This window comes from Palaemon carinicauda, chromosome 26 (assembly GCF_036898095.1).
Source record: "Palaemon carinicauda isolate YSFRI2023 chromosome 26, ASM3689809v2, whole genome shotgun sequence".
Classification (NCBI taxonomy): domain Eukaryota; kingdom Metazoa; phylum Arthropoda; class Malacostraca; order Decapoda; family Palaemonidae; genus Palaemon; species Palaemon carinicauda.
The window spans coordinates 90,885,337-90,957,425 of record NC_090750.1 but is presented as its reverse complement, the minus strand read 5'-3'; the positions used below and the strand labels follow the sequence as shown (position 1 = coordinate 90,957,425).

Here is a 72,089-nt window from a genome sequence, read left to right as displayed (position 1 = left end):
TGCTATTTCTATTGCTGTTTTTTCTGCTGCTGTTTATATTGCTGCTTTATCTGCTGCTGTTTCTATAGCTGCTTCCTCTACTGCTGTTTCTATTGTTATTTCTCTGTTGCTGTAAATAATGCTGCTTATTCTAATGTTGCTTCCTCTGCTGCTGTGACCAATGCTGCTTCTCCTATTGCTGTTTCTGTTGCTGCTTTCTCTGCTGCTGTTTCTATTGCTGTTTTCTCTGCTGCTGTTTCTATTGCTGCTTTCTCTGTTGCTGTCTCTATTGTTATTTTCTGTTAGGTTTCTACTACTGCTTCCTCTGCTGCAGTTTTCACTACTGCTTCCTCTGTTGCTGTTTCTATTGCTGCTTACTTTGTTACTGTCTCTATTGCTATTTTCTCTGTTGCTGTATATAATGCTGCTTATTCTAATGCTGTTTCCTCTGCTGCTGTTGTTATTACTGCTTCCTCTGTTTCTCTTTCTAATGCTGCTTTCTCTACTGCTCTTTCTATTGCTGCTTTCCGTGCTGCTGTATCTGTTGCTGCTTTCTCTGTTGCTGTTTCTTTGCTGTTTTCTCTGCTGCTTATTCTAATGCTGCTTTCTCTGTTGCTGTTTCTATTGCTATTTTCTCTGTTGCTGTATATAATGCTGCTTATTCTAATGTTGCTTCTTGTGTTGCTGTTTATGATGCTGCTTCCTCTGCTGCTGTTTCTACCACTGCTTCATCTGTTGTTGTTTTTATGGTTGATTTATCTATTGCTGTTTCTCTCTCTCTCTCTTCTGTTTATATTACTTCTTTCTCTGCTGCTGTTTGTACTGCTATGATTACTACTACCAAACATTAATTAAGTGTAGACGCTTAAAATTTATTTCCCTTTTTAAAGAATTGTTCTTCCAGTGTTATTATTTTCCAGTTTCTTCCTTTTCCACTGATACTAGCCATATTACTAGTACAATTAGTGTGCATATTATCAATAATAATAATAATAATAATAATAATAATAATAATAATAATATCATCATCATCATCATCATCATTATCTCCTCCTACGCCTATTGACCCAAAGGGCCTCAGTTAGATTTCACCAGTCGTCTCTATCTTGAGCTTTTAAATCAATTCTTCTCTATTCATCATCTCCCACTTCACGCTTTATAGTCCTCAGCCAAGTAGGCCTGGGTCTTCCAACTCTTCTGGTGCCTTGTGGAACCCAGTTGAAAGTTTGGTGAACTAATCTATCTTGGGGAGTGCGAAGAGCATACCAAATCCATCTCCATCTACCCCTCCTTTATACACTTTTTTTTATATGTTTAGCTTGCACCCTACATATTACCTCAGGAACTCAAAATGAACATTCCAAGAAATCTCCACAGTATTATATCATTTAATTTTGCCTCTGCCCCATATCGCTGTCAAAACATTTTATGAAATTCTTTTGTCGAAACACGAAGGCAGTGCTGCCGCTCAGGGCGCTTGTAACCCTCAAATTTTTCAACGTGTTTACAGAGAAAGTTAGTTCACTGGGCAGCTAGCCTTCCCTGGGGTCCCTCACGGCGCTAATCCGACCTCAGTTCACATATTCTCATAAATTAGGCTAGCCTGCCCTTCCAAAACCTTCCTCAAAATCCGGATATAAAGGTTAACAGGTCAGGCAGCTATACGCTCCCTCTGAAAGAAGCCAAACCTTTGGCTCATTAAGTTGACGCTGTGATCTGAACAGTTGGTAAACTTCTCTACACTCAGCTACAGTTTGCAAGGGAGTTTTCATGCAATTAAGGAGCTTATTCGTGTGATTATCTTTCGAGTTGACTGCAGCAGTTTAATGCAATTAAATCAGAAGTTTTTGCATTACGTTAGGTGACCGCCCAACAAAGAAAACTAGAAGGGCACTCAGTAGAGCGCAGACCTCCAACCTGGTAGCTTATTTTTCGACCTTGACCTTGACCTTTGACCTTAACATGTAATAATTGGCGTAGATTTTCATACACTCAAATATGAACCAAGTTTGAAGTGTCTGTGACAACCATGTCCAAACTTACGGCTGATTACGTGAATTGGGCATTTTGCTTGACCTTGACCTTTACCTTTGACCTTAACATGTATTAATTAGCGTAGATTTTCATACACTCAAGTATGAACCAAGTTTGAAGTCTCTGTGACAACGATGTCCAAACTTACGGCTGATTACGTGAATTGGTCATTTTGCTTGACTGTGATCTTGACCTTTGACCTTGACCTCCCAAAATGTAATAATTTCCGGATTTTTAGATAACAGTTAATCCCTGCAAGTTTCATTACTCTACGATTAAAATTGTGGTCAGGCAGCTGTTCACAAACAAACACACACACACAAACAAACACAAAAACACACAAACAGTGGGTAAAACATAACCTCCTTACAACTTCGTCGGCGTAGATAATTAAACCATCCTGGTATGGAATGTTGAACATACGTACATACGGTACATAAAAAAAAATATACGTTGCACATGCACACATTTATAGGGATCCCCGTTTTTTTATAATGTGCCTTTTTGACTTATACATATATACTTACATACATACATGTATACATATATTTGTGTGATTACACATATGGATGTCTCATTTTTATATAAGGTATATTACTCCTTTCACATAGACATACATACATGTATACTTTCTCATGCATTGCACTAGTATGACAAATACATTCATACATATATACATCGTATATCTATATGAATTCACATGCAGATGTTGTATGCTTGTTTTCTCATACTATACTGTACATTGAATGTTTTCACACATGAATGTATGACTCACTGCAGCAAAACATTTTGATGTGAAGAATAGGAGAGATATTATACAATAAGCATATTCGTTATTGTTCATGTATATAGGGTTAAAACGAGCATGTGACCATTACCTTAAATGCTGCTTTTTACCTTAGATTACCTTAAGACTTTTAAAAATGTCCTTAAATTTGAAACTAGTATATTAAAAATCACCTTGAAACCATGCACATTACCTCAAACCATGGTAATTACCTTAAAAGTTTAAACCCTGGATGTATATATGATGGAAATGAGGATTTGGTGGAGCCCTTTGGCTTATTATTATTATTATTATTATTATTATTATTATTATTATCATTATTATTATTATTATTATTATTATTATTATTATTATTATTATTATTAAGCTAAAATCCTATTAGGTAAAGCAAGATGGTATAAGACCAAGGGTTCCAATAGGGTTGATTTTGTTATTATTATTATTATTATTATTATTATTATTATTATTATTATTATTATTATTATTATTATTATTATTATTATTATTATAGCCAAGCTACAACCCTATTTGGAAAAGCAGGATGCTATAAGCCCAAGGGCTCCAATAGGGAATAATAGTCATTATTACAATGGCTGTTAATATTATCATTATTATTACTAGCCAAGCTACAACCCTAGTTGGAAAATCAAGATGCTAGAAGCCCAAGGGCTCCAACAGGGAAAAATAGCCCAGTGAGAAAAGGAAACAAAGGAATAAATAAAATATTAAAAAAAAACTTTAAAACAGGTAATTTATATATGGACTATACAAAAGACTTATATCAGCTTGTTCAACATAGAAAGAAATTTGCAGCAAGTTTGCACTTTTGAACCAGTAGTGATATACAAAAAAAACTTCACTCGTAGACTTACCATCGGAATTCCAAATTCTTGACCCAAGTCCACTATCCTAGGACTCAACGGCTCCTTCGGTTGAGCCTCATAATTCAGCTCCTTCTGGACCTCGTAGCGAAATACAGAACGTTCTTGAGGCGAATTTGGGCTAGGCATGTCTAGCTGAACGTACCATTTCGATGTGGATTCAATTGGTCTTTCCATTCTTAGCAATATGTTTTCGATTTTGTTGTCTTGGCTGAGTTTAAACTTGAATCATAATTTCGATTTTGTTTTCTCGGCTGAATTTAAACTTGAATTATATGTATAAAAAAAAAATCACTATATATTGGGATAATTCGCTGTACTTGTTTTTTGTTTTTCGGCTGAGTTTAAACTTCGATTTTGTTTTCTCGGCTGAGTTTAAACTTGGATTATATATACAAAATAATCACTGTATATTGGGATAATTCGCTGTACTTGTTTTTGTTTTTTCGGCTGAGTTTAAACTTCGATTTTGTTTTCTCGGCTGAATTTAAACTTGAATTATATATATAAAAAAATCACTGTATATTGGGATAATTCGCTGTACTTGTTTTTTGTTTTTCGGCTGAGTTTAAACTTCGATTTTGTTTTCTCGGCTGAGTTTAAACTTGGATTATATATACAAAATAATCACTGTATATTGGGATAATTCGCTGTACTTGTTTTTGTTTTTTCGGCTGAGTTTAAACTTCGATTTTGTTTTCTCGGCTGAATTTAAACTTGAATTATATATATAAAAAAATCACTGTATATTGGGGTAATTCGCTGTACTTGTTTTTGTTTTCTTGGCTGAGCATAAACTTGAATTATGTATAAAAAAAGAATACTGTATAATGGGGTAATTCACTATACTTGTTTTTTGTTTTCTCGGCTGAGTTTAAACTTGGATTATATATATAAAAAAAATCACTGTATATTGGGGTAATTCACTATACTTCTCTCTCTTGTTTTCTCGGCTGAGTATAAACTTGAATTATACAGTATAAAAAAAAGCACTGTATACTGGGAAAATTCACTGTATTTGTTTTAGTTTTCTCGGCGGAGTATAAACTCGAATTACATAAAAAGATCACTGTGTATTCGGATAATTCACTGTACTTCTCGCTTTTGTTTTCTCAACTGAGTATAAACTTGAATTATAAAAGATATTCACTTTATATTTGGGTAATTCACTGCACTTCTCGCTTTTGTTTTCTCGGCTGAGTATAAACTTAAATTATATAAAAAGAAATCACTGTATATTAGAATAATTCATTTACTTCTCTCATTCTAGACATTTTGAAACACTTGTGGACGAAATTTGGTTTCGTATTCTTCCTGTTGATATGATTTGGGTATTTTTTACCAAATTTTACCATTATCCTTTATTGTATTTTCTCCTTTACAGCTCTCAATCATATTCATCAGAATGACAATTTGCAAAGATTATTAGAACTAGTTACAAATGTATTTTAAAGGTGCATACCCAGTTATTCAAAAGCTCTATGTAAAAATAAAAAAAATTGTTTACTTTTTAACGTACAAATGCAATGTTTTCGTATGCTAATAGAATGGTGTGTACTTTATGGATCAAAACAGCAGAGAGAGAGAGAGAGAGAGAGAGAGAGAGAGAGAGAGAGAGGTCTGCTTTAGATAGATTGAAGTTGGGTGAAAATAAGAAGTTAATATCATGCTTTAACGAATATAAGTTCTTTGAGAGAGAGAGAGAGAGGAGAGAGAGAGAGAGAGAGGAAAATGTATTACTATGAAGAGACTAAATGAGAGATAAAAGGAGACTCGAATACCCTGAGAAAAACATTACGAGAGAGAGAGAGAGAGAGAGAGAGAGAGAGAGAGAGAGGAAATGTATTACTATGAAGAGACTAAATAAGAGAGAAAAAGAGACTCGAAAACCCTGGGAAAAAAGCATGAGAGAGAGAGAGAGAGAGAGAGAGAGAGAGAGAGGGGGGGGGAAATGTATTACTACGAAGAGACTAAATAAGAGAGAAAAAGAGACTTGAATCCCCTGGGAAACAAACATGAGAGAGAGAGAGAGAGAGAGAGAGAGAGAGAGAAATGAAATGTATTACTATGAAGAGACTAAATGAGAGAGAAAAAGAGACTCGAATACCCTGGGAAACAAACATGAGAGAGAGAGAGAGAGAGAGAGAGAGAGAGAAATGAAATGTATTACTATGAAGAGGCTAAATGAGAGATAAAAGGAGATTCGAATACCCTGAGAAAAATATTACGAGAGAGAGAGAGAGAGAGAGAGAGAGAGAGAGAGAGAGAGAATTTTGCTGGTTATAAAACGGGATTTAAATGAAAGTAAAATTCATACCCAAATGAAATGGGTCGTCGTCTGCTCTTCAGGACGTCTGAAAGATCCATTGTCGAGTTTATTACTCTTTATGTATCCTCAAATTGCGGACAAATTTTCGTAGAGTTTGAGAAGCATTACTCGTTGACTGCTGACAGTTCGTGAAACTATCTTTAATAAGTTATTTTACGTTAGTAATTTTGTTTTATAGGACAAATTTTCGTAGACTTTGAGAAGCATTACTCGTTGACTACTGACAGTTCGAAAACTATTTTGAATAAGTTATTTTACGTTATTAATTTCGTTTTATAGGATAAATTTTCGTAGAGTTTGAGAAGCATTACTCGTTGACTACTGACAATTCGTGAAACTAGTTTTAATACGTTATTTATTTCATGTTTCTATAGGTTTTTTAAATGTGTTTTATTATAATATTTACTGTATCTTATAGTATTGTTGTTGTTATTATTATTATCATAGCTGTTATTATTCATATTTTTATTTTTATCACTCCTTTTATACACGAACGCAAACATAACTATACTTTTCTACCCTTTGAGTAGGAAGTAATTAATATCGTAATTCTTTAAGTTTTTTCAATACTTTTTCTAGCTTTATCATATCATTTCTGGAATTATTTATATTATAATCATTGCTGACTTCATTCTTATCATTATCATCATCATTTTCCATTTATACACGCACCTAAACACGACTATACGTTTCTACCCTGTAGAGTCAAGTCCTATTTTACAATGAAAATGTGTTTTTATTTCACTCCCCTTTTCCTCTTTCGTTGCGAACCCTCACAGTTCACTAGCTATGATGTGAATAATTCATTGTTAAGGTAAACTGAATTACAGTAAACATGCCTATCTTTATTTATATATATATATATATATATATATGTGTGTGTGTGTGTGTGTGTGTGTGTACATATATATAATATATGTGTGTATACACACACATATATATATATATATATATATACATACATACATACATGTATATATCAACTTGCCAGGCTTTCAATGTCTGTTGCAATCAATCCAATTCTCAGCAATTTGTCAGTCCAAAGCCATTTGATTACGGAATGCAAACTGACCTTCATTTATCATGCGAGGTTTATATATCACCTGAGTCGAGAAAGCATTGTTACCCCAGTTCATTTATCTGTCTTTTTCTTTCGACGGAAAACAAAAATAAAATTCTTCTTTCCTATGGATTTAGGAATATATAATACGCCTTTGTTTTTTTCTTTCTTTCGACCAATATCCTTTTCTCAACCAAATATGTTTTGTTTCTATAGTTTTCTGTTGGTGTGGGCTAGAAAAAAAGGGTGTTCGTCCCATTGGCACTGTGATAAAAGAAGCAGAGAAATGGGGTTAAATCCACAAGTTTCTAACGAGGGAATTTTCTGTTACTCTGGGCTAGAAAAGAGGCTGTTTACCCCATTGGCACTGTGATAAAAGAAGCAGAGAAATAGTATTAAATCCACGAGTTTCTAACGAGGGAATTTTCTGTTAATCTGGGCTAGAAAAGAGGCTGTTCGCCCCATTGGCAATGTGATAAAAGAAGCAGAGAAATAGTATTAAATCCACGAGTTTCTAACGAGGGAATTTTCTGTTAATCTGGGCTAGAAAAGAGGCTGTTCGCCCCATTGGCAATGTGATAAAAGAAGCAGAGAAATAGTATTAAATCCACGAGTTTCTAACGAGGGAATTTTCTGTTAATCTGGGCTAGAAAAGAGGCTGTTCGCCCCATTGGCACTGTGATAAAAGAAGCAGAGAAATAGTGTTAAATCCACGAGCTTCTAACGAGGAAATTTTCTGTTGGTTTGGTCTAGAAAAGAAGCTGTTTCCCCTATTGAGACAGATAAACAAAAACAGAAGAATACATTGTTTAAGAAAAAAATAAAAACGTAATCTTGATCGAAAATTCTCCCTACAAAATATACTGTTCTCAACCGTATTTCAGTAAAATATAGGCGACCGTAATTTTACCTTACTTTGTTATTATCTTTTACTGGTTGGTGACAGTAATATCACTACTTTACCTCAATGTATCTGTTTCTAAAACGATAAAAATCCTAAAATAAATGTTGCCAGACATTTACCGTTTTATAATATAAATTTTTAACAGTGTAGTATTAAATCCACGAGGTTTTAATGGGTGATTTTTCCATTGGTCTGGGTTAGAAAAGAGGCTATTTGCCCCCATTGATACTTATAAAAGAAGCAGAGAAATAGTGTTAAATCCACGAGCTTCTAACGAGTGATTTTATAGAGCGACGACACACTCTCACTTAGTGAAGATGACTGAGCTAATCTCAGCGAGTCTTTCGGAAATAAAGACAGATAACGCCGATAACAGTTTAAACTTACAAATACTGGTTCGTTATCTTATCTCTGTCATTTCCTCTTCTATTCAATCTCTTACTCTTTTTTTCTATGTATATTTTCCTTTTTTATATATTTTCCTCTCTTCTATTCTAGCATTAGACTTCGAACTATCATCTGAAGGCGTATCAACGCCTTTATTGGAATAAGTTTTCGTTAGAAAATATTTTTTTCCTGACTTTTTGCCCCGAAGCTTTTCTTAATAATGTTCGAAATAAGACTTAAGTACGGATACTCCTTCTCAATCATTTCAGTCATATTTGGAAAAGGAATACCAAGCATTTTCTCAAATGTTTTCCTGTTATTACCTCAGCATACTTCGTCGTAGCGAAAGTTGTGTTTTGATAGGCGTACATTTATTTGTTTTTATGTCTGTATGTTTGTGATTCCCTTAACTCAAAATCCATTTGAACGAATCTCGTGAAATTTGGTGGGATGATTGCCCACCAGGTCGGTGAACAAACACCGTGGAGCTGAGGGAGTAAGAACATAAATTCATCCTTGTATATCGAAAATAGGTATTTAGGCAAAGAAAATGTATCTACGAAAGGGTAATCATATACACACTAGAATGAGCAAGAGATGTGCTTCAACTACTGCTATAGGTTAAATTTGCATATAAACATTAGGTTATAGCTGCCCAGATTAAATATTTTGATCTCATATTAGTGACAGTGGTGTGAGTGCTAGAAAATCTGGTATAAAAAAAAGTACATGTTCCTTGTTGTAAAATAAGCTATATTAGTTTAACATATAGTTAGATGTGTGTGCAGAAAATCTAGAGTTTGTTCTTTGCCATATAAAATGCAACATTTACAGGTAAAAACTCATTAACTAAAGAAGTGCTGATGAATTACTTGCTGCGCTGTTGATAAGGAGAAAATTAAGACAAGAAATAATCTTATGTTGTTGGATGAATAACACATATTATCATGCCTGTTATGTTTTCATTGAAGCTTTATCGCAAACTATTAACTAAGAAGCTATTAAATAGGAAGATTCTACCTTTATCTTAAATTCATTTATCATTAAATCAATCAATTATTCAATCATATAACCACCCTTGTCAATTGGGAAAAATTTGGAGAAGTTATATTTTCGTAGTATAGAGTCAAATCTCTTAGTACCGTTTTCTATGAATACCCTCTCTTCATTTTCTCTTATTATTCTATGGGTGTCTATTATAGATCTAAATTGTAGAGGCAGATGCAAAAATAAAGATACAAAATGTATGTGTGGCCATGAAGAAGAAACATGGAACACTTTATATTACACTGCGAGATGTAAAAGGAAACAAGAAATAACTGCACACTATGACATCGACCATATATTGAAAATGAACGTGAAATAATAGCGGACATTCTTTGTTTCAAGAATTGTGATAAAAAAGAAATAGAAAGCAGAAAAAATCTTATCCAAGAACTGTGGAAAATAAGAAAAAATAATAAAACAAGACATCAAGTGACAAACGACAATACCATATAAAGAAAAGAATAAAGGAGCCGTTGCAAAGGGTTATCCTCAAAGTACAAGTACAATTATACGTTTTTCGTTTTCCAAAGAAATAAAATGATAGAAGTCCTTTTCAATATACAATTTGAAGTATTCTGGTCTTTAATTTTTTTTAATCTTATTTTCTTCTAGATATTTTTATCCTTACATACTATAAGGGACATTTTATATTCAGATATGCGTCTGTCATCATATAACCGCTAACACCATATTCTATTATATTTCATTATCATTCCGGCCTAACATTTTCACAATTCGGCCTCGGAGATTATCGTAATGAGTATCATATTTTTTTTACGATCAACTGTGTCAATAGCCAAGGGAGCATTCAGTTATTAAAACGACCAATTGCCTAATCTCTGTCACTGTAACTATAAACGAGAGATTATTATTATTATTATTATTATTATTATTATTATTATTATTATTATTATTATTATTATTATTATTGGATGTCAAGGTAGGACAAGAGACACACGATGGTGGAGACATGTAGTTTAATGCGTCCTCAGATACAGACTGACTCGGTTGCTCTCTGCAACCGGCACAGTGCCACTCCCTTGGCGCCTGCCCGCCATGGGAAAACATATCTTATTGCAGGTACTCCATCACCCCCCCCCCGAGATTAATACATGGGTATACATGGAGAGGCAATGATAAAAAAATAATGCATGGATATACATGGATTAAATTGGGTGCATGTGCAAGAATAGGAAGACAGGTACATAGCTGTCAGGAATGCAAAACACAATGTGCGGGTAATACATGTTCATAGAATAATATGAAAAGCAAAGGCAATAAAAGAAAAAAAATATATGCAGGTGCCGCTGTAATGTACGATGATCACATGTAGTCATCCATCCACGCAGGCCTTCTAGTGCGCCGTGATGGGCGTGGCTTCCGTGCTGCATGTGGGCTGGGCGTAGGGTGACTGCCTGGTAGCTGCTCGGGCGTGGGCGTGGCTGGATGCGTAGCAGGTGTGGCCTGCCCAGGCTGAGGCCCCGATGATGTGAGACGCAGGTGCTTCCTGTTACGGAGGGAGAGGCGCCCACTGCCGTCTAGCTTGACTAGGTACTGTCGGTATGGGAGCGTTTCCTCCACGGTACCGGTGCGGTCCCACAGCTTAGTGGCCTGATTTTGCACTCGTACTTGGGATCCCGGGTTGATGGCTGGAAGCTTTCTGGACGGTCCAGTCCTGGTGAGGGCGGCACCACTGTCAGCCATCTGACGTTCTCTCTGCCGTAAGGTTGCCCCCCCAGTGTTTGTCTACCGTGAGGTGCCAGCGAGCCGTAGGTACGCCATCTCGGAGCTGCCTGCCCGCTGCCATCTGGGCGGGTGACTTGTTTATTCCGCGGAGGGGGTTGTTGAGGTACTGCAGGATAGCCATAGAGGACTTGTCCGTGTCAAGGGTGCCGCTGCTGCCCGTGTTCGCCATTATTATCCGCTTCCCGATCTTGACTGCGGCCTCTGCCCTGCCATTGGACTGCGGGTACTGGGCGGATGATAGACGCACTGACACGCCCCATAACTTGAAAAATTCCCCCATTTCCTCACTTGCCAGATTGGTGCCACCGTCCGTGGAAATTTGCTCCGGGGCCCCCCATCTGGCGAAGTAGCGACGTAGCTGAGTCTTGATGTGGGAGGAGGAGGTTCCGTGGGGGAAGTGGGCCAGCTCCAGCCACCCTGTGAGCCTGTCTGCGTAGGCCATGTACGAGTGTCCGTCGTGCTGGAACATATCTGCAACCATCATCTGGAAGGGGTACTCTGGGGGCGGCGTGATAATGAGTTCCTCCGCGGCCTGAGATGGTGCGTGTACATCGCATTCTTCACACGAGGATCGGTGATACTGCAGGTCCCCCTCGAGTCCAGGCCATTACACCGTCTGGCGCGCTCGTCGTTGCATCGAGTCCAGGCCTTGGTGCCCCGCGTGTAGGTTGGCAGCCACCTGCTGACGGAGAGGCTCCGGGATAACTAGGCGAACATTGCCCTGTTCGAACGTATATGTCACCAAGTCTTGGATAACGGCCAGCCTCTCCCTGACACTGTAAAAGGGCCGAAGGCACGCAATTTCCTGGGACTTCCTATCGGCCCAGTCCCCGGCCAGGACCCTGGCCATGAGCAGCTGGTACACGGGGTCGATGACAGCGGCGTGCCTAACTCTCGCCTCGTCCACGACACAGCTGTCGTGCTCCACTGCTGCCACGACGGCGGCCGCCATGGTGTCGGTGAGGTCTTCGTCGAGGTCCATGTCGTAGGCGCTGGGATCGGCTTTTAAGGCGGGGTATCGGGACAGGAAGTCCGCCGCGCTGTTACGCTTCCCTGGCAGGTACTTGACCCTGAATCGGTACTGCAGAGTTCTCTCCTTCTGCCTGAAAAGGCGGGGGTTCGAGATTTCCGTGAGGGCACGATCCCCCAGTAACTTGGTTAACGGGCGGTGGTCCGTCACAACGGTGAGGTTGGGGCACCCCAGCAAGAACAGCCTCGCCTTCTGGAGACACCAGGCTACCGCAAGGGCCTCCCCCTCCACAGCAGCGTAGCCAGCTTCAGCGGCGGTGAGATGGCGGCTGCCGCATAGTGCCAGGCGCCACCCACCCGTGCAGCAAAAGGGCGTATTGGCGGAGCTGCATGAGCAGTACTGTTAAAGGATTACAAACCCTATGCCTTCTTTGCTCCAGTCGGTGATCGCTGCTGTGGGGCAGCTCCTGTCGTAGTAGGCCAGTCCGTCCTTCGCTAGTTGGCATATCATGTCTTGGGCATGATGAAATTTGGTGCGGAGTGCCTCGTCCCAGTACACTGCCTTCCCAGTTGGTTTTTTGAGGAGCTCCCTGAACGGGTTCATGATAGGGGCTGTTGCGAGGAATGGCGCCAGCTGGTTGACAAATCCGTACCAAGCCCTTATGTCGGTGATAGAGGGCTGGCGTGGCATCGGGAAGTTCTTGATGGCCGCCAAACGTTCCTCTGTTGGCTTGTAGGCCTCCCAGCCCAGGTTGAAGCCCACGAAGTCTACTTCCCTTCTGGCGAATTGGAATTTCTCCGGCTTAAGCGTAATACCCTTGGCTGCGCATGTTTCGAGGAAGTCGTAGGCATGCCAGAAGGCCCCTTCGATGTTGTCGTCGTAGAGTAAGGTGTCGTCCACGCACTTGTATTTCCTCTGGATGTCCTGGATGGCGTCGTCAAATCGTCTGGTATACGCATCGCCGGCAGAGCAGTGCCCCATGGGTGTACGACGGTAACGAAACCTTCCCCAGGGGGTAATGAATGTGGTTAGATCGCGACTTTCTTCGTCTAACTCCACCTGGTGGTATCCCCAGTACGCGTCCGCCACAGTCTTGAACGTGTGCTTAGGAACCCCGGACACCATGTCGAATGGGGCGGGGGTGTGATGTGTCTCCCGTAGGCAAGATGCGTTGAGGCGCTGATAGTCGACTGTACAGCGTGGCTGTCCTGACTTCTTGGCGACGACCACCATACGGGCGCACCATTCAGTTGGCTGCCCAGCGGGTACCGGTTCTATGACGCCACGGGCGACATCTTCTTCGAGCTGGGCCTTCACTTCCTCTTCCCAGTGTTTCGGCATTGATGCTGGGGTATGGCATGCGTAAGGCGTAGTTCCTGGGAGCAGGTGGATACGGTGCGGTTTCCCCTGCATCACTGGCAGTGGCTTCCTGGCTGTCGTCGTAGCGAAATGTTGCAGGAGCCAGGCTTCCAACCTGGCCGCATGTTCCTCCTGGGGCGGCATGGGCACCTCGGCAGGTCGGGGTGGTACCTGGGCGGCCCGCCTGGCTGTGCCATCGAACAGGCTCACGTGTGCCACCGCGGGGGAGGGATGGGGGAACTCCTTGGGTATCAGCGTTAAATCCTTGCAAGCGTCCAACGACAGGAAGAGGTGCTTTGCCGACTGCACGAAGTACACGTCCTGCTCCGTGGTGCGACCTTGCAGGGTGACGTGGCACACGGCAGATCCAAGGCACTTCAGGGGAAGGTTTGCCACATCCCGCAAACCAGCCCGGGGTGTAAGAGCTGCTGGGCGGACTTGGAGGTGCGATAGCAAGGAGGGCCCAGCCACACATACCTGTGCCCCAGTGTCCGCCACGGCGGTGACTGGCACTCGTACTCCTGTATCGTTGTGAACGACTGTCACCTTCACTACTGGGTGGTGGGCGAGGTTGGCGCCTGCAACAAGCACAGCGCTAGACGTAGCACTAGCCACATCTGTCGGGGATCCTGCCGATTTTGCCTGTGACTTCCTGCAGCATCTGTAATAGTGGCCCTGCTTGTGGCACCCGTTGCATATGACGGATTTAGCGGGGCATGAAGCTCTACCAGAGGCATGGCGCCCACCGCAGTTCCCGCAGGAAGGGGGTGGGGGACCCCTACCTGTGCCAGCGACAGTTGCACTCGGATGATCTGCCTCGGGTGTTTCGCTGCCAGCTGCACAAGCAGATTCCCTCCAGTTGCATTGGCGCGCAGCGGCGTCGACGCGGGCCGCCTCGTAGGCACAGCACTTGGCCCTAAGGGCACTAACACTATTGATGTCATTGCTACACTGGTATACATGGCGACGCATAGCCTCATCGCTTAGGCCCACCATTAACTTGGGTAATAACATATATTCAGTCAGATTACACTGACACTGAGGGCACTGGAAATTGCAATCGGTGGCCTTCTGAGAACACTTTAAAAAGTAATCACTGACACTTTCTCCTGGGCCTTGTACCGCGTTAAAAAACTCCGACCATAACACAGCACGGTTTGTAGAACGCAACACAATATCTCGAATAAAGTCCATGGCTTCCGTAGCGGTGAGGTTGCTCCATTCCTGTGATGTGAATCTGGCATCCAGCGCCCGTTGCAGAGGGGGTGTGCAGTATAGCCTGATGTGGTGGACGACCTCGTGGGGCGGTAGTCTGCACAGTTCGATCCAGCATTCCATCGACCTCCTCCAGGACCTGAATGCGGCGGGCTTCAGCTCAATTTCGCACTTCTCCGGGGCTGCAGATGCGGGGACACGAGGTGCAGGGGTAGCATGTGTCGTAAGCCGGTCACGGAGAACGTTGATCATATGTTGCTGTGCCGCCATGGCTTGCCTGGCTTCTTACAAGGCAGGGACAAGCCCACGGGGGACGACGGGGCGTGCGGCCCTTGGGGTGGACTGCATTGAGCGGCGCTGGAAGGGCATGGTGAGGGTCACGTTGGTCCTTGAGAATCACTGCGCCATATTGGATGTCAAGGTAGGACAAGAGACACACGATGGTGGAGACATGTAGTTTAATGCGTCCTCAGATACAGACTGACTCGGTTGCTCTCTGCAACCGGCACAGTGCCACTCCCTTGGCGCCTGCCCGCCATGGGAAAACATATCTTATTGCAGGTACTCCATCAATTATTATTATTATTGTTATTATTATTATTATTATAGTTATAGCTATAGTTATAGTTATAGTTATATTTATAGTTATTGTTATTGTCATTGTTATTATTATCATTATTATTATTATTATTATTATTGTTATTATTATTATTATTATTATTATTATTATTATTATTATCATTATTAGCTAAGCTATAACCCTAGTTGGAAAAGTAGGAAAAAATAGCCCTGTGGGGGAAGGAAATTAAATAAATAAACTATATGAGAAGTAATGATCAATTTAAATAAAATATTTGAAGAACAGTAACAACATTAAAATAGATCTTTCATATGTAAACTATAAAAAGAACTTATGCCGCCCTGTTCAGCATGAAAACATTTGCTGCAAGTTTGAACTTTTGAAGTTCTACCAATTCAACTAACCGATTAGGAAGATCATTCCACAATCTGGTCACATCTGGAATGAAATTACTAGAATACTGTGTAGTCTTGAGTATATCCATATGTACCTTGTCAGGAAAGTCTATATGAGTAGCAATTTCATTGGGCAGTGTCTAATAATATGACCACTACATTTATTTTTTTGCATCACCTATTCATGTAGTAAAATGTCCGCCTAACCATTTTCTCTTATGTAAAGAAGTAGGGCACACAAGATTTTAATTTGAACTTCTTCATTTTTACATTTTTTTATAGATTGTAGAACTATTAATAACGCGCATCTGTTTAGTTGGGCATATCCTGGTTCCTGGTTCCTGGCTCCTTACTGCTCACTCCGCAAAATAAGTTTGCGGGCACTCTATCTCTTTATAGATAGGTGCAAAGCTTCTAAGCTTATTCTTATTATTGTTATTATTATTATTATTATTATTATTATTAAATGCTAAGCTACAACCCTAGTTGGAAAAGCAGGATGCTATAAGCCCAGGGGCCCCAACAGGGAAAATAGCCCAGTGAGGAAAGGAAATAAGGAAATAAGGAAAAATAGAATATTTTAGGAATAGTAACAATATTAAAATAAATATTTCCCATTTAAACTATAAAAACTTTAACAGAACAAGAGGAAGAGAAACTAGATAGAAAAGTGTGCCCAAGTGTACCCTCAAGCAAGAGAACTCTAACCCAAGGCAGTGTAAGACCATGGTACAGAGGCTATGGCACTACCCAAGAATAGAGAACAATGGTTTGATTTTGGAGTGTCCTTCTCCTAGAAGAGCTGCTTACCATAGCTAAAGAGTCTCTTCTACCCTTACCAAGAGGAAAGTAGCCACTGAACAATTACAGTGCAGTAGTTAACCCCTTGGGTGAAGAAGAATTGTCTAGTAATCACAGTGTTGTCAGGTGTATGAGGACAGAGGAGAATCTGTATGGAATAGGCCAGACTATTCGGTGTATGTGTAGGCAAGGGGAAAGTGAACCGTAACCAGAGAGAAGGATCCAATGTAGTACTGTCTGGCCAGTCAAAGGACCCCATAACTCTCTAGTGGTAGTATCTCAACGGGTGGCTGGTGCCACATGTGCCTTAAATAAATTAATATCATAATGAGGTTCTCAATCTTTACTTTTATTCCCTTCTACCTTGAAATTGGATAGGATAACACCTTGCTATCATCAGTTTTGGCAACCTGTTGTGGTAATCAGTTTGGACTTCTTAAACTCTTCTTTTATATGCATTGCCCTACCTATAAATGCAGCCAGGTCCCTGCTAGGATTTTTCAGCGTACCTAAACTTATTTCTACATTCTTTAGCTGTCCTAATTTTGGGCATAAAGATAAATGTTCAGTAGTGTCTTCTTCCTCTTTGCACAAGTCACACAAATTGTCATCATATTTTCCCCTGAAATTTGCTTTTAAGTTGAGCATATTTAATCTTGCTTTCATCACAAGGGATGCCTTATCCAGATACATTTCTCTGATATAAGGCAGAGGGCCATTTCCTTTAATAAATCTTAATTTTTTTCTTCAATAGTTTCTTCATAATTCTTTTCTTGATTTCTTTTTTCAGGGTCCTTTTCCCCCAACTTCTTATTTCTTCAACTTCCATCCCATATTTACTGCAGATTTCTTCTACGCTCTTGCTCCAGCACTTTCCAGTTCAGTTCACTGTTCAGTTGTTGGGCGGAGGGATTCGCCTTTCCATCGGCACCTCCTTGATTTTATTCTTTATTCTAATTCTTTTATTTTCTTCTCTTTTTTCCACATCTGATAAGTATATTCTTTTTCTCTTCTCTATTCCTTCTTTCTCAAACAGAACGTTTTCTTTTATCTTCTTTTCTTCTTCGTACGTATGCTATGAGATGAATTCGGAAGGGGGACCCTGCTGACCGCTGCTTGATCGGGAGCGAGGGAATAAGTAGTGAGAAATTTCCTATGCCTTAAACTCTTACTTTCATATTAATTCATTTTGATAACCTCTATATTTATGAGATTACAGGATTGAATATGTACTCACAAACTCTTTATCTATTATAGATCTAGTTATAATAATGATTTCTGGGGTTTGTCAGCTGTCAAACTTTGCCGCTCCCGAATCTTACTCTCGTCCCCAGCTATTTTATTGGAGATGGCGGGCTCTTCACCGTCAATGTTCGTGTCGAAATGTCTTATGCTATCTTAATATAGTTACATTTTATCATATTATACAGTCAAAATTAACATATGCGTGGAATAATCGGTTCATAGAATAGGTCATATGCAATTAAAGGAAAAGTTTACATAATTCTTAATGCTACGTGATACAAAAGCTTGGGACGAGAAGATTTACAGGAGTTGTTAGCTTTGTTAAAGATGTACGTAAAAGCCAAAGAATGGTTCCCTTGTCTCATTAAAAGAAATATTTAATTATTGATTAATATTATAGCTAGAATTGGGTAGTAAAAAACTGGATCTGAGTTATTTTATCATAATATAAATATCTCTCATATATACCAGTAGCGTTTCTTATAAGTATTCCTTACTAACTCACTAAACTATCATTTCTATTTCTTTAAATAACACGCAAAATTATATATAATAGTAAATTTATGTTATAAAATATCTATTTTACATGATTTCCCTCCCAAAAAAAAACTTCATTAGGAACTGTTCTGTGTCACAAAAATACTTTTATTCTGCTGTAATGTGAGCTTTCCGTTTCCATAATCCGTTTATTATTATTATTAGTTAAGAAATATAATAAAAATATATTGGCAAGGTTTTTGATAGCATATAAACTGCAAAATATGCTTGTCCACCTAATAAAATTAGTAGAAACCGCACCCGTCTTTATTGTACCTTTTTCGCGCGCAAAGTTCCACATTGGCTGAGGTGCAGCAAATCTCCGCGCAACAATGTCTGTAAGTTTATCCAATTTTTACGTTTCCTTTAGCTCATTTATCGCTAATTCATGTCGTATTTGAAATATAAATCTACCAAGAAGATATTGAGACATCGAAGTTATTTTTATATTATATTTAGACCTGTGGGGACGTCAAAACATATAGCTTGAGTTCACGAGACCCTTTAAGCTTTTGTTTGGCTGGTGGTTCGGGTTATTCTTATTTAATATCAGTCATAATTTAATAGTTGAATTATATATGATTGTATTTAAGATACAGAATGGAATATATGAGTTTCAGGTTAATTTAGATCATTTCTGTGCTTGTAATTTTATATCATTAATTATATCATGTAGGGTATCGTAGGTTTTAGCCGTACCTTAGAAAGTTAATTTAAGTTCTTATTGTGTTTTATTTCATTGTAGTTTTGACTATTTTGTAAATATATATATATATATATATATATATATATATATATATATATATATATATATATAATATATATACATGGCATTTTTTTTAACCCAATACAGTATCTACAATTAATTGAAATTATACGAAAAGGAAAGGGGTTTGAACAAACGTAAATTGTAAGAGGACAATATACTACATAATAGAAAAAAATAGTTTCCCTACAGTTCTTGTCTTCCAAACTTTAAAACATCTAAAATTACATCAGGAACTTTAAAACTATGGTCAGTCCAGGCTAGCCGCTTGCATAAAATAAGACTCCTTCCTATCTGCGTCTGTCGTCACCCAAATAATTAGTATTTACGAGTATGTTGGCCAGCGAACTCATATTAATTATTCGTTTACTTGTCTGGAGCCATTGTATATCAACGACCAGTTTCTCCCGCGTGCATAAGACTATTTGGTGCCGGACTCTTTTGACAAAGGACTTTTTTGGTGCCGGACTGGGAATTTTCTTCCCATTTTCTTGTTAGTCGTAAGACTTTATCAAATCCTCTACAAGAACACCTAACTTAAACTTCCCCACCTAACCTAACCTAACCTACAAGCCTAGCCCTTACCTACTTACCTAACGTCCCCCTACGACCACAGACTGCCATATTCTTAGCTGGCTGTCATCATACATACAGGTAGCCGCTATCATACGTATACGGTCTTTACTCGTAAATAAACATATCAGAGTTTTTATGTGATAGCGACCGCTTGTATGTATGATGACGGCCAGCTAAGAATACGGCAGTGCAAGGGGTGGGTTGCAGGGGGCTGTTAGCCCTGCTAGCTAAGTAGGCAAGGGCACGACTTGTAGGTTAGTTGTTGCCCAATTTCTATGGACACGAGAAAAACTGGCTGCTGATATTCAAAGGCTCCCATACCACTGCTCCTTTATTCCGGCAAGCGGTAAATGTTGCGCTGCGCGCGTTTGCCTTGTGGGTAAGTATTTTGGCGGGCAAAAATTCGGTGACTCAAATACATATACGTTACCTGACTTTTTCGTTTCAAATAGGATTTTTTACACTCGGAACTTTATTTTCTCAAGGAATTATTGATTTCGTAGTTTTCCTTATGTTCCCCAATGTCGGTGGATAACCCCTCCCTTAATTAACAACAAGGCTTCTTAGGTTAGGTACAAAATGTCATATCGCGGTGCTCATTTCCCCTAGCGGAATATGGTTTTTCAGGAGTATTTTTATTTTGTGAATCTTATAAATGAAAAAAAATACTGGTTTCTGACAATGATTTAAAATAATTCAAAGCACCTTTAAATACACAAACACTTTTCTCCTAAAGGATTATTGGTTAAATATGTAATTTTACCCGTTATGGTACTTTTGATTTGATGGCTGCTTTTCCGGTCCCATACAGCAGAGGAATCCCACTCTCTACAGGACCTCCACTGTCGTTTTACCTTATTCGTTCAGAGTATTTAACGTTTCATATCGCGTATTGCTCATTTACTGTTAAATCGTCACTGTCAAAAGACTCGTGAAATAAGAAAGTCTTCAGGTTCCTCTTGAAAGCCTTAATGTCTTCAGTCATTCGAATGTTTCGTGGGACCTTATTATGTAATCTCCGGGCCACATATTTAAATGCTCAGGAGCCTACAGTAGACATATATCTAGGTTCCAATAGTTAGAAGCCATCTGTAACTATTCTCATGGTCTACTTAACCTGGCTACTGGAATATTGATTTTGGGTTCCATTATTAAGGAGAATTGAGTAGGTAATTTTTATTTATACAACATAGCATTTCTGCAAAAAAGTTCCACCAAATTTTGATAGGAGTGATCATGATTGTATATCATTAATGAAAAATATCAAAATGGTCTTATCTTGGTTTGGTAAAAGGGTATGAAGTATGTTTACTATTTATTTGAAGCCAAAACAACTTTTGGGAGGCCCCTGGTTCAAAATGCAGTATTGCTCTTCAAGGTCAGTATGCCTAGGGAAATACACCCTGTAGGGATAACAGCAATTTTTTGAAGTCTATGTAATCATTAGTGCGAGCGAGAAAAGTGACACGCATTCCTCTTGTTTCACTCGTACACTCAGGCTACCTTTAAGCAAGACATCTCAAATAAGTGTCCATATCCATTTTAGGAAGAGTAAGGGTACCCTGACACTTGCACAACGTTTTGCCACGAATTTGTCGTGACCTTTTTGTGGCACGAACTGGAAGATCAAAAAAAAAAAAGATTACCTCAGAATCACAACTGACCTGTCCACATTGACACGAACTGCCACGACGAGTTCACGCATAGTTTGCGCTCTTCCCGCATAGTTCACGACCCGGTCACGAAATTTTGTCGTGCCCAAAATTTTGAACATTTCAAAATTCTCGTCACGACATGCCACGATGTCACGACGGGTTTACGAACATTTCACACCAGTTCACGACTCGACTCTTGACAATGTGTGCCACAAATTCGTGCACGTGTCGACCTGGCTTAAGAAGTATTACTGGTGTGTTTATGGGCATTTTTAATTTGATGGTAATTCATAAAAAAATGTATTTAGGGACAGGGTAAATAAAGAATTACTTCTAAAGAAAACAAATTTGTTCCGTAACCGAAATACAAACCACGCTATTTACAAAGGGTTATTACTTTTAGCGTAGCTGAAATGGCGAGCCATTAGAATTTAACGAGGGTGTATTACCCCCGCGCTAGTTAGCGGGGGGGTAGGGGAGTGGTAGCTAGCTACCCCTCCTCCCCCTCACACACAGGTGAATACTCACTTTCACTTTTGGCTCGGACTGTGACAGACGTCTCTGTCTTGGTCCTCGCTTGGCAGCCATTGTCTGTTTTGTCTTTACTTAATCGCTTACTTTTCTTTTACTCAATATATATGTAAACATGTTTTCATGTTTGTATATATATTTGAGTATAGAAATAAGTAAGTTTCCTTTTCAGATGTGTGTGTGTAGTGTACGATATCTACGTGGAGGCCTCGGCAGTTAGGCCACCACGGCCTAATTTTATGGGTTGCGATCGAGTTTGACTTCGGTCTTTCTCTCTCTCTCTCTCTTGAGGTCGTTCACCCTTTTACTATGTTTTACTACGCCCTTGTAGCTTCCTTCCCGTGTGGGTGGGGTTGCTACGCCGTACATTTTGTCTCAATTAGTTTATGAATCTAATTGTAGTTGTTAATTTTTCAGCTTGTAGAACGATTCCTTTCGGGGTTTTCGTTTTTTTCTTTAGTGTTCATTCATTTTTAAATTACATAATTACATAGTTACATAATTATAATTGTTATAATTCTGTTTTGGTTACAGCTCTCCTTCCGCGAGTGTAAGTGGTTGTGAGGGCACGTGCCTGTTGTGTAATTCTTGTTCCTTTTCCTCGGGATTCCTCTTCGGAGCCTTCCCGGGGGAATGAATGTGTACTAATATTATTTGTTTTATTTTTTTACAGTTACCGATCTAGTTCGTTTCTGTAATATAGCAACGGTGTGAGCTGTCTGGTTGAGTCCTGGGGATTCGGCTGTTGCTGCCTCCCCCCTTGTATTGTCGTCAGGGGCGTGTCTCCTTCTACTGGTAGTACTCCCGTGTCGACGGACAGCTCTCCAGTTCATTTTAGAACAGTCAGGAGGCTTGCCTCCTTGGGCGGATAACTTTCCTTCCGAGGGAAGTTTTTTTTTCCTGTCCAGGCTTGAGCTTTTCCTCTTTTGGGGGGTTCTTCTCTTGCCTTTTTTTCGTGCGACTATGCTCTTGGTGCTGAGCGGTCGCACCTGCAGTTTCGCTCAAGGGGCTGGGCAACTGCAGGGGCTCCTCTTCGGAGGATTGCCCCTTTTAGGTCACTGGCTGACCAGTCTCTTCCACGAAGTGTTTCTCTGTCGTTCGCGAGAGAGTACACTCATAGAGACTCCTCTTCGGAGGTTTCTTCTGTTGCTGTTGCTGTTGGCCTCCCTCGCCGTAAGGCCCTCCGTCCGCCTCGTCGTAAGGGCCTCTCATCTCCCTATAAGGGTGCTTGAGGCGCCTTTTTGAATCTCCGTTTGCAGCCTACAACTTCTTTTTCTCGATCTTCCGTCTTGGTGCAGATGGACAGCAGTCTAATCTCGTCTCCCGACGGGCAACGGTCTTCCCGACGGACAACGGTCTTCCCGACGGACAGCGGTCTTCCGACGGACATCAGTCTCCCGGCGGACAACGATCCCTTCGGGGCAAAGGGTTGCCCCCACGGGGGTTCTTCCCTTGCGTGTCAGGGTTTCCCTGCGCGCCCTTCTGTTCGTCAGCGCTCTCCTGTTCGTCAGCGCTTTCAAGATGATCTTCCCTGCGGTTCCTGTTACGTGCCCTGTGCGCCCACGTTCGCCCTCGCGATCTAGAACTTCGGTTCAGGTCGGGGTCAAGGACTCTTCTTTGCGCAGGCTTCCACGCGTAGCCTTCTGCTCGTCAGCGATCATCAGCTCGTCAGCTATCATCAGCTCGTCAGCGATCATCAGCTCGCCAGCGATCGTCAGCTCGTCAGCGATCATCAGCTCGCCAGCGATCTCCGGATCGCCCACGTGTGTTACAGCTGGCACGCCAACGTTCTCCAACACTTCTGAAGGAACATGGTTCGCCAGCTACTAGCTCAACTGCGGATGCTGATCGCCATCGCGACCCTCAACTGCGGATGCTGATCGCCATCGCGCGACCCTCAACTGCGGATGCTGATCGCCATCGCGCGACCCTCAACTGCAGATGCTGATCGCCATCGCGCGACCCTCAACTGCGGATGCTGATCGCCATCGCGCGACCCTCAACTGCGGATGCTGATCGCCATCGCGCGACCCTCAACTGCGGATGCTGATCGCCATCGCACAACCCTGAACGATTGCCCGCTTACGCATGCTGCTCCTCATCGCACAACCCTGAACGATCGCCCTCTTGCGGATGCTGATCACCATCGCACCCTTTCACGCGATCATTCACCTGCGCATGCTGCTCGCCATCGCACAACCCTGAACGATTGCCCGCTTACGCATGCTGCTCCTCATCGCACAACCCTGAACGATCGCCCTCCTGCAGATGCTGATCACCATCGCACCCTTTCACGCGATCATTCACCTGCGCATGCTGCTCGCCATCGCACAACCCTGCACGATTGCCCGCTTACGCATGCTGCTCCTCATCGCACAACCCTGAACGATCGCCCTCTTGCGGATGCTGATCACCATCGCACCCTTTCACGCGATCATTCACCTGCGCATGCTGCTCGCCATCGCACAACCCTGAACGATTGCCCGCTTACGCATGCTGCTCCTCATCGCACAACCCTGAACGATCGCCCTCCTGCAGATGCTGATCACCATCGCACCCTTTCACGCGATCATTCACCTGCGCATGCTGCTCGCCATCGCACAACCCTGAACGATTGCCCGCTTACGCATGCTGCTCCTCATCGCACAACCCTGAACGATCGCCCTCCTGCAGATGCTGATCACCATCGCACCCTTTCACGCGATCATTCACCTGCGCATGCTGCTCGCCATCGCACAACCCTGAACGATTGCCCGCTTACGCATGCTGCTCCTCATCGCACAACCCTGAACGATCGCCCTCCTGCAGATGCTGATCACCATCGCACCCTTTCACGCGATCATTCACCTGCGCATGCTGCTCGCCATCGCACAACCCTGCACGATTGCCCGCTTACGCATGCTGCTCCTCATCGCACAACCCTGAACGATCGCCCTCTTGCGGATGCTGATCACCATCGCACCCTATCACGCGATCATTCACCTACACATGCTGCTCGCCATCGCTTACCGCCAGCGATCTTCTTCACCTACGCGGCAGCACGATCCCTCGCCGTCACGCCCATTCGCCTGCGCGCCCGCGCGATCGCTCGCCTGCGCGCCCGCGCGATCGCTCGCCTGCGCGCCCGCGCGATCGCTCGCCTGTGCGCCCGCGCGATCGCTCGCCTGCGCGCCCTCGCGACCGCTCGCCTGCGCGCCCGCGCGACCACTCGCCTGTGCGCCCGCGCGACCGTTCGCCCTCGCGCGACCATAGTTCGCGGCGAATTCCACAGCCGGTGGTAGCAGCAGGGACGCGTGCTCCTAGGCGGCACTCGGGATCACCTCCATCCAAGCACAGGTTTGTAGTGCAGGACGAAGACAGGTCAGTACAGCATTCTTCCCACCTTCTTTTCAGGCAGGAACCGTCGTGTCCTCTCCAAAGGATCGCCCGATCCCTTTCACCTTAGCGAGGATTTCGGACTCTGTGTCCTTGGAGCAGCAGACATGGTTTGATCCGCTGGCACGGGCGTTAATGAGGGTTATGAAACCAGCACTCACCGGCCAGGGTAACAAACCAGCGGCTGTCTCTCCTACGCTGAAGAGAAAGAGAGGAGTGGACTTCGTGGTGACTTCCCCCAGGGCGAAGTTGGTTCCCAAGAGGTCGGTCTCGAGGGTCCCCTCTCCTGCACGAGTACTCTCTCCTTCTCCCGCCCTGGAAGGATTTTTGGCGGGGGGGCTTTCCGTTGAAGATTTCTCCATCGGACAAGGGGTGACTGCTTACCTCTTCCTCTGGGAGCTTACCAGGTTCTTTCCCTCCTCGGTTACGGCCCGAGGTTTGGTTCAAGGAAGCTACAGGAAGATCAAGGGTACTTTCCTCCTCTCGAGCTCAGGCACCTTGGCCTTTCGTCGTTAAGTATCTACTTGCGGACAAGCTCGATGTTGTACCATCTGGACGCACTGACTGAAGGCTTCCTTCGGGTGTCTCATCTGTGGAGGTCAACGACCTCAGACACCCTTCCATCCTTGAGAAGAGTTTTGTCTTTGCCCAAGGACAGAGACTTAAACATCTGCTGTGCGGAGTAAATCGACTTCCGGTTTCACTCCTCCAAGGCGCTTTCTTCCAGACTCTGCAGGGCTCCAGCTCCCTTTTCTTTCAACCACGTCGGCCTAAGTTATCGGCTACGACAACTGGGACAAGGTGTCCAATTGCAGTTTCCTCCTGTCAGGAACAGATGGCACGGGAGACTCCCCCGGGGGGGCATAGTCCTAAAAGGAGTTCACGAACTCTAGGATTGCAGGTTTTTTCGCTGGGAGGATGCTTAAGGTTACTCATCCGAATGACAGCTTCCCGATGCCCATTCCCGCACAATCTCTGTGAGTAGCCAAGGATATCGCGCCTGCCGTCTCTGTCAGCGAATTCAGTGTCTCTGAACCTCTATGCCATAGCATCAGCAGAGTTGCCCGGTTGGGCAGAATGATCCATACCTTAGGCGAAGGTCTTCCTTAGGATCATCGACGGCTTCACCCCCGGCCCCCTCAGTCGATCCTTTCTTGTAAGGAAGGATCTGAGAGGGGATGTCCATAGTCGACCTCTCAGCCCTGATCAAGTTTGTCGAACAAACTTTGGCCAGCGTAGACCAGCAGAATCGATCAGACTGGTAACGAGGCGACAGGACTCCTTTAACCCTGGATCGGAAGGACGGGTACTTTCAGTTTCCATTCCATCCATCTTCCAGGGTGCTCGTCGAATTCAGCCTAAACTGCAAGTATTCCTGCTTATGATGCAGTGTGGCTATCCCGCCGTGGCATAGCAGGTTTGTTTCCCCAGAGAACTCTCCCTGCCTTCCTCTTGGCCGCTCAGGTGCAGACTTCCGCCTCCTCTGCTGTTTGGAGGGCTAGTCAACTCCGGTAGGCTCGGGTTTCGACCTTCTTCAGCGCCGGGAAAAGCTTCCGAATGCTGACCATGAGTGTGGGCTCATGGTATTTTGCTTGGAGCCTTCTCTTCCTCTGCCTCAACATCTGGAGTATCTGGCCATGATATTGAGTCAACCGCCTTACCACGTTGGAAACCCCGCTTCTCGTCCGTCCAGCGAGGTTAAGCAACGTCGGTACTTGGATGGGTGACCACCTGGGGACGCCAGATTCTGTTACCACATCCTCCGAGCCTTCCTTTCGGTTGACTGTGGCAAGACTGAGGAGAGTCGCAGTACCTGTTCTCAGTCAAGCAGAGTTTTCAGCCCTACCTTGGAACGTTTCCTAGTTCTTCTTTCCTCATTGACCCGTTTATAGTCCGAACGGTCGCCTCAGGATAAGTTCCATGTGGGGCGATCCAAGTTCCGGTGGCTTCAGGCAATGTTTAACCGGACTCCCTGGCCCTATGGGACCAGCGGAACTATTAAACCTGCAATGGGTGTTGACCTATGGAGCCTCTTGATGGTAGTGGATATTCTCGTCCTTTCCCCACATTCTTGATGCGGTTCTCGGACTCGTCAAAGGAAAGGGGGGGGGGCATGTTCCGGTCCAGGCCTATGGTCAAGACCTGAAGGATACCTCTCCATCATTCAGGCAGGCTTAAGGGCCTTAGTCTGGCCCCTCTTCAGATCCTACCGCTCCTGCCAAGTCGCCCCGTTGCGTGTCGACTTCATGCTAACCAGCAGGGGACGCATTTTCACACCTTCACATCTTGCAGTAGAGATACCGGGATGATTGAGATTCTCTCAATTCCACCATCGGCTCTCTCATTCCAGGCAGGGGAATGTTTCTCTCAGACTATCCGAGCAGAGCCTCATAGAGAGAGTGTACCTAAGGGTCTTTGACCTTGGGTAACCAGCAAGTGCTGGTCTGGGGGACCTGATCGCGACAGCTTGGAACCTCAAGCTTCCGCTAGTTTTCCCCCCAGTCTCAGACCCCGAGACTCTGGCAAGATGCATTCCGGTGATGGTGGGACAACTTCGACGCCTGCGTCTTCCCTCCTTTTTGTCTGCGGACAATGGGTCTCAACAAAACCAGGTTGTCTGTCAACCTTTCAATGGGAGAGCTCCACTGGGACTATGCGCAGAACGGTTTCTGGACCCTCTGCTTCCCCTGACGGAACTCCCGGGAGAGCTTCTCCCACGACGCAGACTACTCAAGCAACCACACTGCGACATCTCTCCCGAACCGGGACGTCGCTTCGGCTTCATGCCTGGAGACACTACGCTTCCTCCTCTAGAAGAGACAACCCGCTACAGTCGCGGTACGTAGGTCGCGTCATCTGCGATAGTCATCCACAGGGGTCTCCCAGGCAAAGTGAAGAGTCTAAGGTGGTTGGTGCCGTGGGAGATATACCTCTTCCCGTGAGGCCTCTTCTCCAGCAATAACGGTCTTATTGCCTTTCGGCGGGAGGAAACTCCTTTCCGCTCTTGGCAATGAAGCCTGTCGCTCAGCCTTTCCCTGACCTTCAGGCTTAAAGGAATAACTTTTTCCTGCCCGCTGGATCTATCCTCGCTCATGCGAAGCTACGATCGTCCCTGCCCTAGTCGGAGGAAGACCTCCAACTTGGAGCATGGCTCGGACTTTTAGTCCTTTAAGAGATCTTCTCAAGACCCTTTTATGACAGGCCTCGGATTGTATTCCGCCTTGGGTCTTCTGCTCACTCTGGCCACGGCCAGTGTGTAAGCAATCTTCTTGGTCTCTTACTACTCCCCCCCCTTTCTAAGGAAGAGGGGAAGGCAACATTCAGGCTCGCTCCTGAGTTGTTGGCTAGACTCAGAATCTGAGGGTCCCGACCCTTCGGTCCGATTCATTCAAGATTTTGAGTCTCCATTCTGTGTCTGATGTCCCAAGACCTTCTCTTTCTTGCCAGTACAGGAATCGAGAGGTTAGCGCTGGGAACAGCTGCAGTTTGGCCTCAGTTGCAGCCGATTTGGGAACACAAGGAGGACATGGGGGGAGAGTCACCAGTATACCTCTTCAGCCCGGACTCAAGGACATTCATCTCGACCTGTCTTCAGACCCTCCCCCGTCACGTCGCCCTACAGCACGATGTTGGATACATCGCAACGTCCCTCGCCTTCGAGTAATACTACTCTGTGACGCAGGTGCTACAAGCTGGAGTCTGGAAGCGTCTGATGACCTTCGCAGCCCGCTTCCTGCAGGGCGTGACCCACAGGAGTCTCGATACGTTTTCTATCGCTCTGTGGTGGCTACACAACAGCTGGTCTAACCTCAGGCTCCTTTTTGGACAGGTAGCAGAAGGTTGAGGGCATTGTTATCAGGTTTTAGTCTGCATGAACGAAAGAAGTATGTCTGGCCCTTACTTCTTTCTTCATCATCCCCTCTACGGGGAAGCAGCATCCTGGTCTCTGCATAGCTGACCTCGAACCTCTGCAGGTAAACCATGCTTCCTTGTGTTCCGAGTATTGAGTCAATACTGTCGCGTCCCCCATACCCTGACGAGGTGGTATTGGGAACGTCCTAACCCAGAGTTCCTTCTGGAACTCCAGGTCAACTGCCTAGGACGGGTCACACTTCTTCCTTCACACACAAGCTTACGTAGGCCACATGGTTCCTTGCGGTGCAAGGAACTTGTGAGGTGCAGGGACTCCTTTTCTCGAGTGCGACTCACTCGGATTCTGAGTCCCCGGGTAAAGCCAAAGCCAGTATGGCTGGGGACTTTCCACCCTTCCTAAGGGATAAGTCACCCTTTGTAAATAGCGTGGTTTGTATTTCGGTTACGGAACAAATGACAAATTCGAAGATAATTTGTATTTTTCCTAACCATACAAACCTTAGCTATTTACACATATTTGCCCGCCAGCCCTGTCCCCCAAGACAAGTCCTACCTCTAAGTGAAAGTGAGTATTCACCTGTGTGTGAGGGGGAGGAGGGGTAGCTAGCTACCACTCCCCTACCCCCCCGCTAACTAGCGCGGGGGTAATACACCCTCGTTAAATTCTAATGGCTCGCCATTTCAGCTACGCTAAAAGTAATAACCCTTTGTAAATAGCTAAGGTTTGTATGGTTAGGAAAAATACAAATTATCTTCGAATTTGTCATTTCACAAGGAAAGCCTGTTGGGAAGTATATACAGGGTTGCGACTTGTCTAAGGGTAAGCTAGGTATACAGTGGTACAGGGGTGGGACGTCCAAAGGATACTGGTGTTAGGTTAGGTCGTCCTAATGTATTTGTTGTAATTTTTTTTTTTACTCTGGTCTGAATAACTTTTAAAAGTCATTGTTATCTCTTACCTTGGTTTGACCTACACCTAAACATTAAATGTATCCTTGAATTCAATAGTATAGGGAAAAAAAATTCAAGACTATCAGTATAAGAACCTGAAAAGTTATTGTATTTATTAAACTCTCAGGGTAGATTTTAAAGTCATGCATCTCATTCAGGACACACCAACATCACCCTCTGCTGCCATGAGCTCTCCGGAGCCTGCAACCCCTGGGTTGTCCAGCGTTTCCAGCCGTCGCCGAAGACGTTCGTCTCGCGGATCAAATTTCGACCCCGTCACCTCCTCCCCAGGGCGGGACTTGCCTGCTTTCGAAGATGAAAGCGATCTGCTCGGCAACGATGTCCCGGTTGAAGAAGAAGATGGGGAAGAACTGTTCGGGGACAATTTGGAGAAGTAAGTATCCTTAAACTGGGTTTATGCATTTCCTAGGCAATAATAGTATTACAGTAGAATTTATCTACTGAAGAAACCCATAACATTTTAGAACCACTTTTAATAAAAAATTTACAGTTAACTAAATAAACTACGGTGAATACGTTCACTTGGGTATGAATTTTCATGAAACTTTTTCCCTTGGAAGGAGGTTATGTTTTACCCCCTTTGTGTTTGTTTGTGAACAGATTGCTGGCCACAATTTTAATCATAGAGTAATGAAACTTGCCGGGATTGACTCGTATAATAAAGGTCAAGGTCAAGGTTGCAGTCAAGCAGTGTCTAATTCACATGATCAGCCATAAGTTTGGACATCGTTGTCACAGAGACTTCAAACTTGGTTCATATTTGAATGTATGAAAATCCACATCAATTGATACATGTTAACCCTTTTACCCCCATTTTATTTGGAACTTTTCAACCCTTAACCCCCAGGGGTTATTTTTTTTTTTTTAAGCACATTTTGCAGCCTTAATTTTCGTCATAGCAAGGTCAGGTTGGTCTCATTCTCTTGGAAAATGCCTGAAGTTTCTCAAAAAATTATCAAAAATGTGCACAAAAGAAAATGTAAAAAGCAGTTTTTTGCAAGGACGTACTGGTACGTCCATGGGGGTAAAGCGATGAGTTTTGTAAAATGTACCAGTACGTCTCTTGGTGGTAAAAGGGTTAAGGTCAAGACCTTGTTTGAGAAATAAGCTGCCGCAACGGAGGTCTGCGCTCCTCTGGGTGCCCATCTTGTTTAAGTTTGATTTTACCATTTTAATCATGAACACTTCTTTATCCCCAGTGATTACCGTCACATACCAGAGCTGGACGTATACGACCGTGACAACTTGGATGACTCTGAATACTCAATGATGAGCGATGGTGAGCGTTTGGCTGCCGAATCTCTCATGAGAAAGCGAGACAGAGATGAAGGTCGTGCCACGGGTCGAATGAGGAGAGGTCTCCTGTATGGTAAGTATCTAGAGTGGACTTAGTGAGTGCCATGATGTATAGAATGTTGAATAATGTAGATAAAATGTATGTTGAAAAATGTTGCTTTATGGCTTTTAGAATGAAATGTCAAGTTGGTAATGCTCCGCCATTGTACTTTTCAGATGAAAGTGACGACGAAGAAGATAGACCTACTCGTAAGAGGCGCCTGGCTGAAAGAGCAGCTGAGGGAGATGTTCAAGATGATGAGGAAGTAAGTATTGCCCATAGACTGTTCTTTATTCAAGCTCTCTTGTGTGAGGGTACACTCGAGCACACTATTCTATCTTATTTCTCTTCCTCTTGGTTTACTAAAGTTTTTATTGTGGTAATAGTATAGAACACCACGCTCTCCATTTACTCCAATATAATGTAATCCTGCAGTTCTCACCTTCTTGCACAGTAATTAGGGGGTTATTTATATTCTGGGAAAGCAATAATTAGCAAGATATGTTGAAGAGGGGGGAAGGGGTAATAAAAAGAAAATAACTCGGTTTCCTCACTAAACGACTTGGAACTGACATGTCAACATCGTCAACCAAACAGAAGTCGTGATGCCAGCGTACATAAACAGAAGTTTGTGATGCCAGCGTACATTTGATTTACTGTACAGTATATTCAAAATATACTTAATTAAAAATGGATTAATTACTCAAAAGTGTCCTTAAAATATGCAATTTACAAATAGTGACACTTTTGAGTAATCACAATTCTTGATTAAGTATATTTTGAATTTACAGTATATCAAATGTACGCTGGCATCACGAACTTCTGTTTATGTACGCTGGCATCACGATCTGTTTGGTTGACTATGTTGACGTCAGTTCCATGTCGTTGAGTGAGGAAACCAAGCTATTTTCTTTTTATAACCCCTTCCCCCCTCTTCAACTTATCTTGCTAATTATTGCTTTCCCAGAATTTAGATAACCACCTAATTACTGTGCAAGAAGGTGAGAACTGCAGGATTACATTATATTGGAGTAAATGGAGAGCGTGGTGTTTATTGTTTATATAGGAAATATTTATTTTAATGTTATTGTTCTTAAGATATTTCATTTTTCCTTGATTCTTTTCCTCAATGGCCTATTTTTTCTGTTGGAACCTCGGGGCTAATAGCATCTTGCTTGTCCAACTAGGGTTTTAGCTTCAGGGGTTCCCAAACTGGGGGAAATTTGAAGCTTTCAGGGGGGAAATAATTACACTACCCAAGCTGAAAATGTCCTCATAGTACGTGCGGCAATTTGTTGTTAGCCATTCAATTGTGATATAGTCATATCAGTTCTCACTGACATGATATTCATGGGGAAAATTGGGGTGTCATGCCCATTTCTGAGGCAGGCGAGTGGGCATGAGGGCTGGGCGGGGCATGGAGAGGGAGGGAAACGAAGGGGGAAAGAGGGAGAGAATGCCTGTTGTAGATAGGCGGCGCCGTATCTACCAGTCGGTTCACGTTCAAATATGAATTCTGAAGGGAGGGCGGGGGTGCCTCACAGGTTCACATACTATAGTGTGTTACGAGTATTCAGTTACCCGGAAGTATCTGACACACACAAAAGTTTCTATGTTTGAGAAGTTTATTTACTTTATATTTGGGAGTGGGAGGAATGGAAATGTTTTTTATTTCTACACAGAATTACGATGTGCCTATGTTTATTTTCCTCTCCCAAATTGATAGGCATTGTTTTATGCCTGATTTCAGATGTTACAGAAATAAACTTTTAAATATTCAACTTTGCCGGTGAATATATAATAGCTGCAACTCTGTTGCTCGACAGACACATACATAAAAAAAACTTGCCAGCGATCGCTATACAGGTTGCGGGTGTGCCCACCAGCGCCAACTGTCGGCCAGATACCACTCGATGTAAACAAAACCTCAATTTCTTCTCTGTCGACGTGTCGACAAGACGTACTTTTACTCGCTGTAGAACCTGGAGTTTTTCCCATCATATTTGGTGAAGTACTTTAATTTGGTTTGAGCTTTCGCAGTGCAGGTGTTTTATCTTCATCTTAAATCTTGAACTCGTTTTTGGATAGATTTAATTTTTGATGACAAAGAGAGTATGGACTTTCTTTGACTTTTAAATGGCCGACCCTTCCCTTAGACGGAAGTGTGTTTAGGCTTTTAGCAATTATCTTATCACGTTATAAATTAATTATAGATTTTCCTCTATATATTTTATATCTCACCGCCTTTATTAGGCCTCTTCGATTAACTTTCCGTTTATAATAAACATAAAAATAAATTTAATGATTTGTTTATATGCGACCTTCCTGAGAGTAGGCGGTCCTAACTTGGAAACCGAAGTTAAACAACGTTGAGCCCTTTCAATCGTAAATAGCTTTTAAAGAGCTAATGATTTAAAACTTTTTAAATGAATATTTTTTAATAGATATTTTATGAAAGATTTTCTTTGAATAGTCTTCGTACTGTTTCAAAGATGAACTAACGTTTAGTTTACTTATGCTACGCAGTTTGCGCTCTATCGTTACGATAGAGAGAGAGAGTATCACGGTTTCACTTTGCAGAAAGAGTAAATCGATTCTGACGTTTTGTTCATTCTTCTTTCAAAGCTTAAATGTTTTAAATTCTATTTTAAAGGAACTTTTTAATTGAAAAACCTTTCAGTTTTTTTCCTTTGGTCAAATAACATGTTTTTTTGACGAAACGTAAGTGGGCTCTTCTCTTAGGTGCGTAATCAAGAGAGAGAGAGATAGAGACGGAGGGAGAGAGAGGGGAGAAAACGTTCCGTTCAAGCGGGTAACGTTGTTCTCGAGTTACTCTCGTCCCTAGTCTCTGTACGGGGAAAAAGGATAAAACGTTTTTACTTTTTTATTCTCGTCCCCAGGCAATGTACGGTGAGAGATTGAAAACGTAGTTTTGAATGAACTAGTGTTTAGTCTCTTCCCCAGCCACTGAATTTTTTTATCTTAAAATATGTTTACTGTTTTTTGCTGGTATTAATGTGCTTGCATTATACGACTGATTTCGCTATTACTACCTTTTGATGAGGGTAGAATTGCGTGCTTCAGGTAGAAATCAGTAAAAGTTTCGATTTCAGTGAAATAAGTGTAAAACAGAAAATCGTAGTGATAAAGTGATATTGCGCAAAGTGTTATCAGTGTTGCGACCGAGGGTTCGTCTGTTCGTGCCTGTCGTTCGCCTAATCCGGGACCTCTTGCAAGCTCCCAAGCCCAGGGGAGAAGTAATGTCGTACGACTTATGGGTTCGAGAGGCCTTGATCAGCGAACAGACGTTCCCTCTATGGTATCGGGTGTATCTTACCAAGATCACCCCTACCATAAGGCGAGAGAGACGATTTTCTCCTCGTCATCCGAAGGCTTTTCGCATAAGAAACCTGAAACAAGGTTTCGAGGCCCTTAAGCGAAAGTCAGTCCTTTCAGGACAGGTCCAGCGTCCTGGTTGTAGCCATTAGGACAGCTCTGACCCTATGCAGTCATCGGAAGACTGCTCGCCGCCTAACAAAAGCGTAACACAGACTCCGAGAGTTTTTGTTGGCAAGGTTTTGCGGTCACAGACGTTACCCTCGTCTCTTACCGCAACCATTTCCGTTGATCCTAAATGGGTTGTACGGCAAGACATGCAGAATAAGCTTGCCTCCCTTATGGAAGACTATTCTGCCGATAAGTCCGTTGAGCCTAGCCGTTTTTCTCATCGAGATCCTGGCTTTCAGCCAACCTAACGTTCCTTTGTGCGTCTTGTTGACGTTGGCGTAGCTAAGTCACGTCAGTCAGGTTGTTTAGAACCACACTCGATGCGGTCTCGTGTGGATTTTTCAGCCACATTTGGACGTTAGGCCACTTGCTGATGCTCCTGTTGACGTTCAGGACGTTCGCTAACAATCGGAGTTGACTTGTTTTGACGCTGAGCGTCAACCTCCGCATTCTAGAGTTGTTTTGACTGCTCAGTCTAGGCGGTCAAAGCAGTCTCGAGTGGACGCTGTGCGTCCTCACGCACCTGTTGTTGTTGACAGTTCACAGACTGTCTAGCAGTTACATGACGTTGCGTCCTGGTCTCTCGCACCTGTTGTTGTTGACAGTTCACAGACTGTCAAGCAGTTACATGATGTTGCGTCCTGTTCCGCTACTAATGCACCAGTGCATGTGGACTCTGCTTGTAAAGCATTGCCACCACGGTAGGTCTCTCCCTTGCTTGAGACTCGGCTACGTATTATCGGACAAGGTTCCTTTAGATGAGGAAGTTGCTGTTCCCCCTCCTACTGATATTCCCTTGAGGACTCTGTCAGACGGAGAGGAGCCTAAAGCTGCTTAGCCCTCTATGGACTTTAAATAAATCATGCTGATTTTTAAGGATCTTTGTCCGGATCTTTTTGTAACTGCTGCTCCTCGTTCGCCTAAACGTCAGAAGCTTACACTAGGCCTAGCTACTTCGAAGCCGTTGTTTTATAAGCTAGTGCTCTCTCGCTCTCCTAGAGAGCTTTACGTTTGCTAGGCGACTGGTTTATCACCAGGAGGAGTTTGGGGGATACAGCCTTTGCTTTCCCTTCTTTTAAACTGGCTTATAGAGCGAGAGTCTGATATGACACGAGAGAAGTTCTCGGCTTGGGAGTTCCTGCCTCTGCCCAGATAGACTTCTCAAATCTCATAGACTCTCCCTGGCGCCTGGCCAGGAGACGCTCCAAGATTTTACAGGTCAACTTCACAGCTGTTTTCGAGCCTTTGAAGTTTTGCTGTACAATTATGTCATGCATAAACAAGGCTTTCAGGGATGGCTCCAATGATCTGACAGCCACGTTCTCTGCAGGAACAAGTCCCTCAGGGATGGCTCCATGATTTGGCAGCCATGTTCACTGCAGGAGTACGTAAGAGGCAAGTGCGCTCAATGTGTTCATTGTCAAGACAAACTTCACGATGAAGTCTACCAGGCTGTCTTGACAGCATTTATGGAAGGCGACTGGATGGTCTCTCTCGACCTTCAGGAGGCATACTTCCACATTCCTATACACCCGGATTCCCAACCGTTTCTGAGGTTTGTTTACAGGAATGTGGGGTACCAGTTTCGAGCTATCGGAGATCAGAGCCTCCCTGTACTTGGACGACTGGCTTCTCAGAACCTCTTCCAGTCATCGCTGTCTGAAGGATCTCAATTGGACTCTAGATCTGACCAAGGAATTGGGACTCCTAGTCAACTTGGAAAAGTCACAGCTGGTCCCATCCCAAACTATTCTGTATTTAGGGATGGAGATTCACAGTCAAGTTTTTCGGGCTTTTCCGTCGGCCCCCAGAATAGATCAAGCCCTGCTCGCCATCCAGAAGATGTTGAAGAAGGAACGTTGCTCAGTCAGGCTTTGGATGAGTCCGGTAGGAACGCTGTCATCCCTGGAGCAATTTGTCTCGCTAGGAAGGCTACACCTCTGACCTCTACAATTCCATCTGGCTTTTCACTGGAAAAAGGACAAGACGCTAGAGGCGGTCTCGATCCCGATTTCCGAAAAGATAAAGACTTGTCTGACTTGGTGGAAAGACAATATCAGTCTACGAGAGGGTCTTCCCCTAGCAGTTCAGAAACCCAACCACGTTCTCTTCTCGGACGCATTGGACTTGGGCTGGGGCGCGACGCTGGACGGTCGGGAATGCTCAGGTCTGTGGAACTCGAGTCAGAGGAGCATGCATATCAACAGCAAGGAGCTTTTGGCGGTTCATCTGGCCTTGATAAGTTTCGAGAATCTCCTTCGAGGCAAGGTGGTGGAGGTCAACTCGGACAACACCACGGCCTTGGCGTACATTTCCAAACAGGGAGGTACCCACTCATTGACTCTGTACGAGATCGCAAGGGACCTGCTCATCTGGTCAAAAGATCGAGGCATCTCCCTAGTAACGAGGTTCATCCAGGGCGACTTGAACGTCCTAGCAGATTGTCTCAGTCGGAAAGGTCAAGTAATTCCAACCGAATGGACCCTCCACAAGGATGTGTGCAAGAGACTTTGGGCGACTTGGGGTCAACCCACCATAGATCTCTTTGCAACCTCGCTGACCAAGAGGCTTCCAATCTATTGCTCTCCAGTCCCGGACCCAGCAGCAATACATATAGATGCCTTCCTCCTAGATTGGTCACACCTAGATCTTTACGCATTCCCGCCATTCAAGATTGTCAACAAGGTACTGCAGAAATTCGCCTCTCACGAAGGGACAAGGTTGACGTTAGTTGCTCCCCTCTGGCCCGCGAGAGAATGGTTCACCGAGGTACTTCGATGGCTAGTAGACGTTCCCAGAAGTCTTCCTCTAAGAGTAGACCTTCTACGTCAGCCACACGTAAAGAAGGTACACCAAAGCCTCCACGCTCTTCGTCTGACTGCCTTCAGACTATCGAAAGACTCTCGAGAGCTAGAGGCTTTTCGAAAGAGGCAGCCAGTACGATTGCTAGAGCAAGGAGAGCGTCTACCTTTAGAGTCTACCAATCGAAGTGGGAAGTCTTCCGAGACTGGTGCAAGTCAGTTTCCGTATCCTCGACCAGTACCTCTGTAGCCCAAATAGCTGATTTTCTCTTATACCTGAGAAAAGTACGATCCCTTTCAGCTCCTACTATCAAGGGCTACAGAAGCATGTTGGCCTCGGTCTTCCGGCATAGAGGCTTAGATCTTTCCAACAATAAAGATCTGCAAGACCTCCTTAAGTCTTTCGAGACCTCTAAGGAGCGTCGTTTGGCTACTCCTGGGTGGAATTTAGACGTGGTTCTAAGATTCCTCATGTCAGACAGGTTTGAGCCTTTACAGTCAGCCTCCCTGAAAGATCTCACTCTTAAGACACTTTTCCTGGTATGCTTAGCCTCGGCTAAAAGAGTCAGTGAGCTTCATGCCTTCAGCAAGAACATCGGGTTTTCGTCAGAAAAAGCTACTTGTTCTCTGCAGCTTGGTTTCCTAGCCAAAAATGAGCTACCTTCTCGTCCTTGGCCTAAATCTTTCGATATTCCTAGCTTATCGGAGATCGTAGGCAATGAACTAGAAAGAGTCTTATGCCCTGTTAGAGCTCTTAAGTTCTACTTAGCTCGTACTAAACCTTTACGAGGCCAATCTGAAGCATTATGGTGTTCGGTTAAGAAACCATCCTTGCCTATGTCAAAGAATGCTTTGTCATATTTTATCAGATTGTTAATACGAGAAGCTCATTCACACTTGAGTGAGGAAGACCGATCTTTGCTTAAGGTTAAGACGCACGAGGTTAGAGCTGTAGCAACTTCCGTGGCCTTTAAGCAAAATAGATCTCTGCAAAGTATCATGGACGCAACCTATTGGAGAAGCAAGTCAGTGTTCGCGTCATTTTACTTGAAAGATGTCCAGTCTCTTTACGAGAACTGCTACACACTGGGACCATTCGTAGCAGCGAGTGCAGTAGTGGGTGAGGGCTCAACCACTACAATTCCCTAATTCCATATCCTTTTAATCTGTCTCTTGAAATGTTTTAATGTTGTTTTTATGGGTTGTCCGGAAGGCTAAGAAGCCTTTCGCATCTTGGTTGATTTGGCGGTGGTCAAAGTCATTTCTTGAGAGCGCCCAGATTAGGGGTTTGATGAGGTCCTGTTGTATGGGTTGCAGCCCTTGATACTTCAGCTCCTGGGGGTCTGTCAGCATCCTAAGAGGATCGCTGGGCTCCGTAAGGAAGACGTACTTACAAGGCAGAGTAATCGTCTAAGTCGACTTCCTTACCAGGTACAGTACCTATTTATTTTGGTTTGTTATATTGATAACTGTCAAAATGAAATAAAAAAACTCTTAGCTTATACGATGTAAACATATTTAACTCTGGTCTCTACCCACCTCCTTGGGTGTGAATCAGCTATTATATATTCACCGGCTAAGTTAAATATTTAAAAATGATATTTTAATTATAAAATAAATTTTTGAATATACTTACCCGGTGAATATATAAATTAAACGACCCTCCCTTCCTCCCCAATAGAGACGCAGTGGGATGAGAAGAAATTGAGGTTTTGTTTACATCGAGAGTGATATCTGGCCGACAGTTGGCGCTGATGGGCACACCCGCAACCTGTATAGCGATCGCTGGCGAGTTTTTTTATGTATGTGTCTGTCGAGCAACAGAGTTGCAGCTATTATATATTCACCGGGTAAGTATATTCAAAAATTTATTTTATAATTAAAATATCATATTATATGAAGATAGTTATTTGGACTATGGGTTCACATATCTTGACAAGGATGGTGCACACATCCCTCAGTGTGTTGTGTATTTGAAAACCTTCTCTAATGGCATCATGAAACCTTTCCAACTGAAGCAGCATCTGGCAAAGGCTCATCCACAGTTGAAAAAAAAGAATCGTAGCTTTTTTGAGGTAAAGTTATCCAGCGTGAAGAGGATGAAAATGGATACATCTGGGATGTATCAGCAAACCAACATCGGCATAGTGAAGGCTTCATATATGATTGCCCTTCAGGTGGCCAAGGCAAAGAAACCCCTCACGATTGATGAAAGCCTTTTGAAACAGTGTATCGTTGACAGTGCTAGGCTTGTGTTTGGAGAGGAGTCATTACAGAAGATGAAACAGATCCCCTTGTTTGATAAATTACACAATCAAGAACAGAATTTCCAAAATGTCTGAAAACATTAAGGAAAATGTGGTGTCAAAGGTAATGACATCGCTCTTTTTTTTTCCCTTCAAATTGATGAGTCTACGGATGTCGCCAACGTTGTATAACTGCTTGCTTTTTGCCGCTACTTGACTGACGAAGGAATCAAGGAGGAGTTTCTTTTTTGCCGGCCATTAGAGATGACAACAAAGGCAGTTGACATAATGGCATTAGTTGCAGATTTCTCCGATGAGTTGGAACAAACTGGAAGGGGTTTGCACAGATGGTGGCCCTAATATGCTTGGTTCACGATCAGGATTCATTACTCTTGTGAAGCAGAAGCGGCCTGAGTTGAATGAAACACACTGCATGATCCATAGGGAAGCTCTCGCCTCAAAGACAGTTCCAAAGAACCTTCATGATGCTTTGACTGTCATCATAAACATTGTTGTTAAATATGTGAAAGGATCAGCCTTGAACACTCGCCTCTTTTGCGAACTCTGCCGGGACATGGATGCTAACCACACAGCTCTTCCATTTCACACACAAGTGCGATGGCTTTCAAAAGGGAACTTGCTGGCGCGGGTCTTTGAACTGTGGGAAGAAATAAAGTTGTTTTTGAGTTACAGCAACAAGGTGGACCTGCTGTCTGCCTTCAATAAGGAAGGATTTGTAGCACAAATGGCTTATCTTGCTGAGATTTTTGAAACAATGAACTAAGTAAGAAATTACAGGGAAAAGGAGCAATGTGATTGTGCACACGGACACCATCAATGCTTTCATGGCTAAACTGCAACTTAGGGGGAAACAAATTAAAAAAGGTAAAACAGCATTCTTTCAGCGTTTGAGTGACATAATTGGTGAGAAAGACATCAAGAACCTATTGAAGGAGGAAATCATCACTCGACCTTGATCATTTGGTAGACGAGTTCAAGCGATATTTCCTTGGTATCAACACTGAAGACATTTCAATGAGGCTGACAAGGAACCCATTTATATGTCAGGTGGATGATGTCCCTGGGGACATGCAAAATGAGTTTTTGGACCTCAAACATGACTCTTCTGCGAGTCTTGGAGAGGAAGGCATAGATATCTTGTGGGACCTGATGCAAAAGGTCTTCAATCAGGAAAAGACCAAAGTGAAGGTGGATGGACTGTATCAAGGATGACCTTCAATCAAATGGATTAACCGGTGAAGTGTGGGACAGAGGTAGATGGAGAACGCTGGCCAGAAGCATCGGCCCCCACATAAAGCTGGGAAAGGATGCATACAAAGAAGAAGAAACATGACTCTTCTGCCAAGGATGAGTATCGTGCACAAGATCTTGAAGAATTCTGGGTTAATAGGCATACCCACAACTGAGCACCAATGCACTGAAGATCATTCTGTTTTCCACAACCTACCTTTGTGAGTCAGGATTTTCTCCTTCATTCACAATCAAACCCAAAGCACGAAACTGACTGGAGGTGGAATGTGACATACGTTGCGCGCTTGCCAAAACTAACCCTGATATTGATACACTGGTGCACAATCAGCAGCCTCACCCTTCTCACTAATTTAATTCTAAAGTAGAAGAGCAAATAAAAGACTTTTTATTTGTTATTAACCGGTTCTATGGCTATGCTTAGTTGTTACTAACTGCTCTCTATCCAATTTACTCTTAATTATATGTTGTTCCGTAACCGAAATACAAACCACGCTATTTACAAAGGGGTATTACTTTTAGCGCAGCTGAAATGACGAGCCAATAGTTTTTAACGAGGGTTAATTACCCCCGCGCTAGTTAGCGGTGGGTGAGGAAGGGTAGCTTGCTACCCCTACCCCCTCCACACACCGGTGACTTGCTTCACTTCACTTTTGGCTCGGCGGTGATCAGACTTGTCTGCTCATCGCCTTCGTGACAGCCTTTAATTTTCTGCTTTTTCTTTTCAGCGTGTGTGATTGGTTGGAAGTTGACCTTCAGTTATTTTCTTTACTATGCTTACATGCCCTGGAGTTGCCGGCCGTCCTTGTGGGACTTTCATGTTGGATGTTATTACGGATCCACACACCCTCTGCCCTCAATGTCGGGGCCGACGGTGCAACCAGGATAACATGTGCCGTGAGTGCAGGGAGTGGTCTGCCTCCGAGTGGGAGAGGTTTGGCCGTCGGCGTAAGAAGAAGTCCAAGAGAGACCGTTCTCCTCCGGGGTTAGCCTTGAAGGAGGAAGGTTCTCGGGACTCTTCTTCCGCCGCCCAAACCTCCTCCGAAGCTCCCCCTCGTCCGCCTCCTAAGGAGAGTCGTCCGAGTGGCAGCGCAGGCCCTTGTTCTGTTTCCCTACCTTCGGTGGGGGGAGAGGGCGTCGCCTCCCATAGCGAGGCGGTTCCCCCTCCTCCTCCGGAGGAGGTTATTGATAATAATGCCTTATCCAGTGATGATCTTTTACAGATTTGGTCGTCCCTGGGGCTTAAGGGCTTGCCCTCCAGGGTCGCTCTTATTGACCTTGTCTCGTTGGGGGCCGCTGTTAAACAGTCGCCGGTGGTAGCGGAGGTAGACCCTCTGTTTATTGTCGACGTCGTGGTGACAGAGGCCTCCGACGTGGCTGGGCCTTCCGCCGCAGGTGCTGTTGCTGGTGATGGTGCTCAAGGCTCTCCTCCTCCTTCCGTGCATCCTTCGAAGGGTGAAGTGAGTCCTTCGGTCTCGACTGCTGCCCAGCTTCCTTCTGAGGGAAGTGTTTTGACGGAGACTCCCCTTCGGAGGACCGATGGTCCCGACGATCTCCCCCGAGGCCGCCTCCGCCGTAAGGCTCACCGCCCTCTACGCCACAAGGGCCTCCCTTCCCCTTACAGAGGGACTAAGAGGCACCTTTTTGGGTCTTCCTCCTCCGGGGGGGACTCTCCTCGTCAGCCTCAACCGACTGCTCCGCCCTCCTTGAACCTCTCTGCAGACCGCTCACCATCTCCTGCCGGATCTTCGCCTTCTGGAGAACTCGTCACCCGACGGGCAACGGTCCCTTCGGGGCTAAGGGATTCTTCCCTTACGCGAGCAGTGCTAACGCACAAGCGCTCTCCTGCTCGCCAGCGCTCACCTGTTCGCCAGCGCTCACCTGTTCGCCAGCGCTCTCCTGCTCGCTGACGCTCACCTGCTCGTCGGCGCTCTCCTGATGTTCGCCCCCCTCGCCAGCGCTCTCCTGCTCGTCAGCTCTCTTCCGAGCATCAGCGCTCATTTGAGGACCATCGCCCTGCGGTCTCTGACCTCCCTTTAGTTCCTGCTGAACTCCCTGCTCACCATCTGCCTGGTCCTGTGGCTACGCAACATCGTGCTGCGCGTGTGTCAGAAACACATGTTCGCCAACGCGCCAGCGATCTTCCCGTTCCAGCTGTCCTCTCACAGGACACGCGTCGACCTTCTGCTCGCCAGCGATCACCTACACGCCAGCGATTACCTCCTCGCCAGCGTTCACCTGCTTGCCAGCCCGCACAGGCGATCTTAGTATCGCCTATTCAACAGCGACAACGAACGCTCCTGAAGGAACATGGTTCGCCAGCTTCTAGCTCGCCATCGCGCAATCGCCCGCCTGCACATGCCGCTCGCCATTGCACGATCGCCCTCCTGCGCATGCTGCTCGCCATCGCACGACCCTGCACGATCGCCCGCTTACGCATGCTGCTCCTCATCGCACAACCCTGAACGATCGCCCTCCTGCGGATGCTGATCACCATTGCACCCCATCACGCGATCATTCACCTGCGCATGCTGCTCGCCATCGCACAACCCTGAACGATCGCCCGCTTACGCATGCTGCTCCTCATCGCACAACCCTGAACGATCGCCCTCCTGCGGATGCTGATCACCATCGCACCCTATCACGCGATCATTCACTTGCGCATGCTGCTCACCATCGCTTACCATTACACGGTCATTCACCTGCGCATGCTGCTCACCATCGCACACCAGTGCGTCGACATACCACATCACGACATCGCCAGCGATCTTCCTCACCTACGCGGCAGCACGATCCCTCGCCGTCGCGCCAATGCTTGCGTTCGTCGCCTCGGACACGTGTTCATTCACCTGCCCACCCTCGCGACCGCTCGCCTGTGCGCCCGCGCGATCGCTCTCCCGCGCGACCATCGTTCGCGGTGAATTCCACAGCCGGTGGTAGCAGCAGGGACGCGTGCTCCTAGATGGCACTCGGGATCACCTCCATCCAAGCACAGGTTGGTAGTGCAGGACGAAGACAGGTCAGTACAGCATTCTTCCCCACCTTCTTTTCAGGCAGGTACCGTCGTGTCCACTCCAAAGGATCGCCCGATCCCTTTCTCTTTAGCGAGGATTTCGGACTCTGTGTCCTTGGAGCAGCAGACTTGGTTTGGTCCGCTGGCACGGGCGTTAGTGAGGGTTATGAAACCAGCACTCGCCGGCCAGGGTGACAAACCGTGGCTGTCTCTCCTACGCTGAAGAGAAAGAGAGGAGTGGACTTCGTGGTGACTTCCCCTAGGGCGAAGTTGGTTCCCAAGAGGTCGGTCTCGAAGGTCCCATCTCCTGCACGAGTACTCTCTCCTTCTCCCGTGGACGAGGCCTTTCCGTCCTCAGGTGAGTCCAGTGGGGCGGTAGTCTTCCCCTCGGCACCAGGGGGGGAGACTTCGCTTCAGGCAGGAGAATCGTCTCGTGAGGAAGGGGCCCCTCGAACCTCGTTGTTGGGATCCTGTATCCCTCCCAGGAGGGAACCCAAGGATTCCAAGACCGTCCCTAAATCCTCTGCAAGGATTCGTCAGGAACCCACGACTACCCAGGGGAATGTCCACGTGTCACCCCAGGAAGAGATTCCTGGGGCAGGAGACTTAGCTGCCAGCCCGCAAGGAGGAGAACAGCAAGAGTCCGAACATGCCTTCTGGCAGGTCCTAAGCCTGATAAGGACACTTAACAGACTTACGGATCCAGTCATCGCCCCCCGTGAAGGCAAAGACACGATTCTGGATGAAGTGTTTGACATTCGGAAGGCCCCTAAGACCAGTGCAGCTCTGCCCTGGTCTCACCAGTGCAGCTCTGCCCTGGTCTCGGGGGCTGAAGAGTGCCAGAGCTAGGGCCAACGCTCAGCTCGCACTTCTTGCCTCCTCCAGTCGTTCCACTGCCGGGAACAAGCTTATCCCTCAACCTCGCTCTTCCTCTCCATCACTCTGTGGAGGAGCTGGCGAAGGGAGTTCCCCTGGAGAAACTCTGTCCGGCAGGTGTCGTTCTCGGCGGCGGAGATCTTTAACCACGAGAAGGTCGCTAAGTGTGCCATGCAGGCCACTTCGTGGCTGGACTTCTGGCTAGGATCTCTGGGCATCCTATTGCGATCGGAGGACTTGTCCAAGGAGACCAATAGGAAGGCCCTAGAGACCTTCTTGCTCTCGGGCACCCGCTCCATCGAGTTTTTGGCGCACCAGTTTACCACCCTGTGGGCCAACTCGGTGTTGAAGCGTCGCGATGCTGTGTCCGAGAGATTCCATCCGAAGGTCCCCGCCGTGGATGTGTGTAGGCTCCGACATGCTTCCCTTCTGGGGGAGAGCCTGTTTGAGCCTCAAGACTTGGAGCGAACGGCTGAGAGGTGGAGGAAATCCAGCACGGACTCCCTCCTCCACAGGGCCCTTACAACTCGGCCCTATAAGCCTCCAGCCCCGCCACAACAGCAGCAACAGCCTCGTAAGGCTCCCAAACAGGCACCGGCAGCTAAGAAAGTGGTGTCTAAGCCCCAGCCCTTTCTAGCCAAGGTCAAGAGGGGCGGTAAGTCCTCCAGGGGTGGCGGCCGCGGCCGCAAGCCCTAGGGGTGGCAGTCCCCCTGCGTGTCCACCTGTGGGGGGATGCCTTCAGCGTTGCGTCCGCAGGTGGCAGCAACACGGGGCCGATGCTTGGACGGTCTCAGTGATCGGCCAAGGTTATCGCGTCCCGTTCACGTCATCTCAACCTCCCCTGACAGCGAATCCAGTGTCGTTGAGCTCCTATGCCATGGGATCGGCAAAGGGGCTGGCCCTTCAGGCCGAAGTCGAGACCATGTTCGAGAAGGGTGCTCTCCAGGAGGTCGTGGACGGCTCCCCAGGCTTCTTCAGTCGACTCTTTCTTGTAAAGAAGGCTACTGGAGGCTGGAGACCCGTCATCGATCTCTCAGCTCTGAACAGGTTTGTCAAACAAACCCGGTTCAGCATGGAGACAGCAGACACGGTCAGACTTGCGGTGAGACCACAAGACTTCATGTGAACACTGGATCTAAAGGACGCGTACTTCCAGATCCCAATCCATCTGTCTTCCAGGAAGTACCTGAGATTCTGCCTAGACAACAAGATCTACCAGTTCAAGGTGCTGTGTTTCGCTCTCCACAGCTCCTCAGGTGTTCACCAGAGTGTTCACCCTGATTTCATCTTGGGCGCACAGGAACGGCATTCGTCTCCTTCGTTACCTAGAGTCCTAGACGATTGGCTGATCCTAGCAGACTCGGAGTCGACCCTTCTTCGGCACCGAGACAGGCTTCTGGATCTTTGCCAGGATCTGGGGATCTTGGTAAACCTCGAGAAGTCCTCTCTGCAGCCGTCCCAACGACTGGTTTATCTAGGCATGCTAATAGACACCAATCTCCACAAAGCCTTTCCATCAGACGACTGGATAGCAAGGCTGAGGAGGGTGGCGGAGCCTTTCCTCAGGCGAAAAGAATTCCCCGCCCAATCTTGGTTGCGTCTCTTAGGCCACCTATCCTCCCTGGCCCGTCTGGTTCCAAACAGCCGCCTCAGGATGAGATCCCTTCAATGGCGGCTCAAGTCCCGGTGGAATCAAGGATCCGATTCCCCGGACATTCTGATCCCAATGGGGTCTCTGGAACAGACGGACTTGCTGTGGTGGCTGGCCGACGAGAACCTGCGGAAGGGAGTGAGTCTTCTCGTCCTCCCCCCGGAATTGACTCTGTTTTCGGACGCGTCAAAAGAAGGGTGGGGGGCGCACGTTCTGAACCAGAGGGCCTCAGGCCTTTGGTCAGAATCAGAAAAGTGCCTACACATCAACCTGCTAGAATTGAAGGCCGTCTTTCTGGCTCTTCAGCAGTTCCAACGGTCCCTGGCGGGTCACTCCGTGGTGGTGATGAGCGACAACACCACGGTAGTGGCTTATATCAACAAGCAGGGAGGCACTTTTTCGTAACAGCTATCCCATCTTGCAGTAGAGACTCTTGAGGTGGACCGAAACCCACTCGATAACACTATCAGCTCGCTTCATTCCTGGCAAGAGGAATGTGCTCGACGACAGTCTGAGCAGGGCTTCGCAGATAGTGAGTACCGAGTGGTCTTTGGATCCTCAGATAGCCAACAAAGTCCTGACTTTGTGGGGTTCCCCGACGGTGGACTTGTTCGCGACAGCCTTGAACTTCAAGCTGTCCCTGTACTGCTCACCAGTCCCGGACCCCAAGGCACTCTGGCAAGATGCTTTCCAGCAACGGTGGGACAACATCGACGTGACGCCTTCCCACCATTCTGTCTGATGAGAAGGGTGCTCAACAGGACCAGACTATCGGTCAACTGTTCCATGACTCTAGTAGCTCCGCTATGGCATCACGCGGAATGGTTTCCGGACCTTCTGCAACTCCTGACGGAACTCCCAAGGGAGCTTCTCAGACAACCCCACTCCGGTGTCCCTCACAGGGCCGTAGCCTCGCTTCGGCTTCACGCCTGGAGACTATCCAGCGTCTCCTCGCGGAGAGAATGTCTCGGCACCTGCGAAGGTCCTCTGAGGGAGTCTACCAAGCGAAGTGGAGAGTCTTTTTTGGTTGGTGTCGTGGAAGGGGTATCTCTCCAATCGATGCCACTATTCCAGCAATAGCGGACTTCCTTGTGTATCTGCGAGAAGAAATGCGCCTTTCTGTCTCGGCGGTGAAAGGCTATCGCTCAGCCTTAAGCTTGGCCTTCAGATTGAAGGGCGTGGATATTTCTTCGTCGCTAGAACTCTCTTTACTCATACGTAGCTATGAGCTTACCTGCCCCCAGTCGGAAGTGAGACCCCCTCCTTGGAACGTGGTTCGAGTCCTCAGGTCTCTCAAGAGACCTCCCTTCGAGCCATTACGCCAGGCCTCCGATCGCCACCTGTCTTGGAAGACGGCTTTCCTACTCGCCTTGGCCTCGGCCAAGCGAGTTAGTGAACTTCATGTTCTCTCGTACGACATCGCCCATTCAAGGGGATGGGGGGAGGTAACGTTCAGGTTCGTCCCTGAGTTTGTGGCCAAGACTCAGAATCCTGGAGTGCCGGATCCTCGGTTCGACTCTTTCAGGATCGCGAGTCTCCGTTCTGTAACAAACGACCCAGATCAGCTGCTACTATGCCCAGTGAGGTGTCTGAGGTACTACTTGAAAAGAACGGCTGCAGTCCGTCCTCATGTGCGAGCTTTGTTTGTGAGCACAGGCAGGACAAAGAGGAGGGTCACCAGGAACACCATCTCAGCTTGGATTCGAAGGGTTATCCACCATGCCCTGAATCCTGACCCTCCTCCGTCTCGTCGCCCTCGGGCCCACGATGTCAGGGGTATTGCTACATCCCTGGCCTTCAAGAGAAACTTCTCTGTGACGCAGGTACTTCAAACTGGGGTCTGGAAGCGTCAAACGACCTTCACAGCCCACTACCTGCAAGACGTGACCCACAGGAGCCTCGATACGTTCTCTATCGGCCCTGTGGTGGCTGCACAACAGCTGGTCTAACCTCAGGCTCCTTTTTGGACAAGTAGCAGTAGGTTGAGGGCGTTGTTACCTGGTCCTCGCATAGCTGACCTCAACCTCTGCAGGTAACCCATGCTTTTTTGTGCTCCTAGTATTAAGCTTAATACTGTTGCGTCTCCCATACCCTGACGAGGTGTTATGGGGAACGTCCTATCCTAGAATTCCTATCTGAAGGTCTCAAGGTCAACTCCATAGGACGAGTCACACTCTCCTCCTCACACTGCTTATGTAGGCCACTCGTTCCTAGCGATGCTCGGAACCTGTGAGGTACAGGGGCTCCCTCTCTCTAGTGCTGCTCACTGAGGGATCGAGCCCCCAGGCAAGCCGAAGTCAGTAAGGCTGGGGACTTTCCACCCTTCCTAAGGGGTAAGTCACCCTTTGTAAATAGCGTGGTTTGTATTTCGGTTACGGAACAAATGACAAATTCGAAGATAATTTGTATTTTTCCTAACCATACAAACCTTAGCTATTTACACATATGTGCCCGCCATCCCTGACCCCCAAGTCAAGTCCTACCTGTAAGTGAAGTGAAGCAAGTCACCGGTGTGTGGAGGGGGGAGGGGTAGCAAGCTACCCTTCCCCACCCCCCGCTAACTAGCGCGGGGGTAATTAACCCTCGTTAAAAACTATTGGCTCGTCATTTCAGCTGCGCTAAAATTAATACCCTTTGTAAATAGCTAAGGTTTGTATGGTAACAAAAAATACAAATTATCTTCGAATTTGTCATTTTATCAGTATATTTGCACATTTAAAAAATAAATTAGTAAATAGCCTCAAGTGTGTTTTAACTACTCTTTCTCTCACACATGAAGGGGGAAATCTGGATGATCGAACTGGGTGCAGGGGGAAAATGACAGAAAAAAGTTTGGGAATCACGCCTTAGCAAGTAATAATAATAGTATGCAGGAGAAGCATACTATATGGCTTTTCATATTCCAAGTTCAGGAAATTTGTTGAAGAAAGTGATTAACTTCACTGCAATTGTTCAGTAGCTGCTCTCCACTTGGTGAGGGTAGGAGAGAGACTTTAGCTATGATAAGCAGCTCTTCTAGGAGGACACTCTAAAATCAAACCATTGTTCTCTAGTCTTGGGTAGTGCTATAACCAATGTACCATAGTCTTGCACTGTCTTAGAGTTTTCTTGCTTGATGGTACACTTTCATCTGTTACCTCACTGGGATGCATTCCCTGTTGTAGCCCGAGGCCTTATAGCTTCCTGCTTTTCCAGTTAGGGTTGTAGCTTAGCTGTTAATAATAATAAAGGATTGAACTACAGACTTGATTGGAACTTCCGTGTGGCTGATTCTGCCTATAGCTTCCAGTACAGCTGTTGACATCATGTGAAGCTGCCTAGGATGAACTTTGGGAATGACTAGTTTAGTGCCTTCTCTTATTGCAACTATTTGTAATTCTTCAAATTTGTACTTAGAGGAATTGCAAGTTCTCTCTTGAGGTTTAATCAAAATAATAAAAGCAGAAACAGTGAGAAATTTGAATGTAGAGAGGGAAAGGGATATACTAATTATGGAATGAAATGGCCAATAAAAGTAGCAAAAGTTGTGAATAAGGTTTGTTTTGTGTAATACCGTGAAGGCAAAAGATGGAAAATAATAGATCAAGTGCCAGACCAGTTCTTTCGGAAATTCAAGTGTAGGTATTAGAGAGGTGACATAGATATTATATTTGGTTTATCAAGCCCTCCAGCTGAGAATGAAAAATCAAAACTTTCACACTCGCTGTCTGGTCCGATAAAAACTTAAGTTGGGATGTAAAGGATGAAGTGTTTCAAGTGCTAATTTTGTTTGAAAGGAAATACTTTGTCGTACTGTAAATTCATTTTGCTAGGATTTATTTAGATATAAAAGATATTTCATCTTGACCTTGATACAAGATGTGTGTTTATTTCAATACTCTATGATTGGTGTAATATAAAATAGCTTAACCTCCTATGATTCCCTCCCCTTTGCAGATGATTGAATCCATCGAGAATCTTGAGGACATGAAAGGCCACAGTGTTCGTGAATGGGTTTCCATGCTTGGACCAAGACACGAAATCTACAATCGCTTCAAAAATTTCTTGCGCACGTACGTCAACGACAAAGGGAACAACCTGTACAAAGATAAAATCCGTCAGATGTGCGAAGAAAATAAGTCCTCCTTTGAGGTGGATTATAATATCATAGCCTCCGAAGAACAAGTTCTGGCATACTTCTTGCCAGAAGCTCCAACCGAGATGTTAGAAATTATGGACTCGGCCGCTAAGGATGTTACCCTCTCCATGTTTCCACAGTATGAGAGAATCACCAGAGAAATTCATGTTCGAATCACAGACTTACCTTTAATTGAAGAACTGCGTTCACTTAGGTAAGCATATTGAGTGTGTTCATTATTTGTGAGTTGAACTGAAGTATCATTTTCATGTCTGTTGTATTTTTATTATTTTTATTGTTTTTAGAATTTTTTGTAATCTTTATACTTTACTGTAATTGAAGGACACGTTTTTAGTTTTCTATTGTATAATATTTTCTATGTCTGAATCTGTTAATTTGCACATTAGGTATAGTGATCTTTATACTTAATTGAATGACACTTGGTTTTCTATTTTGAAACTTTTCAGACTACATCTGAATCAGCTGATCTGCACATTAGGCGTAGTGATCTCTGTACTCTACTCTAATTGAAGGACATGTTTTTACTTTTATATTTTACAATTTTTCAGACAACTACATCTAAATCAGTTGATCCGCACATCGGGCGTAGTCACATCCACAACTGGAATCCTTCCGCAGTTGTCCGTGGTCAAGTATGATTGTAACAAGTGTAGTTATGTTCTGGGGCCCTTTGTCCAGTCGCAGAATGCCGAAGTCAAGCCAGGATCTTGCCCCGAGTGCCAGAGCAGAGGACCCTTCTCAGTTAATATGGAACAGACTGTGTATCAGAATTACCAAAGAATCACCTTGCAAGAATCTCCCGGCAAGGTTGCTGCTGGTCGATTGCCTCGTTCGAAGGAGATTATACTTCTTGGTGACTTGTGCGATTCTTGTAAGCCAGGAGACGAAATAGAAGTTACTGGGGTTTACACCAACAATTATGATGGATCGTTGAACACGAATCAAGGTTTCCCCGTGTTTGCGACAGTTGTTATGGCTAACCACATTGCCAAAAAAGATAATGCCAATGCCATTAAAGGTAATATCAAAAGAATATTTTGCTTTTGAGTACATTGACCCATATAAATTTATGTAATGTATATGTCTTGACTCTAAACCTCACAGCTTATGCTCTACTTTAGGAATGTTTATGTTACTGATTTCATTTTTATTCCTGAATACAAATACAGTTTATAAGGTAACACAATCATTATTAGAATGTTTCATTTCTTTGCTTTTGAGGTTATGATATTTTCCTTGACCGTAGCATTCTTACACATATAAAAGTAGATAATTTTACTCTTGCAGTCGTAGATATCTTATTATTCTTGACTGGGAGGTATCTATTGTCATAGATTGTTGTACATACATACATACATATACCAAGGCACTTTCCCCAATTTTGGGGGTAGCCAACATCAAACAAATGAAACAAAAAAGGGGACCTCGCCTCTCTATGTTCCTCCCAGCCTGACAAGGGACTCAACCGAGTTCAGCTAGTCCAGCTAGGGTGCCACAGCCCACCCTTCCCTATTATCCACCACAGATGAAGCTTCATAACGGTGAATCCCCTACTGTTGTATTTTGGGTTAATATAAATTTTAATCAAGGAACAACTTTCATGCATTCTTTGTTAGATTCTATATTTATATTGTTTCTTCTCCACTAGCTTTAACTGATGAAGACCTCAAGGCTATTGTCAGCCTTAGCAAAGATGAGCGTATTGCTGAAAGGATTGTTGCCTCAATCGCACCCTCGGTCTACGGTCATGAGGACATAAAGCGTGCCCTTGCCCTTTCCCTGTTTGGTGGGGAGACTAAAAATCCAGGTGAGTTTTGCCCTTTTTATATATTTGGTTTTCTTAAATTTGATTACCTCACGTTTAGGTTTTTAACAAAAGATATCTTATTTATATTGATATTTTTTGGTAGATACATATCTTGTAATGAGTCTGCTTTGCCATTTTTTATAGAATTTGAAAATAGATTTTAGGTTTTTGCCGATTGGGTTTTCTTTACATCGTTTGGTTTACGTTGAGGTTTTCAAACAAAAAATAGCTCTTATTCACATTGCTGTATTGGTAGTTACACATCTCATAATAAATGTGCTTTGCCATTGTTTATTTGTTTTGAACAAAGAGTTTAATATTTCCTGATAGGATTTCAATTAAGTTTAGTATTGGCTAATTGGGTTGGAACAAAGGCTAGCATTGGCCGAGTTAACTGAGTGAGTCTTTAGCCAATATGATTTCAGTCCAGTTTAATATTGGCTAATTGCTTTAGAACAATAAATATGATATTAGCTGATTTTCCTGATGGAATCTCAAAGTTCTTGAATTTACTCCTTTCTTTTTTCCAGGTCAAAAACACAAGGTTAGAGGTGATATTAATGTCTTGGCCTGTGGTGATCCTGGTACAGCCAAGTCTCAGTTTTTGAAGTACGTTGAGAAAATAGCTCCCCGAGCAGTATTCACAACAGGTATGCTATAATGCAGGAAATTGTTGTATAGATTAACGGTACTGTAATGGTTATTAGTTTTATGTTCTTTTGTATAAATCAAACTTACATACATATACCAAGGCACTTCCCCCAATTTGGGGGGGTAGCCGACATCAAACAAATGAAAAAAGGGGGACCTTTCGTCTCTACGTACCTCCCAGCCTGACAAGGGACTCAACCAAGTTTGGCTGGTACTGCTAAGGTACCACAGCCCACCCTCCCCCATTATCCACCTCTGATGAAGCTTCATAACGCTGAATCCTCTTCTGCTGCTACCTCCGTGGTCATCTAAGGCGACCAGAGGAAGCAGCAGGGCCTACCCGAACTGCGTCACAATTGCTCGCCATTCAGTCCTATATCTAGCACGCTCTCTTGCCTCTCTCACATCTATCCTCCTATCACCCAGAGCTTTCTTCAAACTTATAATCAGAAAATAGATAATGTTAACTTTGAATCTATTGTCTTAATAGTTTTAAATTAGAAAATAGTTAATGTTAATCCTTTTACCCCCATGGACGTATGGGTACGTTTCACAAAACTCATCTCTTTACCCCCATGGACGTACTGGTACGTCCTTGCAAAAAACTGCTATTTATATTTTTTTTTTCCATATTTTTGATAACTTGAGAAACTTCAGGCATTTTCCAAAAGAATGAGACCAACCTGACCTCTCTATGATGAAAATTAAGGCTGTTAGAGCAATTTAAAAAATATATACAATATTGCAAAATGTGCTTGAAAAAAAAAATTGCCTGGGGGTTAAGGGTTGGAAAGTTCCAAATAGCCTGGGGGTAAAAGGGTTAACTTTGATTATATTGTGTTAATAGTTTTAAATGAAAAAATAGTTAATGTTAATATTGGATCCATTGTCTTGATAGTATAGAATCAAAATATAGTTAATGTTAACTTTGATTTTATTGTCTTAATAGTTCTGAATTAATCTTGATAATTAAAGATTGAGTAAACCTATTTTTCTAATTCCTAGGTCAGGGTGCCAGTGCTGTAGGTTTGACTGCTTATGTACAGCGATCGCCCGTAACAAGAGAATGGACCCTAGAAGCCGGTGCTTTAGTCTTGGCTGATAAGGGTGTATGTCTGATTGATGAGTTTGATAAGGTCAGTTTGTCTCTCGGTTACAAAGCTAATAGAAATGATCCTGTGTTTGAACCTTTTATATATATATATATAGATATATATATATATATATATATATATATATAATATATATATATATATATATTGGTAAATAAATTTCCTAACTATAGTCAATTCTTTTTAGTGAGGCAGATTTGCACCGACTGGCAGGAGTGCCCTTTTAGCTTGGAAAAGTTTCCTGATCGCTGATTGGTTGGACAAGATAATTCTAACCAATCAGATAGAAGGAAACTTTTTCCAAGCTCAAAGGTCACCCCTGCGAGTTGGTGCAAATGCGCCTCATTAAAAAAATGAGTAAATAGTTTTTAATGTTCATTTGTTCTGCTACAAAAGTTCAGTTTGTCTCAGCTAAGAAGCTAATAGGGATGATGCCGAGTATTTGAACTTTTTCCTACAGCTAAATAAATTGTCTAACTTGGTATTGAATTATCATTTGTGTTAAAAATAGATCAGTTTGTCTTGGTAACAAAGCTAATAGAATGAATGTGTATTTGAACTATACTACTACTACTACTTCTTTTTCTTCTTCTTCTTCTTCTTCTTCTTCTTCTTCTTCTTCTTTTGTTGTACTTGAAAAGATTCCACTTTTCGTATTATAATTTTGGGTTGGATTTTTCTCTTAGATGAATGACGCCGATCGTACCAGTATTCACGAAGCCATGGAACAGCAGAGTATATCAATCTCCAAGGCTGGTATCGTGACATCACTTCAAGCTCGCTGTGCTGTTATTGCAGCCGCTAACCCTATTGGGGGTAGATACGACCCGTCTATGACATTTGCGGAAAATGTAAGTCAGTTTTTCTCTTCTTTTTTTTTTAATATAATATATATATATATATATATATATATATATATATATATATATATATATATATATATATATATATATAAGTAACTTCTATGCCATGATAGAATAATGTATCTGTTTACCAAGGCCCTTCCCCCAATTTTGGGGGGTAGCAAACATCAAACAAACGAACGAAAGTGGATCTTTCCCTAGGAGGATTAATACTACTGGAGATGCCCTGACTCGGAATTCTTTCCTGAACCCGTGAGGGCAGGGTTTGGCCAGATTCACCCCTTCAAACTGTCAAATCTCGATCCCAAGTTAATCCTCCGACAGCGTACTGGTTCTTAGTCTGTTTTACCCAGACTTTTGTTTATAGCCGATAACTATTTTCTTGTGCTATTTTATTAGCGATGGTCCCTTCCTGTGATGCTTTATCAAAAAAAAAAAAAATAATGTTAAACTTGTAGCTCAACTTATTGGTGAATCAGTTACAAACTCCTTGGAATAATGAACTACAGTAAAGTCGTTGACCTTTATATCCGTCTATGGATGACATTGAACACAGCTTGTGATAATCTCACAACTGTTGTTACAGATTTTTGCCTAAAGGCAGGCAACTGATTTTTTTCGTACAACCAAGAGCAGCACAGGAAGGAGCCATCGCTAATGAAAGCACAATAAGGGTTACCGTCTCTAAACAAAGGTCTGAATAGAACTGACTACAAATTCCAATACAATGACAGAGATTAACTTGAAGGATCAAGAACTGACAGTTAGAAGGGTAAAAACCTGGCTTCCCTTAATCCGGGTCAGGGCATCTCCAGTTATTTTTCCTCCAAGACCTTTCCTCTCCCCGCTCCCCCCCCCCCCAGTCTGACGAGGAATTCAGCCGATTTTGGCTAGTACTGCTAGGGTGCCACAGATTACAGTTCTGAGCTTATAATTTATAACTTTTTATGTATAAAATTCTTTTCAATGGTTTTTAAATCAAAAACATCTGTTGAGAAAAAAAAGTTTGAATCTGTTGTAAATTAATTAATGCAGTAGCAATGACTACCGTTAGAGTGTTATGGGGTCTTTTGACTGGTCAGACAGTACTGCATTGGATCCTTCTCTCTGGTTACGGTTTATATATAGGAGATATTTACAGTATTTTAATGTTGTTACTCTCTAAGATATTTTATTTATCCTTGTTTCCTTTTCTCACTGGGCTATTTTCCCTGTTACTCTTTAAGATATTTTATTTATCCTTGTTTCCTTTTCTCACTGGGCTATTTTCCCTGTTGGAGCCCCTGGGCTTATAGCATTTTGCTATTCCAACTAGTGTTGTAGCTTAGCAATTAATAATAATAATAATGGGTAAAAAGTAAATTGGACGTTGCTGTCGCGATTGGCGTAAGGAGGTCTTCGTGAGTATGAGGAAACTTAGGTCAAGAAATAAGTTGTTACAATGAACGATCTTACTTTCCACAGGTCGACTTGTCGGAGCCTATCTTATCTCGTTTTGACGTCTTGTGCGTCGTTAGAGACACGGTTGATCCCGTACAGGATGAACAACTGGCAAGGTTTGTTGTCGGGTCTCACATTCGTCATCACCCGGGAGCTACTGCCGCTGATGCCGCTGCCTATTCGCAGGTGATTACATTTGATTTATTATTATTCTTCAAGTTTAGTGTGCTCCAAGCTATAAACTGCAAATAATGACATTATTTTAAGCTTCTTAATTAGTTATAAATATGATTGAGGCTGTGTTTCTTTTGTTTAAATTTGTAAATAGTCTATACATATTTATTTTTAGTTTCTTGAATTAGTTATAAGTATGATTAAGTCTGTGTATTGTTTGTCTATGTAGGCAAATAGTCTATACATATTTATTTTAAGCTTCTTAAATTAGTATAAGCATAATTTAGTCAGTGAATAATTTGTCTAAATAGGCAAACAAATACATACATATACCAAGGCACTTCCCCCAATTTTGGGTGGTAGCTGACATCAACAAATGAAACAAAAACAAAAAAGGGGACCTCTACTCTCTACGTTCCTCCCAGCCTGACGAGGAACTCAACCGAGTTCAGCTGGTACTGCTAGGGTGCCACAGCCCACCCTCCCCCGTTATCCACCACAGATGAAGCTTCGTAACGCTGAATCCCCTACTGCTGCTACCAGTAGAGGATTCAGCGTTATGAAGCTTCATCTGTGGCGGATAACAGGGGAGGGTGGGCTGTGGCTGTGTCGTATTTTATGTTAATGTAAGCTTGGTAATCACTTCAAGCAATGATTCATATGGGTATATGCATTATCACTCTTTGTGTGATTGCATCTTTTACCTAAGATCCTTGAAATTGATGTGTGTAGGGACATTGCCAGTGTCATGTGTTTTTAACCCTTTTACCCCCAAAGGACGTACTGGTACGTTTCACAAAACTCATCCCTTTACCCCCATGGACGTACCGGTACGTCCTCGCAAAAAACTGCTATTTAAATTTTTTTTTCATATTTTTTATAATATTTTGAGAAACTTCAGGCATTTTCCAAGAGAATGAGACCAACCTGACCTCTCTCTGACCAAAATTAAGGCTGTTAGAGCAATTTAAAAAATAAAATATACTGCAAAATGTGCTTGGAAAAAAAATAACCCTTGGGGGTTAAGGGTTGGAAATTTCCAAATAGCCTGGGGATAAAAGGGTTGATAATGGAGAAGTTTATTAGAATTAATAAGTTTTGTCCTAAAATTAATTTGTTCCGTAACCGAAATACAAACCACGCTATTTACAAAGGGTTTACTTTTAGCGCAGCTGAAATGACGAGCCAATAGTTTTTAACGAGGGTTAATTACCCCCGCGCTAGTTAGCGGGGGGTGGGGAAGGGTAGCTTGCTACCCCTCCCCCCTCCACACACCGGTGACTTCCCTCACTTCACTTTTGGCTCGGCGGTGATCAGACGTGTCTGTTCATCGCCTTCGTGACAGCCTTTAATTTTCTTCTTTTTCTTTACAGCTTGTGTGATTGGTTGGAAGTTGACCTTCAGTTATTTTCTTTATTTAATATGCGGACATGCCCTGGAGTTGCCGGCCGTCCTTGTGGGACTTTCATGTCGGACGTGATTACGGATCCTCACACCCTCTGCCCTCAATGTCGGGGCCGACGGTGCGACCAGGATAACATGTGCCGTGAGTGCAGGGAGTGGTCTGCCTCCCAGTGGGAGAGGTTTGGCCGTCGGCGTAAGAAGAAGTCCAAGAGAGACCGTTCTCCTCCGGGGTTAGCCTTGAAGGAGGAAGGTTCTCGGGACTCTTCTTCCGCCGCCCAAACCTCCTCCGAAGCTCCCCCTCGTCCGCCTCCTAAGGAGAGTCGTCCGAGTGGGAGCGCAGGCCCTTGTTCTGTTTCCCTACCTTCGGTGGGGGGAGAGGGCGTCGCCTCCCATAGCGAGGCGGTTCCCCCCTCCTCCTCCGGGGGAGGTTATTGATAATAATACTTTATCCAGTGATGATCTGTTGCAGATTTGGTCGTCCCTGGGGCTTAAGGGCTTGCCCTCCAGGGTCGCTCTTATTGACCTTGTCTCGTTGGGGGCCGCTGTTAAACAGTCGCCGGTGGTAGCGGAGGTAGACCCTCTGTCTATTGTCGACGTCGTGGTGACAGAGGCCTCCGACGTGGCTGGGCCTTCCGACGCAGGTGCTGTTGCTGGTGATGGTGCTCTAGGCTCTCCTCCTCCTTCCGTGCATCCTTCGAAGGGGGAAGTGAGTCCTTCGGTCTCGACTGCTGCCCAGCTTCCTTCTGAGGGAAGTGTTTTGAAGGAGACTCCCCTTCGGAGGACCGATGGTCCCGACGATCTCCCCCGCGGCCGCCTCCGCCGTAAGGCTCACCGCCCTCTACGCCACAAGGGCCTCCCTTCCCCTTACAGGGGGACTAAGAGGCGCCTTTTTGGGTCTTCCTCCTCCGGGGGGGACTCTCCTCGTCAGCCTCAACCGACTACTCCGCCCTCCTTGAACCTCTCTGCGGACCGCTCTCCATCTCCTGCCGGATCTTCGCCTTCTGGAGAACTCGTCACCCAACGGGCAACGGTCCCTTCGGGGCTAAGGGATTCTTCCCTTACGCGAGCAGGGCCAGCGCACAAGCGATCTCCTGCTCGCCAAGACTCTCCTGCTCGTCGGCTCTCTCCTGAGGTTCGCCCCCCTCGCCAGCGCTCTCCTGCTCGTCAGCTCTCTTCCGAGCGTCAGCGCTCATTTGAGGACCATCGCCCTGCGGTCTCTGACCACCCTTTAGTTCCTGCTGAACTCCCTGCTCACCATCCACCTGGTCCTGTGGCTACGCAACATCGTGCTGCGCGTGTGTCAGAAACACATGTTCGCCAACGCGCCAGCGATCTTCCCGTTCCTGCTCGTGAACCTATCCTCTCACAGGACACGCGTCGACCTTCTGCTCGCCAGCGATCACCAGCTCGCCAGCGATCACCTTCACATGCTGCCCGCCATCGCACGAACCTGCATGATCGCCCGCTTACGCATGCTGCTCCTCATCGCAATACCCTGAACGATCGCCCTCCTGCGGATGCTGATCACCATCGCACAACCCTGCACGATCGCCCGCTTACGCATGCTGCTCGCCATCGCACAACCCTGCACGATCGCCCGCTTTCGCATGCTGCTCCTCATCGCAATACCCTGAACGATCGCCCTCCTGCGGATGCTGATCACCATCGCACCCTTTCACGCGATCATTCACCTGCGCATGCTGCTCGCCATCGCACAACCCTGCACGATCGCCCGCTTACGCATGCTGCTCCTCATCGCACAACCCTGAACGATCGCCTTCCTGCGGATGCTGATCACCATCGCACCCTTTCACGCGATCATTCACCTGCGCATGCTGCTCGCCATCGCACAACCCTGAACGATCGCCCGCTTACGCATGCTGCTCCTCATCGCGCAACCCTGAACGACCGCCCTCTTGCGCGCAATCATTCACCTTCACATGCTGCTCGCCATCGCTTACCATCACGTGATCATTATCGCCAGCGATCTTCTTCACCTACGCGGCAGCACGATCCCTCGCCGTCGCGCCATCGCTTGCGTTCGTCGCCTCGGACACGTGTTCATTTACCTGCCCACCCTCACGCCCACTCGCCTGCGCGCCCGCGTGATCGCTCGCCTGCGCGCCCGCGCGATCGCTCGCCTGCGCGCCCGCGCGACCGCTCGCCTGCGCGCCCCGCGCGACCGCTCGCCTGTGCGCCCGCGCGATCACCCGCGCAACCATTCGCCTTTGCGCGACCGTTCACCCTCGCGCGACCATAGTTCGCGGCGAATTCCACAGCCGGTGGTAGCAGCAGGGACACGTGCTCCTAGACGGCACTCGGGATCACCTCCATCCAAGCACAGGTTGGTATTGCAGGACGAGGACAGGTCATTACAGCATTCTTCCCCACCTTCTTTTCAGGCAGGTACCGTCGTGTCCACTCCAAAGGATCGCCCGATCCCTTTCACCTTAGCGAGGATTTCGGACTCTGTGTCCTTTGAGCAGCAGACTTGGTTTGGTCCGCTGGCACGGGCGTTAGTGAGGGTTATGAAACCAGCACTCGCCGGCCAGGGTAACAAACCAGCGGCTGTCTCTCCTACGCTGAAGAGAAAGAGAGGAGTGGACTTCGTGGTGACTTCCCCCAGGGCGAAGTTGGTTCCCAAGAGGTCGGTCTCGAGGGTCCCCTCTCCTGCACGAGTACTCTCTCCTTCTCCCGTGGACGAGGCCTTTCCGTCCTCAGGTGAGTCCAGTGGACCGGTAGTCTTCCCCCCGGCACCAGGGGGGGAGACTTCGCTTCAGGCAGGAGAATTGTCTCGTGAGGAAGGGGCCCCTCGAACCTCGTTGTTGGGATCCTGTATCCCTCCTAGGAGGGAGCCCAAGGATTCCAAGACCATCCCTAAATCCTCTGCAAGGATTCGACAGGAACCCATGACTACCCAGGGGAATGTCCACGTATCACCCCAGGAAGAGATTCCTGGGGCAGGAGACTTAGCTGCCAGCCCGCAGGGAGGAGAACAGCAAGAGTCCGAACATGCCTTCTGGCAGGTCCTAAGCCTGATAAGGCAACTTAACAGTCTTACGGATCCAGTCATCCCCCCCCCGTGAAGGCAAAGACACAATTCTGGATGAAGTGTTCGACGTTCGGAAGGCCCCTAAGACCAGTGCAGCTCTGCCCTGGTCTCGGGGGCTGAAGAGTGCCAGAGCTAGGGCCAATGCTCAGCTCGCACTTCTTGCCTCCTCCAGTCGTTCCACTGCCGGGAACAAACTCATCCCTCCTCCTCACCTTCAGCAGAGGAGGTATTTCGAGATCCTGGGTGAGCACAACCTCGCTCTTCCGCTCCATCACTCTGTGGAGGAGCTGGCGAAGGGAGTTCCCTTGGAGAAACTCTCTGCCCGGCAGGTGTCGTTCTCGGCGGCAGAGATCCTTAACCACGAGAAGGTCGCTAAGTGTGCCATGCAGGCCACTTCGTGGCTGGACTTCTGGTTAGGATCTCTGGGCATCCTATTGCGATCTGAGGACTTGTCCAAGGAGACCAATAGGAAGGCCCTAGAGACCTTCTTGCTCTCGGGCACCCGCTCCATCGAGTTCTTGGCGCACCAGGTTACCACCCTGTGGGCCAACTCGGTGTTGAAGCGTCGCGATGCTGTGTCCGAGAGATTCCATCCGAAGGTCCCCGCCGTAGATGTGTGTAGGCTCCGACATGCCTCCCTCCTGGGGGAGAGCCTGTTTGAGCCTCAAGACTTGGAGCGAACAGCTGAGAGGTGGAGGAAATCCAGCACGGACTCCCTCCTCCACAGGGCCCTTACAACTCGGCCCTATAAGCCTCCAGCCCCGCCACAACAGCAGCAACAGCCTCGTAAGGCTCCAAAACAGGCACCGGCAGCTAAGAAAGTGGTGTCTAAGCCCCAGCCCTTTCCAGCCAAGGTCAAGAGGGGTGGTAAGTCCTCCAGGGGAGGCAAGACTTCTAGGGGTGGCGGCCGCGGCCGCAAGCCCTAGGGGTGGCAGTCCCCCTGCGTGTCCACCTGTGGGGGGATGCCTTCAGCGTTGCGTCCGCAGGTGGCAACATCTCGGGGCCGATGCTTGGACGATCTCGGTGATCGGCCAAAGTTATCGCGTCCCGTTCACGTCATCTCAACCTCCCCTGACAGCGAATCCAGTGTCGTTGAGCTCCTATGCCATGGGATCGGCAAAGGGGCTGGCCCTTCAGGCCGAAGTCAAGACCATGTTCGAGAAGGGTGCTCTCCAGGAGGTCGTGGACGGCTCTCCAGGCTTCTTCAGTCGACTCTTTCTTGTAAAGAAGGCTACTGGAGACTGGAGACCCGTCATCGATCTCTCGGCTCTGAACAGGTTTGTCAAACAAACACGGTTCAGCATGGAGACAGCAGACACAGTCAGACTTGCGGTGAGACCACAAGACTTCATGTGTACACTGGATCTAAAGGATGCGTACTTCCAGATCCCAATCCATCCGTCTTCCAGGAAGTACCTGAGATTCTGCCTAGACAACAAGATCTACCAGTTCAAGGTGCTGTGTTTCGGTCTCTCCACAGCTCCTCAGGTGTTCACCAGAGTGTTCACCCTGATTTCGACTTGGGCGCACAGGAACGGCATTCGTCTCCTTCGTTACCTAGACGATTGGCTGATCCTAGCAGACTCGGAGTCGACCCTTCTTCGACACCGAGACAGGCTTCTAGATCTTTGCCAGGATCTGGGGATCGTGGTAAACCTCGAGAAGTCCTCTCTGCAGCCGTCCCAGCGACTGGTTTATCTAGGCATGCTAATAGACACCAATCTCCACAAAGCCTTTCCATCAGACGACCGGATAGCAAGGCTGAGGAGGGTGGCGGAACCTTTCCTCAGGCGAAAAGAACTCCCCGCCCAATCGTGGTTGCGTCTCTTGGGCCACCTATCCTCCCTGGCCCGTCTGGTTCCAAACAGCCGCCTCAGGATGAGATCCCTTCAATGGCGGCTCAAGTCCCGGTGGAATCAAGGATCCGATTCCCCGGACACTCTGATCCCAATGGGGTCTCTGGAACAGACGGACTTGCGGTGGTGGCTGGCCGACGAGAACCTGCGAAAGGGAGTGAGTCTTCTCGTCCTTCCCCCGGAATTGACTCTGTTTTCGGACGCGTCAAAAGAAGGGTGGGGGGCGCACGTTCTGAACCAGAGGGCCTCAGGCCTTTGGTCAGAATCAGAAAAGTGCCTACACATCAACCTGCTAGAATTGAAGGCCGTCTTTCTGGCCCTTCAACAGTTCCAACGGTTCCTGGCGGGTCACTCCGTGGTGGTGATGAGCGACAACACCACGGTAGTGGCTTATATCAACAAGCAGGGAGGCACTTTTTCGCAACAGCTATCCCATCTTGCAGTAGAGACTCTGAGGTGGACCGAAACCCACTCGATAACACTATCAGCTCGCTTCATTCCTGGCAAGAGGAATGTGCTCGCCGACAGTCTGAGCAGGGCTTCGCAGATAGTGAGTACCGAGTGGTCTTTGGATCCTCAGATAGCCAACAAAGTCCTGACTTTGTGGGGTTCCCCGACGGTGGACTTGTTCGCGACAGCCTTGAACTTCAAGCTGCCCCTGTACTGCTCACCAGTCCCGGACCCCAAGGCACTCTGGCAAGATGCTTTCCAGCAACGGTGGGACAACATCGACGTGTACGCCTTCCCACCATTCTGTCTGATGAGAAGGGTGCTCAACAGGACCAGACTATCGGTCAACTGTTCCATGACTCTAGTAGCTCCGCTATGGCATCACGCGGAATGGTTTCCGGACCTTCTGCAACTCCTGACGGAACTCCCAAGGGAGCTTCCTCCACGACACGAGCTTCTCAGACAACCCCACTCCGGTGTCCCTCACAGGGCCGTAGCCTCGCTTCGGCTTCACGCCTGGAGACTATCCAGCGTCTCCTCGCGGAGAGAGGCTTTTCGCAACAGGTTGCGGAGAGAATGTCTCGGCACCTGCGAAGGTCCTCTGAGGGAGTCTACCAAGCGAAGTGGAGAGTCTTTTGTGGTTGGTGTCGTGGAAGGGGTATCTCTCCACTCGATGCCACTATTCCAGCAATAGCGGACTTCCTTGTGTATCTGCGAGAAGAAATGCGCCTTTCTGTCTCGGCAGTGAAAGGCTATCGCTCAGCCTTAAGCTTGGCCTTCAGATTGAAGGGCGTGGATATTTCTTCATCGCTAGAACTCTCTTTACTCATACGTAGCTATGAGCTTACCTGCCCCCAGTCGGAAGTGAGACCCCCTCCTTGGAACGTGGTTCGAGTTCTCAGGTCTCTCAAGAGACCTCCCTTCGAGCCATTACGCCAGGCCTCCGATCGCCACCTGTCTTGGAAGACGGCTTTCCTACTCGCCTTGGCCTCGGCCAAGCGAGTTAGTGAACTTCATGGTCTCTCGTACGACATCGCCCATTCAAGGGGATGGGGGGAGGTAACGTTCAGGTTCGTCCCTGAGTTTGTGGCCAAGACTCAGAATCCTGGAGTGCCGGATCCTCGGTTCGACTCTTTCAGGATCGCGAGTCTCCGTTCTGTAACAAACGACCCAGACCAGCTGCTACTATGCCCAGTGAGGTGTCTGAGGTACTACTTGAAGAGAACGGCTGCAGTCCGTCCTCATGTGCGAGCTTTGTTTGTGAGCACAGGCAGGACAAAGAGGAGGGTCACAAGGAACACCATCTCTGCTTGGATTCGAAGGGTTATCCACCATGCCCTGAATCCTGACCCTCCTCCGTCACGTCGCCCTCGGGCCAACGATGTCAGGGGTATTGCTACATCCCTGGCCTTCAAGAGAAACTTCTCTGTGACGCAGGTACTTCAAGCGGGGGTCTGGAAGCGTCAAACGACCTTCACAGCCCACTACCTGCAAGACGTGACCCACAGGAGCCTCGATACGTTCTCTATCGGCCCTGTGGTGGCTGCACAACAGCTGGTCTAACCTCAGGCTCCTTTTTGGACAAGTAGCAGTAGGTTGAGGGCGTTGTTACCCGGTCTTAGTCTGTGTGAATGAAAGAGTATGTCTGACCCTTACTTCTTTCTTCATTCTCCCCTCTCTTGGGGAAGCAGCATCCTGGTCCTCGCATAGCTGACCTCGACCTCTGCAGGTAACCCATGCTTCTTTGTGCTCCTAGTATTAAGCTTAATACTGTTGCGTCTCCCATACCCTGACGAGGTGGTATGGGGAACGTCCTATCCTAGAATTCCTATCTGAAGGTCTCAAGGTCAACTTCATAGGACGAGTCACACTCTCCTCCTCACACTACTTATGTAGGCCACTCGTCCCTAGCGATGCTAGGAACCTGTGAGGTACAGGGGCTCCCTCTCTCTAGTGCTGCTCACTAAGGGATCGAGCCCCCGGGCAAGCCGAAGTCAGTAAGGCTGGGGACTTTCCACCCTTCCTAAGGGGTAAGTCACCCTTTGTAAATAGCGTGGTTTGTATTTCGGTTACGGAACAAATGACAAATTCGAAGATAATTTGTATTTTTCCTAACCATACAAACCTTAGCTATTTACACATATGTGCCCGCCATCCCTGACCCCCAAGTCAAGTCCTACCTCTAAGTGAAGTGAAGCAAGTCACCGGTGTGTGGAGGGGGGAGGGGTAGCAAGCTACCCTTCCCCACCCCCCGCTAACTAGCGCGGGGGTAATTAACCCTCGTTAAAAACTATTGGCTCGTCATTTCAGCTGCGCTAAAAGTAAACCCTTTGTAAATAGCTAAGGTTTGTATGGTTAGGAAAAATACAAATTATCTTCGAATTTGTCATGTGTCTAAGGACATTGCAAGTGTCATGCGTTTGTAATGGTTGAAAACTTATGAGGATTAATGCGTTTTGTCTTTAATCATCACCTAAGTTAACCAAAGTTCAGTACACGAGTCTCAGGGAGATTTATAAGAGAGGTCTTTATATAGGGTAAATCTTTGTTCCTTAAAAATGTGACTTTAGAGTCATCAGGAGATTCCTTTATCTAAAAATCTTGAAATGAATGTGTAGGGGCATTGTTAGTGTCATGTGTATTTAATACTGGATGTTTATAAGGATTAATAATAGTCTAATCATCACGTAAATTAACCAAAGTTCATTACATGAGGTTGAGGGAGATTTGTATAGGGTAAATCTTTATTCCTAAAGTGGGGCATGGGGGAAATGGTTCGACAAACATGTTTGGAGTGATGTTCGAACGTGTGAGTGGGTTTATTTGGTTGTCGAACATGTCCATATAACGGCTTAAAGTCTGTTCTCTCACTATCCACAAACCTTATGCGTTTGTGGCTGGCTCCACCTCTTCGAGCCATTTGACAACCAGGTTCGACGAACCGTTCCGCCGTGTAAACCCGGCTTAAGAAGTGACTTCTTAAGGTTTTTATTTGATGTATTTTTTTTCTTGCAGGATGGTTCCTCTGGTGCTTCAAACCTAGCAGGATTAGAAAAGCTCCCACAAGACTTATTGAAAAAGTATATCATTTATGGTAGAGAGAAAGTTCGTCCAAAGTTGCATCAGATGGACCAGGATAAAGTGGCAAAAATGTACTCTGAGTTGAGAAGAGAATCCATGGCTACAGGTATGTGATATTTGTTTATCAACTAATAAAACATGCCATATGACACTGTTGGCTCAATGGTATTATTATTATTATTATTATTATTATTATTATTATTATTATTATTATTATTATTATTAGTTGCTAAGCTACAACCCTAGTTGGAGAAACAGGATGCTGTAAGCCCAGGGGCTCCAACAGGGAAAAATAGCCCTGGAGAAAAGGAAATAAAGAAAAACTACAAGAAGTTGAAGAACAATAATAACATTAAAATGAATCTTTCATATATCAATTATAAAAACTTGAAAATAACAAGAGAGGTAGAAAGACGTAGTTTGTTACCCTCGGATTACCCTCATTATCTACAGTATAGATGCGTGTATTATTTCACTATTAATTTTCATGGTTTTATACTTTGTTGGTGGTATTGTAATGGTGTTACAGATTAACATGTAATAAAAGAGGGTAACTATATATCAATCAAGATTCAATTTGCAAAGAAGTAATTAGAAATTAAAGCAAATTTTCTAGTAGCTCAAGAGATGGATATTCCAAAAGTGAAATATGTAGTGGAATTTGCAAAATAATCCTATGCAGTTTGATTAGCAATTAGTAGGTAATTTGCACACCCCCAAATTAATGTGTTAAAGAATGGATATAACTACAGAAACTAATTTTAAACTCAATATACCTTCTAGCAAGTTGGATGTTAAACACCCAGTAACATTATTAGTTTTAACATCAAGAAATATTAGTAATAAGGATTGTTTGTTTTATCAATTTTTCATGCCTCAAGAAAATGTAGCCATTGTTAATTGTTATTATTATTAATTGCTAAGCTGCAACCCTAGTTAGAAAAGCAGAATGCTATAAATCAGGGGCTCCAATGGGGGAAATAGCCCAATGAGGAAGAGAAACAAGGGAAATGAAAATATTTTAAAAACTGTAACATTGTAATAGATATTCCATATATATATATATATATATATATATATATATATATATATATATATATATATATATATATACAGTGATACCTCTGGATACGAAAGTTTCTGCTTACGAAAAATTTAGGGTACGAAAAGCGATACGAAGATTTTTATGCCCCAGTATATGAAAAAAAATTTCAGGATACGAAAAGCTTACGAGATCCCAACTCGTCGCTGAGAGTAATTTTAAAAAGTTTCAACTTTTTTGTTAATTAACTGTACCTTTTTTTTTTTCAGGGTATCAACCCTTAATTTAGGTGTAAAGGTAACAATACACCTACACTGATCCAAATGCTTTACATACAGTACCGTAACTTTTATACAGTAGTAAAGAAAACGGACCGTTTTCTTAGGGCTTGGAGGGAATAACTAGGCTATAACTACATTATTGAATAATCTCATGGTGGTTTCTGGAATGGATTAGGCTGTTTTTAACGGTTGGGTTAATTATTGAATGATAGAAATGGCTGCATTGCATGTTTATTACTACAGGTTAGCGTGTTTATGAAAGAAAAGGTGTCTTTTCATAAGGCTTGGAACGGATTAGGCTATTTACGTGTAAAACGCGACTCAGGATACGAAAAAATCAGCATACGAAACCGTATCCTGAACGGATTACTTTCGTATGCGGAGGCATCACTATATATATATATATATATATATATATATATATATATATATATATATATATATATATATATATACATATATATATATATATATATATATATATATATATATATATATATATATATATATATATATATATATATATATATATATATATACATACATACATACATATATACACACACACCATAAAAACTACCAAAACAAGAGGAAGAGAAATATAGCATAGTGTGCCCAAGTGTATTATTCTGTAAACGAGAAATAGGGACCCGATCTCTTCAACTAATGTGTATTGTTTTTATCCTCCTCTCAGGAAGTATACCCATCACTGTTCGTCACATTGAAAGTATGATTCGGATGGCCGAAGCTCATGCCAGAATGCACCTCCGCGAGTACGTGCACGAGGATGATGTGAATATGGCCATCAGGGTAATGTTGGAATCCTTCATCGACACACAAAAGTTCTCTGTAATGAGAGCCATGAAGAAGGTACTTGTTCTCTCTCTTATACTTCAGTTATAGTTTGTCTTTTTCATGACTTAGTATTATATTAACCCTTTTACCCCCAAAGGACGTACTGGTACGTTCCACAAAACTCATCCCTTTACCCCCGTGGACGTACCGGTACGTCCTTGCAAAAAACTCCTGTTTATTTTTTTTATTTTTTTTTTTTTTTTTTTGAGAAACTTTAGGCATTTTCCAAGAGAATGAGACCAACTTGACCTCTCTATGACGAAAATTAAGGCTGTTAGAGCATTTTAGAAAAAATATACTGCAAAATGTCCTTGAAAAAAAATAGCCCCTGCGGGTTAAGGGTTGGAAAGTTCCAAATAGCCTGGGGGTAAAAGGGTTAAAACTTCTGGCATGGATAAGATGAAGGTCCTGCATTGGGGAAATTGATACATTTGTTCATTTTCTTTTACTTCAGTTATAGAGTTTGTAATTTTCATGACTTAGTCAAATTAAAACTTCAAAACTTACTGGTTTAGATAAAATGAAGGTATGGTATTTGGGAAATTAATATATTTGCTCACTTCAATTATAGTTATAGTTTGTATTTTTCGTGACTGATAGAATCAAATTAAAACTTATAGATAAGATAAATATACTGTATTCAACTGTATTCAGGAATTGAATACACTAGTTCACTTTTTAGTCTTCTATTATTTGCATCATTGTAGCCTTGCATTGTGGACTAGGAGTTCCACAACTGTTTGAATAATACGTTGATCTATCTGTCAAAATCATTGTATTAAAATTTGCAATAGTGACCAATGTTTCTGCTATTCACACACTAGTTGCGTAACATTGGGAAGTAAGGATCCCTCTAAACAAGATGGGGAATTCACCCTGATCACAAGCAAGTGAAAGGATTCTGTGCATGGTAATTGGTGGAGACTCATACGCAAAGAAATTGGTTTGAAAATTTAATGTAAGATGATAGGTAGTGAAAAGGAACATGTAAAGCTAGCAATTAACTGGCAGATAAAATGGAATATGTGTGTGATGCTCTTAATACTTAAGACTATACAACAGATCAAAGGAAAAGTATAGAAATCAGAAGACAAGAATGATTGAAGTGCTTAACTAGGTATAATTATAAATTATATATATATATATATATATATATATATATATATAAGATATTAACCCGCAAAATTTTGATTTCAGAACTTCGCTCGGTACTTGTCCTTTAAGCGTGACAACAACGAACTGCTGTTCTTCCTCTTGAGGCAGTTAGTACACGAACAAACCACTTACATGCGATCAAGATATGGGCCAGATCACGATGTCGTCCAAGTTTCAGAAAAGGATCTTTTAGATAGAGTGAGTCTTTATGTCTTGTTATTTTAGTTACATTCAAACTTTGGCATGCATTCACTTCTTGATGCCAAAATTGTTTGAGAGAATCTTATGAGTACTGTCGGATACCAATATTCAAATAGAGACTGTCTTATTTCTGGTTAATTTAGTAACATTTATGTTTTGGCATTCACTTGCTTATTGTGTGATGCAATATTTAAATAGAGTCTTTTTTCTTGTTAATTTAGTAACATTTATGTTTTGCCATTCACTTGCTTCTCGTGTAATGCAAAAATTTTGTGGGAGAATCGTACAAGTATTGTCACATAGCAGTATTTTCTAGCAGAAGGCCCAAGTGTGAAGTGTAGTAAATTAGTACAGTACTTACACTGTAGGCTTTGATTCCTGCATTGCAGTTTTCTACAAATAAGATTCAACTACGTACGTTCTATTTCAGGCACGACAGATCAACATCATGAACTTGCAGCCCTTCTTTGACAGCGAAATTTTCAGGGCCAACAACTTCACACATGATGGAAAGAGAAAGCTCATTGTCCAAGCTTTTTAATTCTTGGGTCACATCATATATCTATTTTTTTAGGTTTTTAGTGGCATGGGAACAAGTGCAAGATTTCCCAAATATTTTGCTCTGCTCTGAAATTTAAATGCAAAAAATTTGAATCTTGAGGTGATCTGAATGTGGGAGACTTCTAGTGCCTTGTTCCTTACAAAATAAAACATATAAGTTAACTGAATTTTTAGGGACTTACAAATGTATATATTTTTCAATGTTATAAATTTACTATTTTTTAGGAACATTTAAGAGTTGCTTTGAAGTTTATGCAAGCAGCCAGTGTTTAGGTTTATATAATGTATATTAAATGTTTTTATATATGTATTGTGTTCCATCCCTTGAAATATTTCTATGAACCTCCCTTGATGCTTATATTTGTTCTTCCCCAGAAGCTCGGTTTGTGGACGTTTACCACCAAGATGTATTAGAAATGTTCCCATTTTCTTTCCTTTCAAAGATACAGGCCCTGGTAAGGTAATGAAATAATGTAGCAGTTTAACGAAATTCAATTTTTCCGTTGCCGAGGTGAGATCATTATGTATTCCCCTTACAAATTGCGATAAGTGTTTATTACATTTTATGTCTGGTGTTGGATATGTTAGAATTCCTGCACAGAGAAAACACTTTTAAATAACCATTGTGAGTATTACCATGTTCCACTGTTCCTCTTAGGAAAAATATGTTTCAAGTTCAAGCGCTTATGGAATAAGAACGTCTACACTGCAGTGGTAATCTTCTACGTCACAAACAAAACAACTAACATTCAGCGCTCTCAATGGCCGAAGAGAGGAAGTAATTGTTAGTTCAAAGGGAAGAGAACGGTTGTTTGTTGCGGAGTTGATAAGAATATGACATGCCTTGCCAGACAAGTTCTGTTAGTGAAGAGTTAAAATATCTCTACTTATATGACTTTCTTTGTTAGTCTCACTCTGCTTGTAGACATAAAGTTTGATCTGACTTCCATAGGTTGGTCTTGGGGTCATAATCACAAGGTGTTTCTTGTATCAAACCTAGGTATTCTATTTACATTTCTGTTGGATGCTTTCAGTTTTAATTTCAGTGTGACAATGAGGAGCTGGTGACCACTATCAATATCTGTACCTCTATAGCTTCTTACATTTCTCAAGAGTCCTCCTTCTCTATTAATGGTTATGTGATCTATTTGACTTTTGTAATTGCCACATGTTGAAGTCCATGTATACTTGTGGATGTCCTTGTTCTGGAAGTGTACCTCCAATAACATTGTTTGTGGAACAAAAACTTATAAAGGTTCTGAA

At 44.6% G+C, this 72,089-nt stretch overlaps 1 protein-coding gene and 1 pseudogene across 1 annotated transcript; one reads left to right on the top strand and one right to left on the bottom strand.

Annotated features, from left to right (window-relative positions):
• Positions 1-12,543: 12,543 nt before the first annotated feature.
• Positions 12,544-15,199, bottom strand: LOC137620054 (uncharacterized; annotated as a pseudogene).
• Positions 15,200-18,532: 3,333 nt separating this feature from the next.
• Mcm2 (DNA replication licensing factor Mcm2) lies at positions 18,533-71,132 on the top strand. The gene is made up of 15 exons (XM_068349968.1): positions 18,533-18,594; positions 30,142-30,377; positions 31,204-31,373; positions 31,517-31,605; positions 50,640-51,034; positions 51,390-51,859; positions 52,490-52,648; positions 53,179-53,298; positions 54,305-54,435; positions 55,098-55,262; positions 56,739-56,900; positions 66,666-66,837; positions 68,749-68,924; positions 70,107-70,262; positions 70,696-71,132. Exons 1-15 carry the CDS (start codon positions 18,589-18,591, stop codon positions 70,804-70,806), a joined length of 2,718 nt encoding a protein of 905 aa, XP_068206069.1. The 5' UTR covers positions 18,533-18,588; the 3' UTR covers positions 70,807-71,132.
• Positions 71,133-72,089: the final 957 nt, after the last annotated feature.

Bases quoted from the DNA above. Each gene is read 5' to 3' on its own strand.
- Mcm2 (XM_068349968.1), top strand. The intron at 51,035-51,389 runs GTAAGCATATTG...ACAATTTTTCAG, and splicing joins GAAGAACTGCGTTCACTTAG to ACAACTACATCTAAATCAGT. The intron at 53,299-54,304 runs GTATGCTATAAT...TCTAATTCCTAG, and splicing joins CCGAGCAGTATTCACAACAG to GTCAGGGTGCCAGTGCTGTA.